This window comes from Adiantum capillus-veneris, chromosome 9, assembly GCF_014529385.1.
Source record: "Adiantum capillus-veneris isolate H3 chromosome 9, ASM1452938v2, whole genome shotgun sequence".
Classification (NCBI taxonomy): domain Eukaryota; kingdom Viridiplantae; phylum Streptophyta; class Polypodiopsida; order Polypodiales; family Pteridaceae; genus Adiantum; species Adiantum capillus-veneris.
The window spans coordinates 162,768,439-162,840,527 of record NC_140939.1 but is presented as its reverse complement, the minus strand read 5'-3'; the positions used below and the strand labels follow the sequence as shown (position 1 = coordinate 162,840,527).

General features: G+C 41.5%; 2 protein-coding genes across 3 annotated transcripts; one reads left to right on the top strand and one right to left on the bottom strand.

Annotated features, from left to right (window-relative positions):
• The first annotated feature begins 28,572 nt into the window (after positions 1 to 28,572).
• Positions 28,573 to 34,653, top strand: LOC147451503 (SMAD/FHA domain-containing protein). 2 transcript variants are annotated; one of them, XM_086520395.1, is made up of 13 exons: positions 28,573 to 28,839; positions 28,949 to 29,452; positions 29,881 to 30,086; positions 30,168 to 30,271; positions 30,420 to 30,521; positions 30,620 to 30,741; positions 30,945 to 31,031; positions 31,134 to 31,336; positions 31,413 to 31,665; positions 31,783 to 31,881; positions 31,976 to 32,035; positions 32,713 to 32,834; positions 32,907 to 34,653. In XM_086520395.1, exons 2-13 carry the CDS (start codon positions 29,174 to 29,176, stop codon positions 34,264 to 34,266), a joined length of 2,997 nt encoding a protein of 998 aa, XP_086376521.1. In that variant the 5' UTR covers positions 28,573 to 28,839; positions 28,949 to 29,173; the 3' UTR covers positions 34,267 to 34,653. The 2 variants fall into 2 exon arrangements, with proteins under 2 accessions (XP_086376521.1, XP_086376522.1); XM_086520396.1 differs by lacking the exon at positions 30,945 to 31,031.
• Positions 34,654 to 51,951: 17,298 nt separating this feature from the next.
• On the bottom strand, positions 51,952 to 54,319 carry LOC147451502 (uncharacterized). Its single transcript, XM_086520393.1, has one exon. It carries the CDS (start codon positions 54,269 to 54,271, stop codon positions 52,763 to 52,765), a length of 1,509 nt encoding a protein of 502 aa, XP_086376519.1. The 5' UTR covers positions 54,272 to 54,319; the 3' UTR covers positions 51,952 to 52,762.
• Between the last annotated feature and the right edge of the window lie 17,770 nt (positions 54,320 to 72,089).

The following is a 72,089-nucleotide window of genomic DNA, read 5'->3' as shown; positions in this document are numbered from 1 at the left end:
CAATACCTACTCCACATGTAGTCTTTGGAGCACCTCCACCCACGTTTCCTGCTCACTTAGGTGACTTGGCAACATTTGCTCAAGCTATTGATCGATCTATTGCTGAGAATATGCGTAACACGCTTGATAGAGAGCCTAGAAGTAAGGTAGTACAAATAGCCAAGCTCACACAAAAATTTAGTGGAGACGGGGATGTGAGAAAGCATATCAAAGTGTTTGAACAAATATGAGATTCTCTAGGAGAACACAATGACCTGCATAAGAGTAATGCTTTAAGCCTAACCTTAAGTGGGAAGGCAGGGGATTGGTATAGAACCCTAAGGGTGGAAGAAAAAACGATTTACCCTACTCTTAGGAGACTGTTCTTGAAAGAATACATACGAGATGGAGTGCTTTGGGGTGTAGCCTCTCAGCTCCAGAAAGCCCAACGAGATGAAGGAGAGTCGGTGAGAGACTTTATGTAACATTTAATGGCCTAATAACTTATGTGTAGCGGAAATTAGCATGAACATAGTGGGCATTTCATTAGAGTAGATTCCTAATGAGAATTACAAGAGTGCTTGGGTGGAGAGAGCAACAAAAAGCATAACACCTAGTTAGATAGCATCGACAATACTTTCAAAAGAGAGAGCAATTAAGCTATTGACAACAGTTGAGGACCAGATTTTCATGGAGCCGGTCCCCCCTCCAAAAGGCTTTGTATTATGGTTTCTCCCATCAAGAGAGACATTGTACAATACAATTCTTTGTGTTCCTTCAAGACTAGCTAGTGCAATGAAGATGGAAACTTCATGCACTAAGCAAAACACTTAACAAACACAACTTGAATTATCCCCGTTCTCAGACCCAAGACCTCACACACCTTCGAAGATGGTGAGAGCTAGCAGGGTATGAGAGTAGATTGAGAGGAAGAAGGAGTATCTTACGAGAAAGATATACATCTCCTCACATAATCACTCATATGTAGCATAGCTTAGCTTAGTAATTATCTTGGTAGAGGAGATGAGCATGCATTGAAGCTTGGCTCTTGGTTGGATTTGCATCCACATGCCAAGAGAGTGTTGATGTAGGCTTCTATCTCACAAGCTTGGAGTAGGTGATGAGTTCTCCATTGAAGCTTGGGAAGAGATAGTCTTCTCTTTCTTCACACATGAGCTTGTGTGAGTGTGTGTGTGTGTGATAATGCCTTGCAAAAATCAGCCCCCTCTCTCTCTTGGGTGAGCCCTCTTGCTAAATGCTCTTCCTGAAGCCTCATTGGCCCTCCCCAAGTCAAGCCAATTACAATTAAGCAGCATAAGTGATAGCCTTCTAACATGTGTCCCCCTTTCCCCTTTTGTGAGAGCTTTAGGTAATTAAATAATTAAGCTAAACTCTCATTGGACCCCTTTGCCTCCTGGCCAATAGGAATCAGGCAAGCCATGGGGCTCCTGAATGCTCATTTGACCCCTTGGGAGACTGCCCAATAGTCTTCTAGGAGACTTAATTCTCATTGGTTTCTTTTATTAAATGTTTTTAAATTAATTAAACTAGATTTACTCTAGCTTAATTTTCATTGGTCCAATTCAAGGGTCATCCAATAGAAATTGGGCACACCTTGTGGGCATCTGGCCTAGGGAGCTGACATGTGTCCCTCATTCCCTTTGTGTAAAGGGAGCCTGTGTGTGTGTGTGGCTTTCTCTCTCATCCCCTACCTTTAGGGCTCGCCCCCTCCCATGTAGGGATGTGCAAATACTTTTAGGGCACACACAAAGCATCCAATTTTCCCTAGGGTTGACCTTTGGACACAACCTTTGAATTTTGGAACCTTAGCATTTTGGAAGTCTTAATGGGCTGAACCTTAGGGTCTTTTTAGCCCATTGTTGCACATGGCTCTTTTGTAGATGGCCCCCCCTTTGGATCCCTATTTTCCCTCCTTTGGATCCCTACTGTGGCCGGTCTGCTAGCTTAACCAATATTCTAGCTTTTTCTCCCCTGGCCTTCCCCACATTAAATGATCAGTTTAATATGAGAAAATCATTTAGGAGAATTAGATATTGATTATTATGACATTACCTCTCTCTTGAAATCATAGTCGTCCTCGACTATGGTGTAGAGAAGATAAAGCATGTTCATGAGTCCTTTTCTTAGCGGGTAGAGGATCCCTACGTTACCCTACGACATCATTCCACAATGGATGACTAGTCCATTTGGCGCTTGAGAGCCTGAGGCTGCCGCATGTCTGCACATTAGTCCTATCAATCTTCCATAGTAGAGTGAAAAGCTCTACTTGGTGTTTGGGAGACGTCGTCTCCGCAAACTTGATCTAAGCATGCATACTACTTCATTTTTGTGCACAAATAAAGAAAAAGAGAGTCTTATAAGACAAAAATTTTGTTCATTTTTAACATTTTGTACATTTGCTTACTCTTGGGAAGCATTGTAAGCATTGACAAGGTTTAGGTTATCCTTTAATTGTATGCCTTGCATCCATCTAGCATCTTCAAAAGGATAATTTTTAAACTTAATAAGATATCGTCGGATAGTCTTACCGCCTCTTAGTACCTTGTCTTCATGTCGGAGAATAGAATCGGGCTGCAGCACCTCTTCTTGGTCCTCGATCTCCGGTGGGTCTTCAATAGTTGGTTCTTGAGGTGGCTCTCCTTTGTAAGGCTTTAATAGGCTCACATGACAAGCATTGTGTATGAGCCAATGATTGGGCAACTTGAGTTGATAGGCCATCTCATTGATTGGCCTAAGAATCTGAAAGGGATCATAGTACCTTTTTGCTAGTTTAGAATAGTACTTTTGGTGACCCGTAGGATTCTTGCCCGTTGTGTGCCTTAATCGAGCCTTGGGAAACTTTAACAAGACCCAATATTTTTCTTTAAAGGCTTGGGCTCTTCTGTGCTTCTCAGCAGCAGCCTTTTGCCTTTGCTGTGAGATAGAGATAGCATCCTTAATCTTTTGGAAAGATTCTTGTAGGTCTCGGCTATACTCATCTGCAGCGAAGATCTTCCCATGTACCTTAAGTAGCAAGGGACTTTTTTATCTTCCCTCAATTACCTCGAAAGGTGCTTTTCCTGTGGAAGTATGTACAATGTTATTGTAAGCATACTCCACTAAGGGTAAGTACGTCTCCCATTGGGATCTTTGATCTACTTCCGTTACATAGGCTTTTAGTAGATCGAGAATGGTTAGGTTAGCTATTTCACTTTGGCCATCAGTTTGTGGATGATAGGCCGAAGAGAAGTTTAGCCTTGTTCCTAAATTCTCAAAGAGACCCTTCCAGAAATTACTGGTCATTCTAGGATCTCTATCCGACACTATGGACATTGGCAAGCCAATGTACTTGAAAATTTGTGAAATAAAGAGGGTTGCCATTTGATGGGCTTTGATAGTCTTTTTGACAGGTATAAAATGAGCTTGTTTACTAAACCTGTCTACTATCGTCCATATTCCCGTATTCCCATGGATAGACTTAGGCAATCCAAAGATAAAATCCATGGATATGCTCTCCCATGGTGAATTAGGGATTGGCAAGGGTTGAAGCAATCCAAGTTGCTTCCCTCTATCAAATTTTGTCTTTTGGCATACCACACATTTGGAAACATACTCTTGTATGCTCACTTTCATGGTAGGCCAATAGAAATATGTTTCAATTCCCTTTAAGGTAGATTGAATCCCTCTATGCCCCGCATAAGGTGGAGCATGAGATTCATACATTACTTTCTCACGTAGTGAGTTAGTAACGCATAGTCTATTGCCATAGAGAAGATAGCCATCTTGTAAAGTAAATGGTTCTTCTTTCTTCCCTAATGCAAGGGCTGAAATCACATCTCTAAAATCGGGATCAATAGCATACTCATCTATCATTGAAGATAGATCATTGTGAGTTGCTATGGAAACCGCATTCACTCTCGGCCGTCTTGAGAGTGCATTAGCTACTTGATTATGCTTGCCAGCAATGTGAGCAATATGAAAATGAAATTGCGAAAGGAAATTTGCCCACCTCATTTGTTTGTCGGAGAGCTTGGTCTGTGTCATGAAGTACTTAAGACTTTGGTGATCCGTTCGCAGAATGAAAGGAGTCCCCAATAAATAGTGCTTCCATGACTCTAAGGCATGTAGAACTGCAAGGAGTTCTTTTTCGTATATGCCTAGAGCTTGCTCAACAGGGTCGAGCCTTCGACTCTCATAGCCTATGGCGTGCCCTTCTTGGAGCAAAACAGCTCCAAGGCAATCACCACAAGCATCGCATTGGACCTCAAATGGTTTTGAGAGATCCGGTAGTGTAAGCACAGGTTGAGAGATAAGATTTTCGAAAGCATTGTTCTCCTTAGCAGACCATGTATACCTAACGCTTTTCTTTGTTAGGTCATGTAATGGTCCCGCAATTTGTGAGAACTTTTCTATGAAGCGTTTTTCTATGAAGCGTCTATAGTATGCACACATACCTATGAAGCTTCTTAGTTCATGCAGATTCCTTGGTTTAGGCCATCCTTTTATTACCTCTAACTTGGATGGATCCATTTGGATGCCATCTTGAGAGATAATGTGACCTAAATACTGAATCTCTTGCAAGAAAAATTCACTTTTCTTTCGATTAACATAAAGTTTATTCTCTCTTAAAACTTGAAATATTACCTAGAGGTGTTGCTTGTGTTCCTCCAATGAATTAGAGTAGATGATAATATCATCAAAGAACACTCCAGTGAAGGTTTGATGAGGCCTGAACAGCTTCTCCATCAAGCGGTTGAATGTGGCTGGTTGATTGGTCAAGCCAAAAGGCATGACAATGTATTCGTAAAGACCAAATGTAGTACGAAATGCGGTCTTTACAATGTCTTGATCAACTATCCTTATTTGATGATAGCCACTTTTTAGGTCAACCCTACTGAAGTAGGTCGATCCTTGTAGCTTATCAAATAGGTCTTCTACCCATGGAACGGGAAACCTATTCTTGATAATGATCCTATTTAGTGCTCTATAGTCGACACACATACGATATGTGCCGTCTTTCTTTTGCACTAATAGCACATGTGAGCAAAATGGAGATGAGCTTGGCCTAACCATACCCTTCTCAACTAACTCATGCACTTGCCGCATAATCTCCTCTTGTTGAGCTTGAGAAACTCTATAAGGAGGTTTATTAGGCGGTGCACTTCTTGGAAGAAGTTCAATTGCATGGTCATCATTACCTCGTTTAGGAAGTAGCTCACAAGGGATGTCGTCAATAAAAACATCTTGAAACCCCTTGAGAAAATTGGATAACTCTAATTCCTTTTGGTTGCTTTTATTTTCTTTTGCTAAAGCATTAGGTTCATTTTGAGAGTCTTTAACAAAAATCATGTACACGGAAATAGAGCTCTTTATTGACTTGTTGAAAGCTGGTGTATGTGGGGATGGTGTTACCCATTTCCTTAGCATCTATATACATGTCTTTTTCCCTGAACTTAAAGGAGATTCTCCTTTCAAGAAATTTAACATCGGCAGCCAGGCGGTCAAACCATGGTGCCCCTAGGATGACATCCTCATGCTTGAGAGGAGAGATAAAGAAGTCCTCTTTGTCCACATAGCCTTGGACATGAAGCCTCAATTTCCCAATTAAGGGAGTGACTGAAGCTTCTTGCCCCTTGAAGGCACTGTCTACGGGTAGGACATCTCCCATCTCGTAGGATTGTATTCCTAGCTTGGTGGCCAACACTATAGATATAAAATTGTGAGTAGAACCAGGGTCAAAGAGAATAAAAGCATCATGTTCTCTTACCTTTCCCCAAGCATGGCGCACTGCAAGGCTGAAAAATCCCTATTCTACTTACTCACAGGCAATTAATAATACCAACCATTTGTAGCTAGCTTGAGGACCTCCCTTCTTGAGCAAGAAAATAGAAACCTTGAGCTCTGATACCAATGTAACATTTAATGGCCTAATAACTTATGTGTAGCGGAAATTAGCATGAACATAGTGGGCATTTCATTAGAGTAGATTCCTAATGAGAATTACAAGAGTGCTTGGGTGGAGAGAGCAACAAAAAGCATAACACCTAGTTAGATAGCATCGACAATACTTTCAAAAGAGAGAGCAATTAAGCTATTGACAACAATTGAGGACCAGATTTTCATGGAGCCGGTCCCCCCTCCAAAAGGCTTTGTATTATGGTTTCTCCCATCAAGAGAGACATTGTACAATACAATTCTTTGTGTTCCTTCAAGACTAGCTAGTGCAATGAAGATGGAAATTTCATGCACTAAGCAAAACACTTAACAAACACAACTTGAATTATCCCCGTTCTCAGATCCAAGACCTCACACACCTTCGAAGATGGTGAGAGCTAGCAGGGTATGAGAGTAGATTGAGAGGAAGAAGGAGTATCTTACGAGAAAGATATACATCACCTCACATAATCACTCATATGTAGCATAGATTAGCTTAGTAATTAGCTTGGTAGAGGAGATGAGCATGCATTGAAGCTTGGCTCTTGGTTGGATTTGCATCCACATGCCAAGAGAGTGTTGATGTAGGCTTCTATCTCACAAGCTTGGAGTAGGTGATGAGTTCTCCATTAAAGCTTGGGAAGAGATAGTCTTCTCTTTCTTCACACATGAGCTTGTGTGAGTGTGTGTGTGTGATAATGCCTTGCAAAAATCAGCCCCCTCTCTCTCTTGGGTGAGCCCTCTTGCTAAATGCTCTTCTTGAAGCCTCATTGGCCCTCCCCAAGTCAAGCCAATTACAATTAAGCAGCATAAGTGATAGCCTTCTAACATGTGTCCCCCTTTCCCCTTTTGTGAGAGCTTTAGGTAATTAAATAATTAAGCTAAACTCTTATTGGACCCCTTTGCCTCCTGGCCAATAGGAATCAGGCAAGCCATGGGGCTCCTGAATGCTCATTTGACCCCTTGGGAGACTGCCCAATAGTCTTCTAGGAGACTTAATTCTCATTGGTTTCTTTTATTAAATGTTTTTAAATTAATTAAACTAGATTTACTCTAGCTTAATTTTCATTGGTCCACTTCAAGGGTCATCCAATAGAAATTCGGCACACCTTGTGGGCATCTGGCCTAGGGAGCTGACATGTGTCCCTCGTTCCCTTTGTGTAAAGGGAGCCTGTGTGTGTGTGTGTGTGTGGCTTTCTCTCTCATCCCCTACCTTTAGGGCTCGCCCCCTCCCATGTAGGGATGTGCAAAGACTTTTAGGGCACACACAAAGCATCCAATTTTCCCTAGGGTTGACCTTTGGACACAACCTTTGAATTTTGGAACCTTAGCATTTTGGAAGTCTTAATGGGCTGAACCTTAGGGTCTTTTTAGCCCATTGTTGCACATGGCTCTTTTGCAGATGGCCCCCCCTTTGGATCCCTATTTTCCCTCCTTTGGATCCCTACTGTGGCCAGTCTGCTAGCTTAACCAATATTCTAGCTTTTTCTCCCCTGGCCTTCCCCACATTAAATGATCAGTTTAATATGAGAAAATCATTTAGGAGAATTAGATATTGATTATTATGACACTTTATTAGTCGCTTGAAGCATTTGAATTCTCGTTGTAATCCAAATGAGTGCTTCAATAATAATCAATTGCTTGATAGATTCATTAGGGGGTTACGACATGAGGATATCTACAATGGCTTAGTCATTAGAGGTATCACCACTTGGAAAGCAGTCACCACCAATGCGATCCAGCTGGAGGATAATTTAGGAGAAAGAGTGTTTGTTGAGCCTAAATCTATTAGCTCGCAAGCATCAGGGCATCAGCCAATGACCGTAAAGCCTATTGCTAAGGAGCCAAAGATATTTGAGATGACTTTAGTAGATCTCACCAAGGCTATTGAAGAGAGTCTTAGAGACAATCGTGCTCCACAAAACAATCATATGTATCCAAGAAGGGAGCAACAATGGTGCTCAGTATGCTATGGACCGCATAGTACCAGTGAATGCCCTACGTTTAGAGTAAAATTCAATGGGAATTGCAATGCATGCAGAAGGTATGGTTATCAAGCTAAGGATTGCATAGTATTTAAGCGCACGATGGCCAATAGACCAACCTTAGCATGGACAGAGACACCTCGAGTGCCTGCATTGATGCCGGACCCACCTCTTGAACAAACGTCACAACACATGGTCCTTATGGCCCAAAATGTTGTTCAAACAACACCCTTACCACGTCCAGTGATAGGACCACAACCACCACATCTGAGAATCACTCCTATGAATCAAGTGGGTTGTGAGTCATCTATTGCTTGTTTGGAAGGCTATGAGGAAGATATAGACCCTAATATTGCCTATAGGATGGATGCGCTTGAAGAAAGTCCACAATACTACATGGAGGACTATTGGGGACAAGTCAAACCTATCTATCAAGTAGCTGCTCTTGCTGCAAGAGGCCAAAATATCAATTACACTGCTAAGAGACCACCTCTTCAATGCTATGAGTGTGGAGGTCCACATCATGTGGCCGAGTGTCCTATTAGGCTAGAAAAGAATGCCACACTACTGCAAACCAATCAAGTGAGCAAGACTACAATGCCAATACTCATGTGTAATCGATGTGGCATAGATCATTTGATTGCCCAATGTCCGAATAATCCAAATGCACCAAAGATCACGCCATTAAACTTGATTGAGGTTACCAAGGAGCCATCACAAAGTACACATGTGGTACCAGTAAACGTACTCACACAATCGATGCTCCAAGAAAATATATATATTCTTGAAGAAAGAGACACGGAATCAATTTCCCAATCTCAAAAGAAGAAGAAAACATGAAGGAAGAGATCGCAAAAAGCAGCGAAGTCAGACCCCATCTAAAGACCAACATAGGGATTGGTGACGACCCCGTATATATGAATGACCCTGAAGAGGATTCTGATTCAAGTGAAACCATGGAGACAAAACGACCACTAAGATAGAAACCAACAAGGAAGATCTTTATGAGCCACAATGGCCAGGATCCAAGAAGAAGTTAGGAACTTATCCAAACCCTACAGAGGATATCGAGCGAGTCAAGCAATTAAGGAGTTTGGTAGAAAGGGATCTAGAACCAGCACCTAGGCAGATCCAGATTACAGACACCGTGTTTCCTACGCAACAACAACCTCACCAAGTCCATAGACCCTTAGCCATACCTAGTGTCATCCAAGAAGAAAGTGACTTAAAGTCATGGGAAAGTGGGCGTACTCACTTCTTAATGGAAAGAATGTTTACAGAGGGACTACTTGATCCTATCGAAGAAATGGAGATCCCATCTTCCCCACGTCAAGAGACTCAAGGCCAAAAGGTATCGTTAAACATTGGCAAATTGATGGATTTCATGTCTTCAGAAGTTAGAACCACCATCATGTCCAAACTATATAAAGACCCTGAGCTAGTCTCAACTCTTCGAGCCTTCCTCAATGGAGAACTGAAGTTTGGGCTACCACAATTTGCACAGATGGATGGAGCTGGAGAGATGCCAACAGAGGAGGAACACTTAGATCCACAACCCAACCTAGAGGAGAATCTTGTTATAGAAATACATGTTAACAAGTTGGGACAATACTTTGAGGGTGATGAATCCAATGCGACCATACCAATCACTACTAATGGATTAACTGTGAAGGGAATCCTTGATGGTGGCGCTGGGGTTAGCATTGTGACTAAAAATTGTTGGGAAACTATGGGAAGACCTCACCTTGCGACCACAACCATAGTAGTGAAGATGGCCAATGGGTCTATTGTTAAACCTATTGGGATGCCAGAAGATCTCAATATCAAGGTCTTTGGACATAAAATAAGAGTTACCTGTTGGAATTAGGGTTGCAGAGAAACACACACAGCTTGGAGAAGACGAAGGAAGCTCAAGGCACACAATAGAGAGTATATTACTTAGTGTGCAATGGAAAGATAGATAGCCCTAGAGTGATGGGCGTATATACAATGCACGGGGGAAAAAACCTCCTAAAGAGGGAAAAAATGCCCCGGCGGTCCTAGTGTGTTCACACACATCACTACCACATGTATATGGTAACAAATCCCCCCTGGAGTGATGCGGTGAACGAGAGCTGGCACATGAGTAAAGGGAAGTGCCATGCCCTGAGGACAGGATCAGTCCACAAAGGGGAGTAAGCCCAAAGCTTTGCGGAAAGCTTCAAGCTTCTCACGAGACAATGCCTTTGTGAAAAGATCTGCAAGGTTGTCCTATGTTGGCACATAAGCCAAGCTGATCTCTCCTGCTGAGAGCCTCTCCCTGACATAGTGGTAATGCACCTCAATGTGCTTTGTGCGAGCATGAAAAACTGGGTTCCTCGCAACTGCCAATGCGCTCTGACTGTCAGTGTAGATAGTGTTGGCAGTGTCCTGTCCAACACCCAAGTCAGCCATAAGGCGTCTGAGCCATACACACTCAACCGTAGCTGTGAAGACTGCCCTATACTCAGCCTCACAACTCGAAGTGGCCACAGTAGGTTGCTTCTTGCTCAACCATGATATACATGAACTGCCAAGCATGAAACAAAAACCACTTGTGGACACTCGCGTGTCAAAACAACCAGCCCAATCTGAGTCCGAAAAAGCATGTAAGTCTGGCGGCAATGATCCCCCCTTGGGATAAAACAAGCCAAGATGTAAAGTGCCACTAAGGTAGCGGAAAATCCTCTTGACAGCCTGCCAATGCTTAGACCCTGGGCTATGCATAAATCTGCTGACCTGCGAGACTGCAAACTGAATATCTGGCCTCGTGTTGCATACATAAATGAGGCAGCCAACAGCAGTTTGGTAAAGAGTGACATCAGCAGGATCGCCAGCATCATGTAGACTCAACTTCAAACCTGTTTCCATGGGAGTGGCAATAGGTTTGCAATCCTCAAGTCCAAACTTACATAGCAATGTCTCTATGTAACTTTTCTGACACAAGGCAATACCACCATCACACTGCTTAAACTGTATACCCAAGTAATGATGCAACAGCCCCAAATCTTTCATCTTGAAAGTAGCATTCAAATCAGCCTTAAATTCAGCAATATGTCTCTCATTTGGTCCAGTGATCAGCAAATCATCAACATAAAGAACCACAATGAGAAATACATCATCCTCACGCTTTACATACAATGTGCTTTCTGTTGGACTGTTACGAAAGCCTCGTTTAACCAAATGAGTGTCAGCTTTCTCATACCAAGCACGAGGAGATTGCTTCAACCCATACAAAGCCTTCTTACATTTGCACACTTTGTCCTCTTGTCCTTTTATGACAAAACTGCGAGGCTGCGTTACATAAACTTCCTCAAATATGTCACCATTCAAGAAAGCAGTAACAATGTCTGATTGATGTACATCCCAACCAAAATGAGCTGCCAATGCACATAGAAAACGCACAGTAGTCATACGACAAGTGGGAGCAAAAGTCTCTTCATAATCTATGCCTTTTTGTTGTGCATAACCCTTTGCAACAAGTCGAGCCTTATGGCGATCGATCTCACCATCCGGCTTGCGTTTCAACTTGTAAACCCACTTCGTACCAATGGCCTTTTTGCCAAGAGGCAAATCACATATAGTCCATGTGTCATTCTCTATAAGTGCATCATATTCTGATTTCATGGCAGCAATCCAATTTTCTGAATTCTGTGCTTCATCAAAGGACAGAGGCTCCTCAACATCATGTAAACTAGACACAGCCAAAGCATAACAATCTGATGCATAAGATGCATGGCGAGAGCCTGAACGAGTACGACTAGATAAAGGTGCATCCAATTTACTGTCACGCAAAGTGTGCACCAGCCATTTTGGCATACCTCTAGCCTGCTCATTTTCAGCCCTTTCCTCATCAAGTACATCATGTACATCTGCATCAGTAATAGGCTGTTCTAAAACATTTTCAGAAACCCCCATAGGCTGTATATTTGCCTCATTGGAACTTACATTCGTATTTCCACTACTGAAAAGAGGCAATAAAGTGTCATAAATGTCCTGTGAGCTTACATTACTGTCTCTAGTACATGACAGCAAGGGCTGAACAGAATCTTCCACAAACACTACATCCCGTGAAACCAGAATACGTTTTGTTTGCGGATGATACAACCTGTAACCTTTGCTTTCAGCACTATAACCAACAAAAATACATTTGACAGCCTTATCATCCAATTTTCTGCGCTGCACTTGTGGCACCAAAGCATATGCCAAACAGCCAAAAACACGCATGTGCTCAATAGAAGGTTTTCTATCATGCCATGCTTCATATGGAGTAATAGACTGCAAATCTTTCGTAGGACACCTGTTAAGTACATAAGTGGCACACATGATGGCCTCAAGCCAAAAAGAATGCGGCAAAGCTTGACTTTTGACCATACATCGTGCCATTTCCGTTAGTGACCTGTTTTTCCTCTCAGCAACACCATTTTGCTGAGGTGTATAAGGCACTGTACATTGGTGTTTTATCCCACGACTAGCCAGAAATGCATTAAATTCATGAGACATATACTCCCCCCCTCGATCGGAACGGAGGGTGCCCATTGTACATTTTGAGACATTTTCAGCCATAGCCAAAAATTGTTTGAAGCACATAAAAACTTCGGACTTTGCTTTAAGCGGAAATACCCATGCATGCCTGGAGTAATCATCAATGAAAGTCACGAAGTACAGGTAATTGCCCAAGGACGGAGTTTGCATGGGCCCACAAACGTCACTATGCACAAGCTGCAACCTGCATGTGGCCCTAACTGAACCATCCTTTGGAAACTTAGAACGCTGCATTTTACCCAGAATACAGCCTTCACAAACATGTTTGATAGGTGCTTCAAGAGGCGGCAAAGAAGCAACCATATCAGATTTCTGCAAACGCAGCAAACTGGCAAAATTCAAATGACCAAAACGTACATGCCAAAGTTTTGCATCTGAAATAGCCCTTGAATCTGCAACAGCATTTGCAAAATTTTGTCCACACTTGTCATACAAAGTGAGCTTATACAGCCCACGGCACAAAAGCCCAGATGCAACAATTTCATCACCAAAACTGAGATCATGAACTGTACATCTGTCATCCACAAATTTGACTACAAGTCCAAGTCTAGCAAGTGCGGATACAGACAATAGATTCTTCTTGATCCCAGGTACATAAAGTGCATCAACAAGTGTGAAGGAACTGCCATTAGCAGCAGTGAGCACAATCTTTCCAACTCCCTGAACTGGATAAGAGGCGTTGTTGGCACAAGTGACTGAATTCCCATGAGGGACAGACTCGAGAGAGGTAAACAATTCACGATGTGAGGTAATGTGCTTTGTAGCACCACGGTCGAAATACCACACATGTGAATCTGCAGCAACTGACAAGCATGCATCATGGACAGCAGGATTGTAAGTGCACTCTGCGCTAAAAGCCCATTCTGCATCAACATCAGCATCACAATCTCCTTTCACAGAAGACTCAACAATGGCTGCATTTGTAGTGGAACCAGCATTTGCAGTGGAACCACCCTCTTTCTTCTTAGCCTCTTTGGCCTTCAACTTAGGACACGACTTGATCAAGTGATCATTGGCTTTACAATAATGGCAACGCATCTTCTTTTTGCCCTTATCACCAGAATTGCCAGACGAAGTGCTACCAGCAGAAGCATTAGGAACAGAAATTTTGCCACTCGTAGCAGAACCATAAGAAGTGGCTGCATTACTGTTACCACCCTTTCTTTGAGAAGCAATAAAAGCCTGTTCAACTGCACGTTGCCTAGTCCTGTTTTTTCTAGAAAGTGACTCTTGCAACAGCAATGTGCATAATGCGTCAAACTTGACAACTTCAGGATTTCCTTGGGTCATCAGTCTCCAAGTACTAGCAAAAGTCTGGTAGGAATCTGGTAAGGCATCAAGAACAGTCTGCACAAGGGAACTGTCCGAAATGAATTCACCTGCAGAAATGAGTTGCTCATTGATATCCTTGACACTAGCAAGGAAAGTGTCCATATCATCTTCCTCATGCATAATCTTCCACTCTAGCTCTTTACGCAGCAAAGCAATTTTAGCCTCATTGCGGCTTGCATAAAGACCTGCTAGAATATCCCAAGCCTGTTTTGCAGATTTTGCTGAACGGATGTGAGGAATAATGGTGCGCTTCACAGACAACGCAATCAATGCATGAGCCTGCGCATCCTTAACATCCCAACGAGCTTGTTCTGCTGTAGGCAAAACAACTCTAACAGCTGCAATCCTTGCAGCAAGACCTGCAACATCCTCAATATCGCCTACATCTTCAGAACCAGGACGTACATCAATGCCCTGCACAATGTTCCAGACACCTTTTGACACAAGAACGTGTTGCATCATATAAGCCCACATAGGGTAGTTGTCCCCATCCAACCTGTCCTCAGCAGCAAACATCTTGAACACATCTGTGTTGTTGTTGTCAGCCATGGTAAATGCTGCACCTGATGTGAAAACTGCCCGAAAATAGGAGAAATGGAGCGGGAACAACTTGTGCTATATAGCACAAACCGTAGAAGACTATAAGGCACCTGTTATGCAGAAAACGGCACTGACAGAAAATCTGCACAAAATGACGAAATAGCCTGTGCAGTACTGCCCGTAGTGGAAACGGAGGCCGAAATGAGCCCAAATCAAAATTCTGAGCAGACCAAGCTCTTCGAGCTTCCCAAATTATTTTTTGACCTGCGAACGCTTGCCAAAGCTCACTGAAATCGGAGAAAGTGAGCAGGCGTGTGCTGGAGCAGCTGGCGACTAAGCCCGAGAGGACGTGACCTGCTCTGATACCAATTGTTGGAATTAGGGTTGCAGAGAAACACACACAGCTTGGAGAAGACGAAGGAAGCTCAAGGCACACAATAGAGAGTATATTACTTAGTGTGCAATGGAAAGATAGATAGCCCTAGAGTGATGGGCGTATATACAATGCACGGGGGAAAAAACCTCCTAAAGAGGGAAAAAATGCCCCGGCGGTCCTAGTGTGTTCACACACATCACTACCACATGTATATGGTAACATTACCTTCATTGTTATGGATTTCTCCAAGCACACTATGGCATCGTAGATGATCTTAGGATGTCCTTTCATGAGGGAAGCAAAAATGGTGCATGACTGGTCTAAAAACTATGTCTACTTGCAGTTCCAAGATTCTGTCATTCGAGTGGATCTTGCGACTGGTCGAGCACATCCTCTAGGAAACAGGTTTATAATTGATCATAGATCTAACACAACAGTTCACTTGGCCCCATTGCAGTATTGTTACACGTGTAAAGCGGACACTGATGTTGGGGAAGATTCTCCTTATATGGACGTACTACCTGGGATGACTGAGTCGGACAATGTGGATTGGGTCCACCTAGCAACAACCATAGACAGTTGGGGAAATAGGGGGACAACCTGGGTAACACCTGAGGAGGATGAAATGCCCGTACCCTTAAATATTCTAGAAGCAATGCATATAGCTTCTGACAAGACTCGTCCTCATATAACAAAGAAAACATACAAGTGGGTTCCTAAATCTTCTTTAGCGACCATAGCTACTGCTTGAAAATAGAAGCCTTGTAAGATTCAATCATGAGCTACAAGGGGGGGTTGATCAAAGCAAGCTAGGGGGTTTCTTGAGGGGTATACTCTCCGACACACACTCACACACACACACACACTCATTGTGTGAAGTGCAAAGTGCAAGAGCTCCATCCCCTTGTCCAAGCTAGTAGAGAAGTTGAGAGCCTACATCAACACTCTTGGCTATGGAATGCAAATCCAACCAAGAGCCATGATTAATGCTTTTAAGCTTGCCATCTTCTCCATCTTCATTACTATGCTATTATGTATGCTAGCAAGAAGAGTGATGATAAGTGAGGAACTAATTCTTTCTCCTATGAAATGTTTCTTCTTCCTCTTCCCTACCCTCATTCCTCGCTAGCTCTCTCCACGTTAAGATGTTTGAGGCCTTGGGATAGTTAATGCTTTTCACAAAGTTTATGTTATGCTCGTGATGCATGAAGCTTTCCATCTTCATTGCATCGCCTAGGTAATAAGGAACACAAAAATTGTATTGTACCAAGTCTCTCTTGATCATACAAATGCCTATTGGAGGGGAGACCGGTTCCACATAAATCCAGTCTTCAATTGTTGTCATGTTCTTTAAACTCTCTATCTTGCAAAAGTATTGTTCATGCCAAGTTAACTAAATGCTATGTTTATGTTGCTACCATAAATTATGTTCACCCTCTATGCTCACAAAGTAATTTCACAAAAGTACTTTCTCTAATTTCCGCTACTCTCAAAGTTAATAGGCCATTTCCATTACAATTGCACTTTTCACTTCACACAATGAGAGTGTGTGTGGGAGAGTATACCCCCAAGCATCCCCCCTTCTTGCTTTGGTCGACCCCCCCCCCCCCCCCCCTTGTAGCTCATGCTTGAAGCTCATTGGACCCCTCCGGCCTAGCCAATCACATGCAAGAGGCATATCAAGCAACAAGGGTAGCCTTGGGACAAGTGTCCTCCTTTCCCCTTTGAGAGAGAGGACTTGATAAATGCAAAAACAATTATTTAAATTAACTAAATTATCATTGGACCCTTGGGAGGCCAACCAATAGGATTTAGGCACACCATGAGGGCAACATATTTTAAGAAGAGGTTCTCTGTAGTAGCTGAGTTTCCAATAGCAGTTTGGGGATCAACTTGTTCTAGGTCCTTGTGTGACCATATTATGTAAGTACCTTGTTGTACCATTGACTTAGTGGACCTTCTACTTTGGTGCCATATGTGGGTATTACTATTTTAAAAGCCTTGCTTTTGTAGTAGAGGACAAGGGATCCACCTAGACATTGTGTCACCCTTGGTTGTGGTTGGCTATCTTTGGGTGAAGCCTTGTGCTACACGAATGTTCTTATTAGTGGTTCCAGGTTGAGCTACTACTTTAGATAAATATAATTAAGAGTTACCCTCACCGAATCCTTGTGCTTGAAGTAGCTTCATTGGGACCATCCGTTGTTTTTGGATAACATTATGCCGATTTGTTATACCTCGATCTGGAAGATGCATTTCCATTTTTGTTGAACCACTTGAGATTTTGGAACCCAAATCTGTCTACCCTTTTGTTGTTGGTGATGATGCATAATAGCATTTTTCTTGGACCTTACATTTACTTTTTGTTTCCTCCTTTTGGCAGTTAATTTCATGGCAAAGCCTTGCGGCGTTTGAGCAGATGATAAGTTGTATCCCTTTGTAGATTTTGAGGGAACCCATATGTTTGAATTTCCTTGGAAGTATCCCTATGTTTGCAATGACTGCCTTAACATGATCCATCTTGTTCTTCATGATGTGGTTGACTGGATCTACAACTTGAATATTAGCCAAGGGAACCATCACTTGGCTCTTCTTCCTCTTCTCTAATGCTTTGAATGATGGGTACTTTGGTTGAAAGACTAGCTTTCTGGTTGGTACCTAAGAACCTATCATAAACGGTGTAGGAGAGGATGAGCTTGTTTCCATCATGCTAGCTTTGGTTGTAGAGATGTGTATAGAATCTTTTGATAGTGTTTGTGTCTCCATTGGATAGCTGGAAACTACAAGTGAAGGTGTTGAATGAACTTCTTCCCTTGGTAAAAAGAACTTTCATAAAATATTTCCTTCTTCATGAACAATTACATCTTCTCCCATGTACTCTCGAACTTGACGTTAATGAGGAGGGATACAATGTATCTTGATATATTCGTGTCTATCCTCGTCCTTGTAGATGATTTTGTTATCCCAAGGTTTACCAACCAGAGACAAATTCAAAGTGAACCCTATCAATGGGTCTATATAGAGGGTAGATAATGATCCTACTTTAGTTGTCTCCTTCAAGCCAAATGTCATATGTGTTGCTCCTGTTTTGGAATCTCTTGAAATCGTTTCTACTCCCCTTATATTCATGTCGATGAATGGAATGAAAAGAGTGTCACAAGCTTGCTAGAAGTGTACTCCTTGTTTAGCCTAGTTCACATGGACATTATGCTTTCTCATCCAAAATCTTCTAAGAAAAACCTGATCTATAGCTTTCTAGCAAGCAACACATAAAATTTGTGCCACGCAATGTAACTATTAGCATTGACTTAGCATTAGTGATCCAAGTACACAGGTATTTTTTTTCAAAAAATGCTTAGCATTTGGTTTTCTTTGGTTTCACAGTTGGTTTTCCCAAAGTTTCCCATGTCTTGAAGTGAATGAGGTTCAAAGCATTTCCCCCATCGATATAATCATCAAAGATGAGCTTACATTGTCCAAGCCTACTTGAATGTATGGCTTAGTGTCTGGTTCACCATCCGAGTCTTGATCCTCACGATCATGTCTATTCAGCATTTGTGTCCGTGATCTTTCTTTTTCTACTTCAGTCTTAATTATTTGTACAAGTGAAATCCGCTGGTAGAAACCACTCCCCAACCATGTGATAAAGGAAAGTAAAGGTCAATTACTCTAGGGTGATCAAAGGGGAGCTTTGCACAAAGGAATAAAGTACATGGTTTTTCTCTAGTTTGAATTGCCTCACCTCACCATAGCTATGGGAACAAAGCGAAAACCACACACATAACATGTCAATCCATAGGATGTAGCTGACCCCACTAGTGCATGGAGATTACAAGAGGTTGGCAATCCCTCAAAAAACCCAGTCAGAGCTTACTACACTCAAGTGTCAATCTCTGTCATAATAATCAATATCTAATTCTCCTAAATGATTTTCTCATATTAAACTGATCATTTAATGTGGGGAAGTGCCAAGGGAGAAAAAGCTAGAATATTGGTTAAGTTAGCAGACCGGCCACAGTAGGGATCCAAAGGAGGGAAAATAGGGATCCAAAGGGGGGGCCATCTGCAAAAGAGCCATGTGAAACAACGGGCTAAAAAGACCCTAAGGTTCAGCCCATTAAGACTTCCAAAATGCTAAGGTTCCAAAATTCAAAGGTTGTGTCCAAAGGTCAACCTTAGGGAAAATTGGATGCTTAGTGTGGTGCCCAAAAAGTCTTTCTGCATCCCTACATGGGAGGGGGCGAGCCCCAAAGCTAGGGGATGAGAGAGAAAACCACACACACACACACAGGCTCCCTTTACACAAAGGGAATGAGGGACACATGTCAGCTCCCTAGGCCAGATGCCCACAAGGTGTGCCCAATTCCTATTGGAAGACCCTTGAAGTGGACCAATGAGAATTAAGCTAGAGTAAATCTAGTTTAATTAATTTAAAAACATTTAATAAAAGAAACCAATAAGAATTAAGTGTCCTAGAAGACTATTGGGCAGTCTCCCAAGGGGTCCAATGAGCATTCAGAAGCCCCATGGCTTGCCTGATTCCTATTGGCCAGGAGGCAAAGGGGTCCAATGAGAGTTTAGTTTAATTATTTAATTATCTAAAGCTCTCACAAAAGGGGAAAGGGGGACACATGTCAGAAGGCTATCACTTATGCTGCTTAATTCCTATTGGCTTGACCTGGGGAGGTCCAATGAGGAAAAAGCCAGCCTAACTTAGCAGCTAGGGCTCGCCCAAGAGAGAGGGGGGGCTGATTTTTGCTGGGCATTCACTCTCACACTCTCACACTTGACTATGTGTGAAGGGAAAAACACTCTATCTCCTCCCAAGCTTTAATGGAGAGCTCATCACCTACTCCAAGCTTGTGAGATAGAAGCCTACATCAACACTCTCTTGGCATGTGGATGCAAATCCAACCAAGAGCCAAGCTTCAATGCATGCTCATCTTCTCTACCAAGCTAATTACTAAGCTAAGCTATGCTAATATGAGTGATTATGTGAGGAGATGTACTTCTTTCTCGTAAGATACTTCTTTTTCCTCTCAATCTACTCTCATACCCTGCTAGCTCTCACCATCTTCGAAGGTGTGTGAGGTCTTGGGTCTGAGAACGGGGATAATTCAAGTTGTGTTTGATTAAGTGTTTTGCTTGGTGTATGAAGCTTCCATCTTCATTGCACTAGCTAGTCTTGAAGGAACACAAAGAATTGTATTGTACAATGTCTCTCTTGATGGGAGAAACCATAATACAAAGCCTTTTGGAGGGGGGACCGGCTCCATGCAAATCCGGTCCTCAACTGTTGTCAATAGTTTAATTGCTCTCTCTTTTGAAAGTATTGTCGATGCTATCTAACTAGGTGTTATGCTTTTTGTTGCTCTCTCCACCCAAGCACTCTTGAAATTATCATTAGGAATCTATTCTAATGAAATGCCCACTATGTTCATGCTAATTTCCGCTACAAATAAGATTCTAGGCCATTAAATGTTACATTGGTATCAGAGCTCAAGGTTTCTCTTTTCTTGCTCAAGAAGGGAGGTCCTCAAGCTAGCTACAAATGGTTGGTATTATTAATTGCCTGTGAGTAAGTAGAATAGGGATTTTTCAGCCTTGCAGTGCGCCTGCCTTTGTGCAGTTAACGGGGCATCACCGTCGAGAGCTATGGTCTTAATAGTGGAGTCCTACGGGGCTTGCCTACGGCTTAACCACTATTGAGCTATTAGAAGCTTGACAGGAGCCGGTGCTGTTTTGGTGTCGAAAGACCCTCTCTTCTATTCCTTGCAATTAATGGTATTCGAGGCGCGGGTACAGTAGCTTGAGTGCTTTTTCTAAAGGGGTAAAGAGGAGTAGCAACTAGGGCTTGAAGTGCCAAAGTACACCTAAAAAGTTTACACCTAAAAATTGTTAGAATGGCTGACAATATTAAAGAGAGTGAAATTAATGTTGATAACTTTGATTTTGCTCATGAGCAAGCTACTAATGATGCTTCAATGCTTGTTAATTATCTTGTTTCTAGGCTTCAACAAGCCATGGGCAATCCATCTCTCCAAAGTGAAGTGCAACGGCAGCTCCGTGCTCACGGGATTCTCCAAGCTCATCACCATGACGAGAGAACACCTAGGAAGCCTCCTTGTGAGACTACCAAAAGAGGTCTCTCTCCGATTCGGGAAGAAGAAGAGAATCCATATGAAGGGCTCAAGAACTTACTTCTTGATGATGCATCTCCTTCCCAAAGGAGAACTCAAGAGCCTCCACCGAAGGAACGAGAAAGAAGCGAGTCTCCCGCCACCTCGGCGGAGATGGCTCCACGAAGACGGCGGGCTAAACGCTCTCCATCACCACCAAAGCGGAGAAGACCATCACACTCTTCTCCACGCCATAATTCAAAGAGGGATGATAAAAAGCAAGAGAAGAAAAAGGCGAGAAAGAGGACACCCTCTTCTCCATCTTCTTTATCCTCCTCCTCTTATGAAAGCTATGGTGAAGACGACAAAGATCAAGACAAGAAAAAGGCGAGAAAGAGGTCACCCTCTTCTCCACCTTCTTCAAATTCTTCATCTTCTGAAGAAAGTGATGGTGCAACTTTTGAACCATCAAAAAGAAGAGGCCATAGGAAATCCTATGCCGCATGGAAGAGGTCGTCCAAGCTGAAGAAATTCAAAGAGGGAGGGAAGAGCATCTCTTTCCTTACCTATGATGGTACCTTCGGTGCTACAGACAAAGTTTTGGCCTTTATCCAGCAATTCGATGCGGCGTTTGGAGATGAGGGCTTCACGGAGTCCTCTAAGCTACGCCATGTAGCTATGCACTTTCAAAAGTCCGCCAGACAATGGTGTACGAGCCAACGGTGAAACTCCACGAACATGGAAGGCTTTAAGAGCTTCCATTATGAAGCAGTTTTTGGCCACCGATGCCAAAGACAAAGTACTCACCGAATGGCGAAGCTTAAAGCTCTCTCCCAATGAATCCATCCACAAATATGTAGACAAGTTTTGGGACTTACAACTCAAAGCCACTGTCTTCAAAAGGTTGGATTTTGGAGAGCAAAAGCAACAATTTTGTGCGGGCTTAACCGAAGAAATGGCGGAGTATGTCAACTCCCAAAGGCCACGTACCATATCGGCGGTAATACACCATACTATGGTGGCCTCGCGAATCAATTTCCAAACGGGGGGTAAAAGAAATAATAAGCCCCCGGAAAACAAGGGTTCCAATGAGCCTAAGGGGAAGGACAATGTCCAAAAGTCTCCTAAGGGCAATTCCAACAAAGCTAAAGAGAAGGGAGTTTACAAAGGAAAGAATAAACTCTCTCCTGAAGAGCTTGAGCGTTATCGTAAAGATAACCGGTGTTTCAAGTGCGGCGAACAAGGGCATGCGTACCGCGCTTGTCCCCAAAAGAACAACCGCCAAGATCCTCCTAGAGCTTCTTTGGTTGAAATCCAAGAGGAGGAGATTCACCAAACTCACCACAAAGGATCTCCTCTATGCCATGCTTGGGGAAAGGTAAGAGAACATGATGCTTTTATTCTCTTTGACCCTGGTTCTACTCACAATTTCATATCTATGGAGTTAGCCACCAAGCTAGGCATACAATCCTACGAGATGGGAGATATCCTACCCGCAGACAGTGCCTTCAAGGGGCAAGAAGCTTCAGTCACTCCCTTAATCGGGAAATTGAGGCTTCATGTCCAAGGCTATGTGGACAAAGAGGATTTCTTTATCTCTCCTCTCAAGCATGAGGATGTAATCCTAGGGGCACCATGGTTTGACCGTTTGGCTGCCCATGTTAAATTTCCTGAAAGGAGAATCTCCTTTAAGTTCAGGGAAAAGGACATGTATATAGATGCTAGGGAGATGGGTAACACCATCCCCATTGTACATACACCAGCTTTCAACAAGTCAATAAAGAGCTCTATTTCCGTGTACATGATTTTTGTTAAAGATTCTCAAAATGAACCTAATGCTTTAGCAAAAGAAAATAAAAGCAACCAAAAGGAATTAGAGTTATCCAATTTTCTCAAGGGGTTTCAAGATGTCTTTATTGACGACATCCCTTCTGAGCTACCTCCTAAACGAGGTAATGACGACCATGCAATTGAACTTCTTCCAGGAAGTTCACCGCCTAACAAACCTCCTTATAGAGTTTCTCAAGCTCAACAAGAGGAGATTATGCGGCAAGTGCATGAGTTAATTGAGAAGGGCATGGTTAGGCCTAGCTCATCTCCATTTTGCTCACCTGTGCTATTAGTGCAAAAGAAAGACGGCACATATCGTATGTGTGTCGACTATAGAGCACTAAATAGGATCACTATCAAGAATAGGTTTCCCGTTCCACGGGTAGAAGACCTATTTGATAAGCTACAAGGATCGACCTACTTCAGTAGGATTGACCTAAAAAGTGGCTATCATCAAATAAGGATAGTTGATCAAGACATTGTAAAGACCGCATTTCGTACTACATTTGGTCTTTACGAATACATTGTCATGCCTTTTGGCTTGACTAATGCACCAGCCACATTTAACCGCTTGATGGAGAAGCTGTTCAGACTTCATCGAACCTTCACTGGAGTGTTCTTTGATGATATTATCATCTACTCTAATTCATTAGAGGAACATAAGCAACACCTCCAGGTAATATTTCAAGTTTTAAGAGAGAATAAACTTTATGTTAATCGAAAGAAAAGTGAATTTTTCTTGCAAGAGATTCAATATTTAGGTCACATTATCTCTCAAGATGGAATCCAAATGGATCCATTCAAGTTAGAGGTAATAAAAGGATGGCCTAAACCAAGGAATCTTCATGAACTAAGAAGCTTTATAGGTATGTGTGCATACTATAGACGCTTCATAGAAAAGTTCTCACAAATTGCGGGACCATTACATGACCTAACAAAGAAAAATGTTAGGTATACGTGGTCTGCTAAGGAGAACAATGCTTTCGAAAAGCTTAAAGAAAAGCTTATCTCTCAACCTGTGCTTACACTACCGGATCTCTCAAAACCATTTGAGGTCCAATGTGATGCTTGTGGTGATTGCCTTGGGGCTGTTTTGCTCCAAGAAGGGCACGCCATAGGCTATGAAAGTCGAAGGCTCGACCCTGTTGAGCAAGCTCTAGGCATATACGAAAAAGAACTCCTTGCAGTTCTACATGCCTTAGACTCATGGAAGCACTATTTATTGGGGACTCCTTTCATTCTGCGAACGGATCACCAAAGTCTTAAGTACTTCATGACGCAGACCAAGCTCTCCGACAAACAAATGAGGTGGGCAAATTTCCTTTCGCAATTTCATTTTCATATTGCTCACATTGCTGGCAAGCATAATCAAGTAGCCGATGCACTCTCAAGACGACCGAGAGTGAATGCGGTTTCCATAGCAACTCACAATGATCTATCTTTAATGATAGATGAGTATGCTATTGATCCCGATTTTAGAGATGTGATTTCAGCCCTTGCCTTAGGGAAGAAAGAAGAACCATTTACTTTACAAGATGGCTATCTTCTCTATGGCAATAGACTCTGCGTTACTAACTCACTACGTGAGAAAGTAATGTATGAATCTCATGCTCCCCCATATGCGGGGCATAGAGGGATTCAGTCTACCCTAAAGGGAATTGAAACATATTTCTATTGGCCTACCATGAAAGTGAACATACATGAGTATGTTTCCAAATGTGTGGTATGTCAAAAGACAAAATTTGATAGAGGGAAGCAACTTGGATTGCTTCAACCCTTGCCAATTCCTAATTCACCGTGGGAGAGCATATCCATGGATTTTATCTTTGGATTGCCTAAGTCTATCCATAGGAATACGGGAATATGGACGATAGTAGACAGGTTCAGTAAACAAGCTCATTTTATACCTGTCAAAAAGACTATCAAAGCCCATCAAATGGCAACCCTCTTCATTTCACAAATTTTCAAGTACCATGGCTTGCCAATGTCCATAGTGTCGGATAGAGATCCTAGAATGACCAGTAATTTCTGGAAGGGTCTCTTTGAGAATTTAGGAACAAGGCTAAACTTGTCTTCGGCCTATCATCCACAAACTGATGGCCAAAGTGAAATAGCTAACCTAACTATTCTCGATCTACTAAAAGCCTATGTAACGGAAGTAGATCGAAGATCCCAATGGGAGAAGTACTTACCCTTAGTAGAGTATGCTTACAATAACACTGTACATACTTCTACAGGAAAAGCACCTTTCGAGGTAATTGAGGGAAGATCAAAAAGTCCCTTGCTACTTAAGGTACATGGGAAGATCTTCGCTGCAGATGAGTATAGCCGAGACCTACAAGAATCTTTCCAAAAAATTAAGGATGCTATCTCTATCTCACAGCAAAGGCAAAAGGCTGCTGCTGACAAGCACAGAAGAGCCCAAACCTTTAAAGAAAACGATTGGGTCTTGTTAAAGTTTCCCAAGGCTCGATTAAGGCACACGACGGGCAAGAATCCTACGGCCACCAAAAGTACTATGCTAAACTAGCAAAAAGGTACTATGGTCCCTTCCAGATTCTTAGGCCAATCAATGAGATGGCCTATCAACTTAAGTTGCCCAATCATTGGCTCATACACAATGCTTTTCATGTGAGCCTCTTAAAGCCTTACAAAGGAGAGCCACATCAAGAACCAACTATTGAAGACCCACCGGAGATCGAGGACCACGAGGAGGTGCTGCAGCCCGAGTCCATTCTCCGACATGAAGACAAGGTATTAAGAGGCGGTAAGACTATCCGACGATATCTTATTAAGTTTAAGAATTATCCTTTTGAAGATGCTAGATGGATGCAAGGCATACAATTAAAGGATAACCTAAACCTTGTCAATGCTTACAATGCTTCCCAAGAGTAAGCAAATGTACAAAATGTTTAAAAAAAATGAACAAAAATTTTTGTCTTATAAGACTCTCTTTTTCTTTATTTGTGCACAAAAATAAAGTAGTATGCATGCTTAGATCAAGTTTGTGGAGACGACGTCTCCCAAACACCAAGTAGAGCTTGTCACTCTACTATGGAAGACTGATAGGACTAATGTGCAGACATGCTTGCGGCAGCCTCAGGCTCTCAAGCGCCAAATGGACTAGTCATCCATTATGGAATGATGTCGTAGGGTAACATAGGGATCCTCTACCCGCTAAGAAAAGGACTCATGTATATGCTTTATCTTCTCTACACCATAGTCGAGGACGACTATGATTTCAAGAGAGAGGTAATGTCATAATAATCAATATCTAATTCTCCTAAATGATTTTCTCATATTAAACTGATCATTTAATGTGGGGAAGTGCCAAGGGAGAAAAAGCTAGAATATTGGTTAAGTTAGCAGACCGGCCACAGTAGGGATCCAAAGGAGGGAAAATAGGGATCCAAAGGGGGGGCCATCTGCAAAAGAGCCATGTGAAACAACGGGCTAAAAAGACCCTAAGGTTCAGCCCATTAAGACTTCCAAAATGCTAAGGTTCCAAAATTCAAAGGTTGTGTCCAAAGGTCAACCTTAGGGAAAATTGGATGCTTAGTGTGGTGCCCAAAAAGTCTTTCTGCATCCCTACATGGGAGGGGGCGAGCCCCAAAGCTAGGGGATGAGAGAGAAAACCACACACACACACACAGGCTCCCTTTACACAAAGGGAATGAGGGACACATGTCAGCTCCCTAGGCCAGATGCCCACAAGGTGTGCCCAATTCCTATTGGAAGACCCTTGAAGTGGACCAATGAGAATTAAGCTAGAGTAAATCTAGTTTAATTAATTTAAAAACATTTAATAAAAGAAACCAATAAGAATTAAGTGTCCTAGAAGACTATTGGGCAGTCTCCCAAGGGGTCCAATGAGCATTCAGAAGCCCCATGGCTTGCCTGATTCCTATTGGCCAGGAGGCAAAGGGGTCCAATGAGAGTTTAGTTTAATTATTTAATTATCTAAAGCTCTCACAAAAGGGGAAAGGGGGACACATGTCAGAAGGCTATCACTTATGCTGCTTAATTCCTATTGGCTTGACCTGGGGAGGTCCAATGAGGAAAAAGCCAGCCTAACTTAGCAGCTAGGGCTCGCCCAAGAGAGAGGGGGGGCTGATTTTTGCTGGGCATTCACTCTCACACTCTCACACTTGACTATGTGTGAAGGGAAAAACACTCTATCTCCTCCCAAGCTTTAATGGAGAGCTCATCACCTACTCCAAGCTTGTGAGATAGAAGCCTACATCAACACTCTCTTGGCATGTGGATGCAAATCCAACCAAGAGCCAAGCTTCAATGCATGCTCATCTTCTCTACCAAGCTAATTACTAAGCTAAGCTATGCTAATATGAGTGATTATGTGAGGAGATGTACTTCTTTCTCGTAAGATACTTCTTTTTCCTCTCAATCTACTCTCATACCCTGCTAGCTCTCACCATCTTCGAAGGTGTGTGAGGTCTTGGGTCTGAGAACGGGGATAATTCAAGTTGTGTTTGATTAAGTGTTTTGCTTGGTGTATGAAGCTTCCATCTTCATTGCACTAGCTAGTCTTGAAGGAACACAAAGAATTGTATTGTACAATGTCTCTCTTGATGGGAGAAACCATAATACAAAGCCTTTTGGAGGGGGGACCGGCTCCATGCAAATCCGGTCCTCAACTGTTGTCAATAGTTTAATTGCTCTCTCTTTTGAAAGTATTGTCGATGCTATCTAACTAGGTGTTATGCTTTTTGTTGCTCTCTCCACCCAAGCACTCTTGAAATTATCATTAGGAATCTATTCTAATGAAATGCCCACTATGTTCATGCTAATTTCCGCTACAAATAAGATTCTAGGCCGTTAAATGTTACAATCTCTAGCGAGTGTCAATCACCAAAAGCTAATTTTCCATCTACAAGCACACATGGGCGTTTCATTGAGCTAAAGTGCTTCAAATGGAACCAAACTTGCTAGGATGGTAGACAAGAGCAAATAGAACCTCTCTATCGTCTCAAATGTATGATCCAACACTCGAATAAAACCATGCTTGTTTTCAGGGCCCTATTTTTAACAGGTTGATTTTGATGAGCTCTATCCTCTCCTATGCTCAAAATTCCGAAGGGATGCATAAATCAAGCAAAACTAGCAAAAACAAGAAGAAGTTGTCCACACCAAAAACACTGAAACTTCACGAGAGTCTTACATTGAACCGAAGAGCTTTCACCTATGATCACAATGCCTGTCACGAATTCACAATAGCACTTCACACGAGGGAGATACATGCACGAGAAGCAAGAGGGTAGACAATACTCAAAACGATAGAGAGCTTGCTTTCATTTATCCAAAACTTAGGTTCAATTTACAAATGGTGCACTAAAAACTTTGAATGAAAGCGCTCCACGTAATATATCTTTCATCAATCAAAGGTCGAGACAATAAGTTTGCTAATCAATTTGGATAATGACTTCAAAACCCATCAAATAATGCTTCTAGATTTTGAATGCAAAGTTTTGCCTACCTATGCAATGAGATGGCCATAGTATGCAGATGCCCAAAATACACCTAAGCATGCATTGAAAGAGTGGGATCTCCTTTCCTTTCTTTTTGCTTTGCTTTTTGGGTTCATCGATCTGGAAATTCCCACTGACACCATGTCTACCTTACACATTACCCTCTTTGCAACTCATCATTTTAAGTGCATTTGTTCCATTGTCGCCTTTATGATGATTTAGATCTTCACTACGATAAATCATTTATTGTCAATGCTTTTACAACTTTCTAATGAGTGGTTCCTAATTCATTCACCAATTAAAACTTTTGGCCCAGAAAAGTTACATTTAGCCAAGCCCAAAAAGGCTATGGCTCTACCCATTAGGCAGGTTGTTTGGGAGCACTAAGGGCCTGTTCACCTGGGTTGTTTGTTCGTAATTTATTGCGAGTTGCAATCCAAACCTTCTGTAATTCACATGGCATGAAGAAAACGACAAGACAATTATAACTAAATGTATTTTGGAGAGAACAAGTGAGAAAAAGTGCAGACATTTCACCCCTGAAGAGGTGGAGGAGGAGGATTGCAACCAGTTAGCAACCCGAAACTGGCAATTGGCCCGCAAACCAACTATGTGAACCGATCTGATTCGGAATCAGTGAACAGCGTGAACCGATTCTAACTGAACCGCTACCCCAACCCACTTAAATAGACTGGGTAAGGTGATTAGTAATTACAGCAATAAGTGAACAACTTATAGTTAATGAAGATAGTTAATGAACAACTTATAGTTAATGAAGAAGCTTTGTGGTTACTGATCTTACAGCCGGAAATAGCAAGCGATGACCCCCACAAGCCTCTGGATTTTTCTACGTGATAGTGGAGATCGTCGCCGACTGTTGGTGCACAAGCGTTTTCTGCAAGTTGGTGCTTTCGCAAGCAGGAGCAGGTAATAAGCTCAGAAGGGTTCACATGGACATGAAATCATCAGAAACATAGTGGGCTGTAAAGGGAAGCACAAAAACAGTAGTGGGGTGCAACGAAAATCAAAATGGAGGAACAACAACAGGCTACCAGTGAAAACAATCAAGCTTTCAAGTCGCCCAAAAACCCTAGCAGCGGTGGGAGTCGATCTGGAGGTGTGAATTTACCTGCTGATGCCTCCCCTCCTCCCTCTTCTCCTCAGATTGTGGTGAATTCCAAGGACTCCGCCCAGCCAGCACCAGAGCAGAGCCTAGCATCTGTCCGATCTTCCCCTGCTCCCTCTGGCCGGCATGACGTTTGGGGTGTTCTCACAGCCATTTCTGATAAAGCAAAAGCACGCCCTCAGGTTGTTTTCTGCACCATCACATATAATTGTCTGTTCTATGTAGCCCATCATCAAATTCACCCTTATGAAAAGGGGTTGTAAGCACAGGTTGTATTCGACGCATTTGCTGCATATGTATTGCCATTTTTGAGCCTGGTTGTATTTGATGCACTTGTTGCCATTCTCGGGACATTCTCTGAATACAGTGTTTGTGTTTTTGCTGCTGCATACGAATTGCCATTTTTGAAGTGTTAGAATTTTGCGTTTTTGCTTTTTCACTATTCATAGATTACTAAGAAACAGTTTGGTTGTATTGGATGCACTTGTTGCCTGCATTTTTACTGCTGCTGCTGCATACATATTGCCATTTTTTAGCTGTTGGAAGTTTGCGTTCTTGCTTTTTCATGATGCTCATATTCATTGATTTCTAAGGAACAGTCTGATTGCAGGGCTCACAAATTTTACTATACAACAGCGAACATGTTTTGGGTCGCACAGTGAAAGACCCGTCCTGTCAGTTTGATTCCATCAATGTAAGCGCCAGACACTGCACGATCTTTCGCAAAAAATTTAAAGCAGATGAGAAGAATGTCCACCTTCCAGGTACTGAGCCCGTCTCTACAGACCGCTGGCTTGTTTATATCAAAGACTCAAGGTTAGTAGATGATGGGCATTGTGAATTTTAGTTTTTTTTTTCTTGTTGATGCAAAAATGACGGCTTTGACCATCGCTGCAGCTCAAATGGGACCTTCATCAACTGCCAAAGACTGAAGCGAGACAGCCCAGAAGCTAGGATCAAGGACGGGGACATTATATCCCTGGTTAACGCTCCTGAGCATGGTAAACATATCTACAGTTTTGTTATTGCTGTGTTTGTTTTTGGGATTCTGATGCATCAGCAAATCCAGGCAGACGTACTTCTAGTTCTGCTGTTTGTATGCAACAGAGTGATTTACTGCCAAAGCTTATCTCAATGTTGAATATCCAGAAAATGCTTTTGCTTTCCTATACGAGGAATTGAAGCCAAGTGGACCCGCACTTCAGTCCAATGGATCATCATTCGGTGCCTTGAAGAGGAAATCCTTACATGGTAAAAGTTGCGAACACAAACTGAGTAGTGTTGTATTCTTGTTGCCACCTCATGCGTCCAATAAGTCATGATGCATTGTTTTTTTTGCTCTTGAACAGATGGAGAGGTTCCTCTCGAGTCCAATACTGGAGATAGTAAACGTGTAAAGGGACTTGGAATAGGAGGGCCAGATGGTCCTGTCTCCTTGGATGACGTAAGGCGTTTACAACGATCAAATGAGGTGATCTTTCTGTTTTGAGTTTCTTGTATGTGAAAGTAAGTTTAAGGCCGTGCATGAAGAAGAGAGGTTGTGCTTATGTGACCTGGTGATCTTTCTGTTTTGAGTTTCTTGTATGTGAAAGTAAGTTTAAGGCCGTGCATGAAGAAGAGTTGGTTGTGCTTATGTGACCTGTTTGAATGAAACTCATATCTGAAGAAAAGCAGGACCTTCGCAATCAGTTGGAAGCACAGCTATTGACCATCGAGAAGTTGCGCGCAGAGTCTCGTGCTGCCACAGCAAGGCATGATGCTGTGGGTTTTTTTCAGCACCTTTCTCTGAACAGATTGCAAGGTTGTGTTGTGGATTAGACTCTGTGAGCTTAGGTTCATGGTCTCTTGATTAATTTCATACAGGAGATAAAAGAGTTGCGGGAAACTCTTTCGGCTGCTTTTCTGGACCAAATACAAGACCTTCGCTCTGAGCTTGGGAAAAAAGAAAAGGAGCTTGAGAGTTCTTCTGCCTTGTGTGCTCAGCAGCAAAGTCAGTTGGAGGATCGAAATAGGAGCCTAGCTGCTGCAATCCAGTCTCGAAAGGATGCTGATGAAGTGATAAAGAGGTACATGAAGGGTTCTTCACCTTTATTGGGTTGACTCATAGGCGCAAAGGTTATATTTTACCTGTGAATTTGACAGCCATAGACTAAACATAGACGAGCTGAAAGAACAGTTGGAGGATGAGCGTAGTCAGCGGAGAAGCGAAAGAGAGAGAGCAGAAGCAGATTTAAGATCTGCAGTAGAAAGAATTCGCTCTGAGGCTACTGAAGAGCTGAAAAGACAATCAGATTTGGCCGCACAGCAGCTGAAGGAGCACTTGGAAATGATTAACAAGCTCCAGGAAGCAGACAAAGAAAACCGCGTTTTCATTGAAACTCTACGCTCCAAGCTGGTAGGAATCTTCTTGCTTTCCTGTGCATTCTTCAGTTAAAACCGGAAGCTTTTCATTCGCCTATAAAATGTTCATTATTTACATATGGAGTCTTTTTTTGCATTGCTCAAAATTTAGGATGATGCAAGAGAGGCCTTGGTAAAAGCAGAAAGAACAAGCCGCAGTCTAGAGCTACGATTGCAGGATGAGGAGTCCTGTTCAACATTGGCCAAAAAGGTTGTAGCCTCACTTTCTAGCATTTTTTTTTTTTGTTGAAAAGATCAAGATTTGCGTTCTGATTTGATTCTCTTCATGTTTTGTGATTTAAAAGAAAACTGCTGAAAAGGAGCAGGAGCTGCAGAGTGCTACCAAGTTGCTGCAGGAGGAGAAGGTAAACATGTGCACACCCACTTGCGAGAAAAAAAGATAAAAACAATCGTCTTTCTCTGCTTACGAATCCCTGGAGAGTGCAAACTTCTTCAGACTCAATCTTTTGTAGAAAGAGAGGCATTTTTGCACTCAGTGGGTTCTGTTAGGACCTAGGAAATGCAAACCTTGATTCATTTTGTCCAACCTTTGCCTTTCCGTTGGGTCTGGACTTGTCTTTAGGAAGTTCCCCTATTGACATAAACTTGGGAGGGATACTAAATTGAACTGCTTGATTCAAGGGAACAAGGGAGCTGAACATGTTGAAATGTTGAACATATTGGTTAAGGTTACACAGAGTTTAGAGACATGCTGTGCTTAATTCTTCATGTCCCCTTCTACCCCGTCGTCTTAGCATTTCAGGCTTCAGTCAATAGCTAATTTGATAGACATGACCTGGCCACTATTGATAATATGGTCTTTTTTCCTACTTCTCACCTTTTTTTTCCATAGACTCTCTCTCTCTCTCTCTCTCTCTCTCTCTCTCTCTCTCTCTCTCTCTCTCTCACATGATTTCTAATCCTGTCACTTTCTCTGGATCTATAGAGATTTGATCTTAACACAGCTAATGTATCCCGCCATATGATTAACAATGGTTTGATTATCCTCGTCTAGGTTTCCTCATTTAAGTTTCTTTTCTAGGCTGCCAAGGACATGGCATTATCTCGCCTTTCTGTAATTGAAATTGAAATGGAGGCGGCAACTCGTGACTTGCAAATGGAACAACAGCGGCTCCAAGGGGCACGGGAGCGTATTGTGTTGAGGTAGGTCTTTGTATAGAAAGGTACTTATTTTCGGGTTAGACTTGCATCTGACAAAGCACATAGTTCTGACAGGGAGACGCAGCTTCGTGCATTTCATTCTACTGCTGAGGAAATTGCTATGCTACAGCAAAAGCAACAGGAGCAGCTGAAGGAGATGATACGAGTTTTGGAGGATGGGGAGGAGGAGAGTCTCGTTCCAGCCATTAACCAGTCTTCAGGACAAGGGGCAGCTGGTGAAGAACACACACAGAGAGGAGATGAAGATGATGCTATGCAGGTGACTAGGCAGAGCATGGACAATGAAACAGTAATTAATGGAGAGCAAGGTGAGGATGCAGGTGATGCTGATAGTCAGACAACACCAAGTAGTACCCCGCCAAGTAGCATGGGTATGCAAGACCATCATGCCATTCAGGACGGTGGTGACACACAAATGGATGAAGACAATGGGTTGGATAATGGTTCTAGAGAAGCCCAGCTGGTCTTACAAGCAGAAGAAGAACACAAAGGAAGTGAGCCCTCTGTACCAATGGGAATAGATGTTGCTGGCCATACACAGATGATTGATCTTGAAAATAATGGTGGTCGGTACAATGAAACACAAGAACTTGACAATGGAAGAGATGAAGGTACACAAAACAAAGCAATTGGGGTGTACACTCAATTAGTGGACACGCAAAGCAGGTGCTTTTCTGGGAGATATGAGACCCAGCTCTTAATCAGGGATGAAAATTTATTGGTGGGAGCCCAACAGGAAGCATCTGGAAACACAGATCCACAGGTTGTAGAGGAGCATAATGGTGCCCAAGGTGGGGAAACCCTCTTGCTAGAAGATGAAGAGGATGTGGCGAAGAGGGACTGGGGGAGAAAAGGCTCTCCTCAGTTTGAGAGTCAAGCAAAAGAAAGTAGTGCTGGTGCAAGTGATAGAAGTAGGCAAGTTGGCCATTCCACTCTGGCCAAAGCTGTTACTGCAAATGATGTGGCAAAGGAGAGGACAGGTCCGACAACAACAGCAGAGCTTTTAACTTCAGAGGTAGCAGGCAGTTGGGCCTACAGCACCCCTGCTTCTGTGCATTGTGAAAATGGTGCATGGTCTCCAAGTCAGGCCAGGGGGGAAGCAGCACCACTGAATGAGGGCCAACAGGAATTTGATGCTAGTCAAGTTGGGGGTCAGGGAATGAGAAGAGTGCAGAGGGGAAGGCCGTTAGCAGCCTGGCATCAAAAGGAGCGGCGAGACTTGAACGTTATGCTTGGCATCGTTGCTCCGGAGCTTAGTCGGCTTCATGGGCTGGACAGAGTTATGGAAACTGCACCCGATTCAGAAGAGCATACTGAGGAAGAGGAAGATGTAGAGGATGAGCATGACAGTGATGATTCTGGGGGCGAATCGGAGCCGGTAAGCCAGTCTGTTGCAGTTTCAGCTAGGTATTGAAGCCTGGAAAATGCAGATTAATGAGTGTTTTGCACACCATAGAGCCCAGAAAGAGTTAGATAGTAGTAGGACATAGTTGTCGCTCATTTGAAAGCCGAAGTGTACCATAGCGCTAGGATGAGTGTATACAGCAGCCTCCTCTGCACATATACAACGTAAACTACACACTCAACGTGTTGTGACATTATGGGAAAGGACTTTACTCTTTGATGTATTCTAGAATAATGGTGTGTTTCCAGAGGCTTCTTCAACATGTCATTTGCTTCAGTTTTCTCTTGGTTAAGCGTAGGTCCTTGGAGGAGGGCAACAATTGGGGCTATTACTTTAGTGAGCACTTGTATTGTATGAGCATCAGTTTGACAAGGAAAGAATAATTTCTTGCTAAAAGGTCTACTTGAGTGAGAGAGAGAGAGAGAGTGTGTAAAAGGCCTATGAGAGCAAAAATTCCATGGTCATATAATCAGTGCCAAAGGTAAGAAAATGTATAATCGGGAATTAATTGAGCCATCTGGTCCAATTTCCAAACTGAGTAGGCCGTCACTATTGGGTAATCTGCAGAAGAGGGTGTCAATACAAGAGTGCCATGTATAGGATGAAATCTGTCCTCATGTGGCATCGTGGCCTTGCACTAGGCATTCTGAAGCTTTAGGAACTTTGATTGAGCAATTGCGGTGTAGGATCCCAGAGTTGTATCCCATACAACAATGTAAATGTCACATTGTACCAAATACCATACCTGAGCGTGGGGCTCTTGTAAATGTCCTATCAGCACATCAGCATGAAGGTTGCATCTCCTTGTGTTGTCTCACAGCCACCGCCGCCCTTGTAAAGAAAAAGGGGCCTATAAAAAGGACTTGAAAATATGTGGACTCTTTATACTCCATTTCTAGACCATACATATATGTGCTACCGTCAACCACACCCTTAACTCTGCGATGTAGGATCCCAGAGTTGTATCCCATACCATACAACAATGTGGATGTCACATTGTATCAAATACCATACTTGAGCGTGGGGCTCTTGTAAATGTCCTATCAGCACATCAGCATCAAGGTTGCATCTCCTTGTGTTGTCTCACAGCCACCGCCTCCCTTGTAAAGAAAAAGGGGCATGTAAAAAGGACTTGAAAATATGTGGACTCTTTATACTCCTCCATTTTCAAACCATACATATATGTGCTACCCTCAACCACACCCTTAACTCTGCGATGTAGGATCCCAGAGTTGTATCCCATACAACAATGTGGATGTCACATTGTATCAAATACCATACCTGAGCGTGGAGCTCTTGTGAATGTCCCACAGCACATCAGCATCAAGGTTGCATCTCTTTGAGGTTGCATCTCTTTGTGTTGTCTCACAGCCACCGCTTCCCTTGTAAAGAAAAAGGGGCATGTTAAAAGGACTTTAAAATATGTGGACTTTTTATACTCCATTTCCAGACCATACATATATGTGCTACCCTCAACCACACCCTTAACTCTGCGATCTAGGATCCAAGAGTTGTATCCCATACAACAATGTGGATGTCACATTGTATCAAATACCATACCCGAGCGTGGGGCTCTTGTAAATGTCCTATCAACACATCAGCATCAAGGTTGCATCTCCTTGTGTTGTCTCACAGTCACCGCCTCCCTTGTAAAGAAAAAGGGGCCTGTAAAAAGGACTTGAAAATATGTGGACACTTTATACTCCTCCATTTCCAGACAGTACATATATGTGCTACCCTCAACCACACCCTTACCTCTGGTGCTAAATATCATGATGCTGGTCTTGCCAAGGATCATTGCAATTTCATCATGCATCCATCCGTATCTTTAGCCCTATGGCGAGTTGCCGATGAGGACAATATCATCTGCCTACGCAATAAGGAAATATAAGTGCGTGACAAATGTACACCTCTATTTCCCTCTCTATCAACCAGACAAAAACCTCCATAAAGCTCTATTAAATATGCATGCCTATAAATTTGCCAATGCATCTATTGTGAGACATACATGCTCAGTAACCAAGCCATAGAAACCTTGCCATTGACGGCCATTGACCCGTTGACATGGTCGTTCTTGCACATCATGCTTAGGCCAATGTGTATAAAGAGTCTTTGCACTTTGTGGTTTCCGTTACATCCAGATCAACAAGGAGGAGAGGTATCCAAAGCTCAAATTCTTTCGAACTACAAGCAAAGTCCAAGTAGAAAATGCAAGGTAGATGGAAAATTTCCAAGAGAAGGGGGAAACAAGGCCAAATTTAAGAGAATGCAGCAAAGTAAGAATATGACCCAAATTCAAATTTTCATGCTAGTTTTGACTCAAGGGACTAAGAAAATAGTGAAGGATCAGAATTTTGCAAAGTTTACTCCATGCTTACAGATGTATAAATTGTTGATCTATTTATAGAAATGTGAAGAAGGGTCCAAATGAGGTCCAAATTACACTTTGGAGTGCATAGGAAAGTTGTCCAAGTTCAATAAGTCCAAAATTCAAGTGAAATCCCAAATTTCAAACCATCGATCCACGGTCTAGAAGGATCCATGGCACCACCCGTAACTCATATAAGGATTTTTGAGAGGTTCTGAGCTCATTGTGTAGAGACGATCTAATTCTGCGTAAACAACACCTCCGTCTAATCTCCAAGCCTACATAGCCACACACATGAAGGAAGCCCATGGTCTAAAGTCAAAAATTCAAGCGCTGGACATAGCTCCCTATCTTTAAACAATTGTCATAGCTCAAATCCTACATTAAAAAGAGTGAACAAGAGTGGGCCGTCACTAAAATGGAAGCCAAATTGGCAGTAGCAAAGCAAGTAGTGCAAGTTACCATTTACAAAATTTCTACCAATGAAAGAGGCCAAGGGAGGCATTCAAGAATGTAATGGAACAATCTCAACTAGCCCTCAAAGAGAAAGAGTGATTGAAAGCTCATTTGGTGTCTATTAAAGCTACAACTATAGGAATGACCACAAAGATGGAGACACTCAAGGGCACACAACATGGAAGTAGTATGTTACTCAGTGCGATAAATTATAATAAAGGATAGGCTTGCCCTAAAATGATTGGGGGGGAAAACCCTCCTAGTGAGGGAAACACATGCCTCCGTGGTCCTAATAGTGTCCCCTTGGAAGTGATGCGGTGAACAGGAGCTACCACTCATGCATAGGGAAGTGCCAAGAGACCCTATGTGATATGTCCAGAAAGGAGAGTAATCCCAAAGCTTTGAGAAACACTTTGAACAACATTTGTGAGAAGATTAGTAGGGCTATCCTCTTTTGGAATGTCACAGTTGGGTCTTTTGCATCTTTATTTGGACAAATAGTTTGAGAAGGTTGATGGACTTTTGACTTCTACCCCTGTGGAAAGACCTTTTCATACTCCTCCATACTCTAGATCTGGCTCAAATTGAATGTGCACTATTGTATCAAGATTCTCTTACAAACAATCATGAACCATCTTTGATTGAGGTTGGCGTATGATTGGAATATTAAATTCATTTTGAATGTGATCCTTTGGGCTCAAAGTTTTTTGACAAGCCTTGGAAGAATCCTTCTTCATAGTGGTGAGCCCCAACATCGGAGGACTCATAGCCACTTGATGAAGGTGTTGATCATCAACCTTGACATGATTTGCTTCAACCTTGATTTTGGAAAATTCTCATAATACGCGTGACTCCGAATTGTTCACATGACTTGCCAAGCTGGCATCCCAAAAACACATCTAATATCATAGTGTGCAAGTTTGGAACATCCTGATATCTTTCTCCTCCTTGAATTGTGGGATTGGCTGCTGAGGTTGCTAAAAAGGTTGTGTTTCTAGTTTGGTGCATAATTCTCGTCTTCTTTGACACTATACTAGAGAATCTATAAGAAGTTGTGTTTGTAAACAATTTTGATATCTTTACATATCTTCAAAGTCCCTTTGTAGTTGCAATTTTTGTCTGTTTTTCTCTTGATTGCAAAAAAAAAAAAAAACTATTAATGAGTGATGGTTGTGAGTATAGTTCCCCCTTCCTAGTGGTTTCTTCATGTGATTGATGCTTGCTTCGAGTATGTAGTTGTATGAAGTAAAGAAACATTTGTGTTAGACCCAATTGCATCTTGCCCATCATTTGAAAGCACCTTGTAAATGGATCCATTCTGACCTATGCACTGCTATTCTCCGTTGCAAACTACAAGCAAACTACAAAAAATTATCTAAGTTAGGAGGGATGCCATGTGCCTTGAATAGATTTAGTCCTTACTGATTCTCATAGATGAGTTTGCCATTCCAAGTTTTTTTGTACAAATGATCATAAGAGTTGTAGCTGGCTAAGCTAGTTGCTTCACCAAAAAATCTGTCTCGAAATAATTCTACCTCAACAACCTTGATGCCATGTATTATCCACTTTGTTCTTCTTTTGGAAGCCCTTGACTCCATATTTAATCCTCTAGGAAAATTTCGAATGAATGGAATGAAACAAGTTTCATAGGCATAATGGTAGTGAACCCCTCTTTTAGTCCTCCCAATTGCTAATGCGCTCTGACTCTCAGTGTAGATGATGTTGGCAGTGTCTTGTCCAACACCCAAATAAGCCATAAGGCATCTGAGCCATACACACTCAACCGTAGTTGTGAAGACTACCCTGTACTTAGCCTCACAACTTGAAGTGGCCACAATAGGTTGCTTCTTGCTCAACCAAGATATGCATGAATTGTCAAGCATGAAACAAAAACCACTTGTGGACACTTGTGTGTCAAAACAACCAGCCCAATCTGAGTCCGAAAAATCATGTAAACTAGCGGCAATGATCTCCCCTTGGGATGAAACAACACCAAGATATAAAGTGCTACTCAAGTAGCAAAAAATCCTCTTGACAGCCTTCCAATGCTTAGACCTTGGACTATGCATAAATTTTCTGACTTGTGAGACTGCAAAATGAATATTAGGCCTTGTGTTGCATACATAAAGAAGGCATCCAACATCAGTTTGATAAAGAGTGACATCGGCAAGATCATCAACACCATGAAGAGTCATTTTTAAACCTGTTTCCATGGGCGTAGTAATACGTTTGTAGTCCTCAAGTCCAAACTTACATAGCAATAGCTCTATGTAGCGTGTTTGACACAAGGTAATACCACCATCACACTGCTTAAAATGTATGCCCAAGTAATGATGCAACAACCCCAAATCTATCTTGAAAGTAGCATTCAAATCAACCTTAAATTCAAGAATATGTGTCTCTTTCAGTCCAATGATTAGAAAATCATCAACATAAAGAACGACGCTTAAAAATACATCACCCTGGCACTTTACATACAAAGTGCTTTTTGCTGGATTGTTATGAAAGCCTCGTTTAACCAAATGAGTGTCAGCTTTCTCATACCAAGTAGGAGAAGATTGCTTCAACCCATACAAAGATTTCTTACATTTGCACACTTTATCTTCTTGTCCTTTTATGACCATTCAAGAAAGCAGTAACAATATCTGATTGATGTACATCCCATCCAGAGTGAGCTGCCAATGCACATAGAAAACACATAAAAGTCATACGACAAGTGGGAGAGAAAGTTTCTTCATAGCCTAAGCCTTTCAGATGTGCATAACCTTTTGCAACAAGTTGAGTCTTTTCGCAATCAATCCCACCATCCCGCTTATGTTTATAACTTGTAAACCCACTTTGTACTAATGGCCTTTTTGCCAGGAGGCAAATCACATAAAGTCCATGTGTCATTTTCTATAAGTGCATCATATTTTGATTGCATTGAATCGTGTACATATGCATCAGAATTAGGCTGATCCATAGCATTTTCGAAAACCTCCATAGGCTGTACACTTGCCACATTGGAATTTACATTCAAGTTCTCACCATTGAAAAGAGACAAAAAACTATCATAAATGTCCTGTGAGCTTCCATTACTGTCTCTAGTACATGCCGACAAGGGATAAACAAAATCTTCCACAAACACAACATCTTGTGAAACCAAGATACATTTTATAGTACAACCTGTAACCTTTGCTTTCAATACTGTAACCAACAAAAATACATTTAACAGCCTTATCATCCAATTTTTTGTGTTGCGTTTGTGGCACCAAATCATCAACCAAACAACCAGAAGCGTGCATGTGATCAATAAATGGCTTCTTATCATGCCATGCTTTATAAGGAGTCATAGATTCCAAAGCTTTTGTAGGACACCTACTAAGTACATAAGTAGCACACATGATAGACCCAAGCCAAAACGAATGTGACAAAGCTTGATTTTGACCATACATCATGCCATTTGCGTAAGCGACGAGTTTTTTCTTTCAGCAACACCATTTTGCTTAGGTATATATGGCACTGTACATTGGTGTTTTATCCCACTACTAGCCAAAAATGCATTAAATTCATGAGACTTATACCCCCCCCCCCCCCCCCCCCCCCCCCCCCCATCTGAATGGAGGGTGTCCATAGTGCATTTAGAGACATTTTCATCCATAGCCAAGCATTGTTTGAAGCACATAAACATTTCAGACTTAGCTTTAGGCGGATACACCCATGCATGCCTAGAGTAATCATCAATGAAAGTCACAAAGTAAAGGTAATTGACCAAGGACGGAGTTTGCATAGGCCCACAAACATCACTATGCACAAGTTTCAATCTGCATGTAGCCCTAACTGAAACATCCTTTGGAAACTTTGAACACTGCATCTTACCCAAAATACAAACTTCACAAACATGCTTCATAGGTGCTTCAAAAGGTGGCAAAGAAGCAACCATATTAGATTTTTGCAAACACATCAAACTGGCAAAATTTAGATGCCATAAACGTGCATGCCAAAATTTTGCATCTGAAACAACCTTTGAATCCACAACTACATTTGCCCACACTTGTCATAAAAAGTGATCTTACATAGCCCACAACATAAAATGCCAGATGCAACAATTTAGTCACCAAAATTGAGATCATAAATCCACAAATTTCACAACAAGACGAAGTCTAGCAAGTGCAGATATAAACAATAGGTTCTTTTTTATCTTAGATACATAAAGTGCATCAACAAGTGTAAAATAACTGCCATTCACGGCAGTCAGCACAATCTTTTCAACTCCCTTAACTGGATAAGGGGCATTGTTGACACAAGTGACTCTATTTCCATGAGAGACAGACTGAAGAGAGGTAAACAAGTCACGAGATGAAGTAATGTGCTTTGTAGCACCACGATCAAAGTATCACACATGTGATTCTGTAGACAAAGGGATCATAAGTGCATTCTATACTAAATGTCCACTCTACATCTACATCAATATCACAATCTCCTTTCAAAGAAGATTCTACAATAGTTACACTTGTAGTGGAGGCAGCCTCTTTTGCCTTGAGTTTAGGACTACTTAATCAAGTGATCATTTTCCGTCCAATAATGGCAACACATCTTCTTTTTGCCCTTTTCACCAGAATTCCCAAACGAAGTGCTACCAGTAGAAGCATTAGAAACATGTGATTTTCCACTCACGAAAGAACCATGAGAAGTGGCTACATTGTTGTTACCACTTTTTTTAAAGAAGCAACAAAAGCATGTTCAATTGCAAGTTGATTAGCCATGTTATTTCTTGAAAGTGACTCTTGCAACAGCAATGTGCATATGCATCAAATTTGACAACATCACGATTTCCTTGGGTCATAAGTCTCCAAGTACTAGCAAAATTCTGGTAAGAATCTAGCAATGCAAAAATGACTTTGCTTGCAGAAATGAGTTTCTCATTAATATCCTTGATAGCAACAAGGAAAATGTCCATGTCATCTTCCTCATGCATAATCTTTGACTCTAGCTCTATATGCAACAATGCAATTTTAGCCTCATTGAGACTTGCATAAAGACCAGCCAGAATATCCCAAGTCTGTTTAGCTAATTCAACTCAGCAAATGTGGGGAGTAATAGTGCGCTTCACATATAATGCAATTAATACATGAGCCTGCACATCTCTAACATCTCAACAAGCCTGCTCAGTGATAGGCAAAACAACTCTAGCAGTAGCAATCCTGCCACCAAATCCTGCAACAGAGCCTGTATCCACAAAATCCACACGTACATCAATGCCCTCCACAACTTTCCAAATTCCCTTTGACACAAGAACATGGTGCATCCTTAGCAACAAACATCTTGAACACATTTGTGTTGTTTTCAGCCATGGTGAGTGTCTGCATCTGATGTGAAAGCTTCTCAAAAAGAGGAGAAGAAGCGGGACTAACAAGTGCTATATAGAACAACCCAAAGAAGAATGTAAGGGACCTATTTTGCAGAAAATTGCACTAACAAAAATCGTGCACAAGAGAGGCTGAACTGAGCCCGACTAAAAATTTTGAGCATACCAAGCTCTTCAAGCCCTCTCAAAGTATTTTTTGACATGTTGACGCTCACCAAATCTCACCCAATCAGAGAAAGTGAACAGATGTGTGTTGGTGATGCTAGTGGCTCTGTCTAGGAGGACGTAACCTGCTCTGATACCAACTATTGGAAATAGGGTTGCAGAGAAACATACACATCTTGGAGAAGATGAAGAAGCTCAAGGCAAACAACATAGAGTGGTATTTCTTAGTGCTTAATGGAAGGATAAGTTAGTCCTAGAGCGATTGGCGCATATATAATGCACGGGGAAAAAACCTCCTTGTGAGAGAAAAAATACCCCGATGGTCCTAGGTGTGTTCACACACATCACTACCACATGTATATGGTAACATGTTTTAGCCCAAGTCACATGGACATTGTGCTATCGTATCCATGGTCTTCTAAGAAAAACCAATTGTACTAACTTTCTTGTAGGCAATGCATAAAACTTGTTCAAAGCAATACAATCATTAACTAATAACTTTTTTACAAACAAGCTCCAAATTTTGTGAAGGTCAAAGATTTAGATTCTACTCATCAAGAGATATATGGATCAATAGGGTTTGAAAATGGGATGTGGGCACTACATGAAAGATTCTATTTTAACCAATATTTTTACAGTCATTATCATTATAGACATTATATGTCATATCCTTCTTCAGCACAAAATTTAGTTAGTGTATACTCATTGGCACCCACATCCATTGCTACAAGCATTTGAGCCCATTTAAATGGCTCAATAGGTGTTCTAGGAAAGGAGCTGGGGTATGGTCTCATCTTTGATCTCCATAATGCAATCTTCCCTTTGCAAGATCCCTTGTCCAATGCTCCACACATTCATAGCTCTATCTTTGCACTTAGCCAAAATGGAAACTCGATCTTCTTCAATTGGGGTCTTTGCCACATTCTTATAGGCATGGTCACCAAATTAATGTGCATGATGGATCCCAATTTCTTGAGTTATATGTAAGTTATATTCAAAGTCTTTGATCAACCCATAATATGAGGAGTTCATAGTTCGACTTCATTCCAATTTCCACTATTTCAAACATGTGTTGGTAGTCAACACCATAGAGTTTGAACACTATTCCCTCTAGCAGCCCCAACGGTTGTTCTATGTGTCTATCAACAAGCTAGAGTTTCATTCATGTTTTTCTTTATCACAGGCATTTTCCACGATTCACTACTTATTTCGTTGTAATGGCTATACTAGACTCACTATTTCGATTTCCTTTATCTATTTTGTAGTAAGACCATTGATTCCATTTTCTCAAAGCTCTTCTTGAGATCTTTCATCAAATGGGGTCTTATATTCAACAAGTCACTCAATGTGAGAGTGCATCAAACTTGTGTCGCCAAGATTGAGAGCAGATTCCCAACATCCCATGTTTCTTTGTCCATGCTTAATTTTTTGGTTTGCATACTCAAAATCTCTCTTTATTTTCCCCTAAGAATGATGGTAGGGTTTTCAAGGTGTTGGATTTTGTGGCTTCGAACTTTATCGCCATATACAGATTGCATCTAAGCTAGGAATAGTTCATTCGAACAACTTAGAGTAAATCCTTATCAATGGCTCGAATGTTATTGGGTAGTCATGAGAGATGATGCAACATTGATGACTATACACATCATAACAATGTTAGTACACGAGGAGTCGGCCTGTTCTGAGCATGGAGACTATGTCAACTTGTCAAGCATGATGGAATGGCCTATCCTCAATGACTAATGAGCTAACAAACAAGACCAACAGGCATGCACTCTCCACTACACTGGCACTTTACTAGATTGGGTGTTTTGATGACCAAATGAGCTCAAAATGCAATGGAACAAAAGGGAAGTGATATAATACTCTAATCTAACATGTTGGACCTGAAAAAATATCAATCTGAGTGTGTGCAACTTATTGTTCAACAAATTTTCATTAGCTTAGGAATACCCTTCTCCTACCAAAAATTAATGAAAAATCATGATTTGAATTACTTGCACGGTTGGTTTAAGCCATAGACACGTCGTCTCTAACACCACAAATCATGTAATGAAAGCAATTAAAGTGAAGAGCGAGATTACCACTGTGTACTCAAATTTGCAAATGGATGCAATAAATTTGATTAAAATTCTGATAAAAACTAACTATACAATATGTTGCTTAGCTTAAACGACAATCTCTAAAAATGAGTTAAAATTGACTGTTTTTTACCAAAGGCTTCTAAAAACGTTACAAATTGGCAAATGGATGCAATACATCTAATTAAAATTCTCGATAGAAACTAACTATACAGTATGTTGCTTAGCTTAAATGACGACCTCTAAAAATGAGTCAAAATTGACTTTTTTTAACCTAAGGCTTCTAGAAACATTACAATTTTAAGGTCACACAGCCTTAATAATAATTTAGTTAACACTATTCTACACATATAGGCTGTGAATCCACTACAACTTGGAACTCTTATTGAGCCTAGGTAGTTTCAATATACAATCCCACCTTGTGGAAAATATAATGATGTTTTACAACTCCCTTCACTTTGTAATCCTTTCATTGGATGGTCAATTAATCACCACCTCTCTCTTTATCAATCACTCTTTGATTAATTGTCTTGGTAGCCATGAATGGTAGCTGTTCTTAAGCCTTTTCTCATATTGACTGTAATGGTTTTAAAGAATAGTATTTTTGCTCACACTTATTAGCATTGCGCAATTTCCATAAACATCAATTGAGTAAAAGCCGTCACGCAAAGCCACGCACATGACGGGCGTCCCTGGATGCCGTGGATCAAATAAATCCTCAAGGAATGGTTCTAAGATGTACTCTTTGTCATCTACCAATCTTTCTAGAATACATTCCTCTTTGGCTGAACTTTCATTTTGTGCTGCACATGCGCCTTCCCTTGTGGATACCTTCGGAGAAAAACATCTCAAGATGCTGCAAATAACGTTCCCAACATAGGCCCCAAAGGCAAAAGCACTTCAAAACGCTCATTAAAAAGGCAGCACTTTCAGACAAAATTCGCAGCACGTCTACTCAGAAGCATTTCAAAATCCTTCGCCCTCCCATCTAGAGCATTCCAAAATGTAGAGCAAATTGTGGGGCCGTCTCAGAACGCTTCGAAAAGGTCGATGGCAAGGAAGGGGTTGTCACTAAATGACACCTCCCAAGGGAGGTGGGATCAATGGCCCACAATAGGCGTCGCGAGGCGGGTGCAACCCGGGCCGTCCGATCGACATTTGAACTAGGTGTGAACTAAGAGTGAACTCGGAGATATGTGCACCACACCAAATTTGGTGTGAACTCGGTGTGAACTGGGGAGGGCCTGCACACCACACCAAATTTGGTGTGAACTCAGTGCGAACTCGGTGTGAACTAGGTGTAAACTTGTCCAAGATGCCGTGATCTATAAACTTATCCCACACACACCTTTCAACGAGCGCGCGTTAGCCTAGTGGTTAGAGTCAATCCCGTGGGGGAGAGGGTATGGGTTCAAGTCCCAAATCCGAGAATGTGGGAATCTTTTGCATTCTGTAGGCAATCCAATGGTCACGATCAACCGGTGATCGTGAGCCATTGATCCCACCTCCCAAATGGAGGTGTCAATTGGTAACGAGGCAAGGATACCCCCTTTCTCCTAAGCGTTTATTAAAATGCATGGAAAAATGGATCCTCGGCCTCGGTTTCGTTTCAAAAGCATGTGACGAGTGTTGCTGCTGGAAGTCCATCTACCGCTGTGATCATTTGCCCGCCGGAATCATCTGCCCTAGCGCAACCACTACCTAGAATTTTAAAACACTGGCATTTTGGTCTGCTTCATTGGTGGCTCCACCTGCATAGCTATGGTGCGTGCTGCCAACTTCACCAGCATTTTAGAATGCTCCAAAAACACCACCAAGATGATCCACAAAGCCACTTCTCCATCGCCATCTTCTTCAGCACATGCGGTTTCTCCCACCAATTGCTGATACCATGTCAAAGTTCATGATGTGGAAGTGTAGAACAATGGACAGAATAAGAGAGAGAGAGAGAGAGAGAGAGAGAGAGAGAGAGAGAGAGAGAGAGAGAGAGAGAGAGAGTTGCTGAACCAACTGACTAGGCAATGAATTATATAATTATATACTAACCTGGGGACCTTATCACAAGAAGTTTTGGACAAATTCTCACAATAATTCCCACATTGTGACTTACCTCAACATCATGAGCTTCTGTGAGGGAGGCACTGCATGCCTAGCTAGGTACGATTGGGGGTAGGGGACCGCCAGCCTGGGGGGGGGGGGGGGGGCGGCGGCGGTCCCCTGCCCCCAATCGTACCTAGCTAGGTATGCGGTGCCTCTCGAGCAGAAGCTCATGATGTTATTCATTGTATGAAAAACACTGGAAAAAATGCGAGAGAGAGAGAGAGAGAGAAACAACATTTATTTCAAGAATGATTCCATATGCATTTTTTAAACCTTCGCTTGATGGACCAAAATATAAAGAAGTTCAAGGGAACGTTTATTTTATCATCTTGTTGTGTATGCTTGTTAAAACATCTTAGTTTGTACATTTTTCCCAAGCAAGGACAAGCTATTGAAAATTGTCAAGTAAAACCTAAAAAACACATAGAGTAGGAACACTTTTAAAAATGAGCTGAATCCAATGGACAGAAAGGAGTAACAAAATTAATGTGAACCATCGCATCGATCAATGTCATCGTTGATGATGATGAGCTTCATTGGCCTAAGCCATTAGCATACAAACAATGTCAAATTCCCAAATAACTAAAGCATTGCCCCAAGTAGATGAATGGCAAGAGAACTTGGGTGACATTGACTCATCTTCACAAAGAACCATTTTGAGCAAGCGTAGCCGCTTGGGGATCCACTAGTAGTACTAGGAAGACGTCACCTGCGTGCACCAAAACTGCCATTTTACCCCCTATGTACGGTACCCTCCTTTGTAAAATCTACCTTTTTGGCCTCATCAACCCCCCTATTGTACACTCATGTGACACCATAGGGTAATCCTTAGTAAAGACCCCAGGGCCTAGCCTTCCATTTTTGTCAAGGTAGATGTAGAAGTTAAAGATATAGATAGGTAAAGAAAGGAAGGAAAAAGAAAAATCAAAATTGTCAAAAGTAGCAATAATAGCTGCATATCATATAACAATTAGTCGAAGAGGCCCACTAAAGGTGGAAGAAGTCAATTTCCAAGACGGGGGATCCAACAAGATTGTAGGATTATCAAAATGAAAGAGTCTCTTATGATAATAGAGGTTGCTCAAACTCTAAAGATTATGATTTTTTTGAGAGATGCAAGACGCCAAACGATTGAAAAACACAAAGAAAAAATGCAATTGGTACATCAAAAGAAGGCATATGCCACTTTCTTATTAAATGGCTAAAATATAGTGCTCTCAATCCCATTTAGATAATGTCTAATATTTTCAACAAGGTCTAACATTTAGACCTTGTTGTATATAAACATTTCCCATGTCTTCAATAATCACCGGTGTCAATCAACTTCACATAGAAACACAGCCTTAAAAAGGAAGCCCAGCAAATGAAATAACTACAGCAAGGTGTTTCTCAAATAAGCCAAACTATTTGGTGTTCTTTGCACAAGACTGTACTGTTGCTAATGTTCAAGGGGTTATGCAACTATTTGCTAATGTTCAAGGGGTTATGCAAGAAACTCTTGTTTTCCGACTTTCTAAAGCAACTTGTGAAGATTGTTTCCATCAACAAGCAAACTCGGCTTCCAAAAATTCCTTGATCTGTGATTTGTTGCTTAGTTTAATCCCAATTCTTGCGCTAATATAATTTGAGAATACAGAAGCTGGTAGGATATTTACTCTTTGCCTCAGACGAACCTTCAAATAAAGGCCTTAGAAAAGAGGCTAACTCTGATAATTAGGTTGCAATTGCTTCACTTGTGGCAAAGATTGAATAAGAGTTAAATCATGTGCTCTTGAAAGCACTGCCAAGCCCCTTATATGAGCAACAATTTTGACAAGGAAAGAATAATTTCTTGCTTAAAGGTCTACTTGAGAGAGTGAGAGAAAGAGTTTGTTCACTTCATGCAGAAGGCCTAAAAGACCTATGAGAGCAAAAAAATCCATGGTCATATGATCCAATTTTGTAGTGCCAAAAGACTAAGGTAAGAAAACCTTGATCTCCTCATGGTTGTTCCATTATGACATTAATCTCCTCTGTGAAGAACTTGGTAGGAGCTTCCCTAAGGTTCTTAACAAGGATCTACGAGAGGGGAGAGGGTGTTGAGATCTACTATTCTGTGTAGCTCTTTCTAGGAGAGCCCAATATATTGAAAAGTATGAGTCTTAAAGGGTTCTAATATGGAAGAAATGTGTCTCCTTCTCATGTGGCATTGGGGCCTTGCACTAGATCATCTTGTAGATCTTACTAATTTGCACTCTGTCACTCGCTCAAACAGATCGATTATGATGGTCTAGACTATGTCCCTTGATCTGTATCCTAAACAACAACGTTCAACATATCAAATAACCATAGCTTAGAGTGGGGCTCTTGGAATTGTACAACTAGCACATCCACATTAAGGTTGCAAGGGTTGTATTTTCTTGTGTTAGTCTCACAACCACTGCGTCTCTCATAAAGAAAGAAGGGTCTGTAAAGATTACTTCCAAATAATTGTAGGACTCTACATACTCCACGTGTTCCTAGCCGTATATACCACTTTGTGACCATATATACTGGTGCTTATACCCTCACCTGTTTCCATTGTGTTACGATGTTAAATGTCATCACATTGATCTTGCCAAGGTTTACTGCAACTTTCTCATGCATCCATCTATCTCTTTAACCCCTCTTGCAAGTCACCAATGAGGGAAATATCCTCTGCATAAGCAACAAGGGAATGCAAATGCTTGATAAATGTACAACTTTATTTCCCTCTCAATCAGCATAGTCTGATACCTCATCAATGAGGATACAACAATATTTTTCCACTTCACTCCCTTAACGACGTGAACTATCTTTGAAAGGCCATTTAGTGTACACTCGGAACCAAGCCAAACAATCCATTTTGTTGGCTCAAAAGCCTCAAACCGACAATGGATTTAACTTCCAACCTCCTCAATGCATGCCTCAATGATAGCTCAAAAGTGAAAATAAAAAACAACCAAGCTCATGCTCAAGCTTGGCCGTCGGCCTACCAAGATCATCTGGTAGTCATAGAAGTTTTAGCCTTCAATATCAACACAATAGTATTAGAGTCGGGTCTCTTATTGCGCTAGTGATTTTAGGTGAATTTAAGTTTAAATGTATTCATTTAGGTGTCCCACTAACTTTTTGAACTGGAATTATTTAGTCCATATTAAATGAGTTTCACCCATCTTTTTCAACATGATATCCTTCCTTCGAGTATTATCCAAAGAACAAACTTTGCTTGGTCAGTGTCACAAAAGCAAAGCTAATAATGGATGTATAACAAGTTCAATAAGACTTGGGATAAAAACTAAAATATGCCAAAAGTAGCTTGATCTTAAAATTATTCACAAGGAAGGGCTCATTTTGCTAGGAAGAACTTGGATTAGATTGTTTTTGAAAATAAATACATAGAATCTTAATGTGGTACTTCACTTGGTCTGCATAGGCAACGTTACCTTTGCAATCACATCTAACATTGTAAATGTTGATTTGATACTTCTGTTATCATGAATTACATTGTATAGAGGATTTTGAGAACCTAGAAAGATAGCTATTGGTGATAGAATAAGCCAAAAAAAGTTAGGCAAACATAAATTCTAGATTTTGAGGCTTACAATCATCGACGACTTCATGGTGGACAGGTTGTTTAGGACCACAAGGGAACAAAGGTAACACAACATGACATATAAGCATACAAAAAGTGGTTAGCAATGCTTGAAAGCCTCAAAGCATGTATGTGGGGGGATACAAGCTCTTTGAGAAGTTCCTAAAAGAGTGTGGTCAGATTGTATGAGAAAAAAAAAATAGAGAAGGTACAACATGAGCCAAATCCAATGGAAGTAAAGGACTAGCCAAAATTGTGTGAACCTTCGCATCGATTCGTGTCATTTGTTGATGATGATGATGAGCTTGAGTCCTTTGAGACAAGCAACTGGAAACTCTCAAATTACTCCAGCATTGTCCCAAGTAGATAAATGGCAAGAGAAATTTGGTGGCATTGACTCATCTTCACAAGTAACAATTTTAAGCAAGCCTGACACTTTCTTATCATTTGGCTAAAATATAGTGCATCCAGTCTCATTCAGGCGATGTCTAATATTATCGATGAGGAAGACCTGCAAGAATCTTTGCTATGTTGTCTAGAACACAGCCTGAAAACAGAGCCCATCAAATGCAACAACAAGAATACGGTGGTCTAGCTTACACGTGCAACTTAAAAACCTTTGATAGTTGCTGCTACAAACAAGCAAATGAATTGATTTGCAGCAATTCCCTACACTACTGCTTAGCTAAACCCAAATACTCTTGAGATATAATTTGAGAAAACACTTGTTCCATCATTTTCACCAAACAAAACAAAAAAAAGAGAGCACATTTTTTTCATCAGCCCTATTCTTTCCATTTATTTGATTTATCGTGATGAAGGATAGAACTAGAGACCACCACACCAGCCTTCATTGGTAAGCTTAGGTTTCTTGATATAGTAAATTGCATGCAATAAGCCACAGCACTCTCAACATGAAATTACAGCTCCTTATGTCTTTGCTAAGCAAGATTAACCCCTGTAACACACGGGAAGGCCTGTATTCCATGCCTCTCTTCTCATTGAGGTGGTGTGATTATCAACACAGAAACTTAAAATGCACTCTTTGTGGCATATTGTCGCATGTGGCATAAAATACTTCAGATTGGCGGCTTCACATGCCACCTGAAAGGTCCTCAAATGCTAACGAGCAGGCAGCCCCATGGTCCTCTTGCATAGAAGCACAAATGCCAAGTTGCAAGGAAAGCCATATAGATTTTGCAAAGCATGTGACTCCGACACAATATGGCAGCGGCACAGATCAGTCGCCCAGCTCAAAAGCCGTTGCTCTGTTTGATTCACTAGAATCTCAAACAGCTATAGAAGCAATGCCACATTTCAACAGCTTTTCATTGATTACTTTAAGAGTCATCGAAATATGGTATGGTAAGATTATTCCAAAGCACAAGCAAATAGATGGACAATCTCTCCAATGACTGCTTACCACATGTATCATTGCCCTGGGATGAAAACAAATAATCAATCACAATTGATGCAGTGAAGCTCCACAAGAAAGACTTTATAGGGGCCCTGAAAAACATTGTTGAATGATTGAAAGCACATTGAATGATTGAAAGCACATAGCAGGCACAAGAGCATCACCAAGTGTGAAACGTACTTTCGACTTCTTTCATCAGAGTTATGAAACAGAAGAAAAGATTTCCATGGCCATAATACAAGCTAAGAGCTTCCCTGTGTAGATTCGGGTATGCTTTGGGCCAACAGGATTGTCAAAACAAAATCTTAAGCAAGTTAGGTAGCAAAGATATCTAGCATCCTGAAAAACCAAGAAACTTGCATCACTATGCCAATGTGACACAAGCCTTTAAAAAAAGACCTCGCTCAATCTCCTGTTGCTTAGACAGTGCGGATGATAAAATTTTCACAATAGACTGATGGGCAAAACTAGCCAGCCAGAAGAAGAGGTCATCATGTCGCTGAGTGTGTTCAATTAACCCTCAACCAGCATGAAAAATGATGAGGAAGTTGACTCACCAGATTCGAATCATCACAAAAGACATAACAAGAAAGCTTTTTGAAACCATGTTTGGTTCATATGAGTAGATAATATCCCCTTCGGAATCACAAATTCTCCAGCTATGGTGCACATTTCTCATTCTTGTGCATCTTCAACATGCACACCGCTGGAAGCAGCTTGCAACCAATACTCTTTGAATTGGTGTAATGGTATCCTGGAGAAACAATTGGCACATTCTTGCAGGCGCAATAGCTCAAGCAGAGGCAAGCTTCCCTTTCCAAAACATCTCCATCATTCAATTGCTCTGATAAATGCACATACAGGCTTTAAGCTAGCTGTGGTTGATACTCCTTTCTGCATATGAAAAAATTGAGCCAAGCCAAAAAGCAATTCTTCCTTGCAACGTCCTTGCGGAAGCTGTGAAGATCCCATAGTACAACTAAAAAAATGGCACAATGTCTGCTGATTGCTCCATCAATTTTAGTGTGACATCAACCTTTTGCTTGCCATACACACGCACACACTCATCCAAAGCCAAAGGCACGAGCCTATCAATGAATGGAAACACATGCTCTTTATCTTTTTCAGCTACAGTAGCAAGAATAGTGGTGAACGACAATGTCCGTAGCATGCCAGGTACCGTGGCCTTCATGGCCTCCACTAGCTCCAAAGCATTCACATTTACAAAATCAGAAGGTGGGCTAAACCCACTAGTGTATCCACTCACAAGCCATTTTCCAAGAAAAGCAGAGGAGTAGCCTCCTATGATCCACTGCTTTTCAAGCCTTGTCAAGTTGCTCAAGGAGCTTAACTTTTCCAGTAGATTGTCGTAGACATTCGACAGTTCTATGCATGCGATAGACTTTTCAATTTGTGGCCGTAAAATGGACGTAGCCGCAGCTTGTACTGCATCTCCTGCCTTTTCATAAAGCTCTAAGTAGCGCTCACTATACTCCTTAAGCTCCAGCTGAACAGATCGCTCTGCCATGCATCTCTTGCATTGGCACCGAAAGCCATACCCCATCGCAGCTAAGTTATCCTCTCTCTTCTTGAGAGGAGACATGGAGTCAGTGTAGGATATGGTGATCTCCTCATTTTCTTGAATGTTGCATGAAGCAATGATAAACATGGCTTCGCCAACGACAAGCCTGCTAGAGTTTGGGCTACAACTATGGTTAATGAAGGAAGGCAAGAGCCATAAGCCTGTCAGTCGAATATCCGGCCGTGCATGCTCAGCAGGAAGCTCCCCTTCAAAAGAGTTCACATTCATGATGTGCACTATGCGCTTTTCATCGAAGTCAAGATTTTCTGGGGGATCACTATCTGTGTACGATGCAGCATTGGGGTCGAAAAGCTTGACATTCGGCACCTCCATATCATCATGGTAATCATATCCCGCCAGAGAATAGAACTGGCGAAGAGCCTTGGGGGATTGCTGTACCTTCTCTGCTATCTTCGTAAAGAGCTCAATGCTATGTGTGTCATTGTAGGAAGCGGCGAATGCATTGCTGATGATGAGGATGTCGCCCACCTCAACATTCCGCGATGCAAACAGGCCACGCCCTCGCCCATCTGGTGTTCGCTCAATGGAGACAGGCCCAACATAGTCTGGGCAAGAGGGGGCCTCCTGCCAATTGCAGCCATTCTTGAGATAGTCGGAGAGGTCGACAAGAGAGCCCAGCGATGGAGAAAAACTGGAGACCAGTGATGCTAACGAAGAGGAGAAAGGAGGAGGAGGGGAGCAGGATGAATAGCACCTGCACGCAAGCTTCCTGCGTGCATTTCCTCCCTCTGGGTCACGGAGAAGGCGTGAAATCGTAGGTGGACTGTTGAAGAGGAGAGTGGTGGTTACGACCGCCAGCTCCTGCTTGCAAGTGACGAAGCCCCTGCTTCCGATGCAGAGGCCAAAGCCCCTGGTCAGGACCCCTGAGCCTCGCAGGAGCAGCATAGGTTCGAACGCGACCAATTGTTGTTGACGTTACGCCCCAGCCTCGTGAGTCGGAGAAAAATGCATTTTTCCTAACCCAAGAAAATAAGCGAAAACATGAAATTCTTAGGGTAAAAAATTTGAAGCTTTTGCCGGTAATTACACTAAAACTTGTGACAATTTACCCGATTTTCTTCAAAGCAAGCTGAAAATCTATCCGGGATTTTAGGATTTCAGTCGGTTAAAATACATTGGACCCGGGATTTTCCCTAATATTGCTCGTGACACCCCCTTGTCAAGTAGGATCAATGGTCCGTGTTAATTTTGGGTAGCGGGGTTGGTTTTGCGTCGTTCGAAGGCAGAGTAATCCCTAAGTGATCACCATGTGTTCATAATTAAATTAACCCCATGCATTTTCTCGTTTTCATGGTTTCTGACTTTGTAGGAATCTTTAGGAATACGAAGTCACCTTCTGCAAAGGTAACGTTTCTTCGTCCCTTATCAGCATAAGTCTTAGCACGAGCCTCTGCACTACAAATGCTTTCCTTTGCTGCCTTCATCATATCATTTATATCTTCAAGGAAATCCTTGATAGATTGAATCTTTTCATTTTCTAAGCCTACAACCATAAGAGATCTTGGATGAAAACCATACATCAACATGAATGGTGTAAATATAGTTGCTACATGTTTGGAACTATTATAAGCAAATTTCAAAATGGGTAGGTATTCTTCCCAGTTAGATTGCTTCTTACTTACATAAGAACGCAACATGTCCTCTAGGACTTTTTTAACCCTTTCGATATGACCATCCGATTGCAGATAATTTGTTGTACTTATGCTTAGAGTAGTATCCAACATTTTGAAGACTTCCCTCCAAAAACGACTATTGAACTTTCTATCTCTATCTAACATTATATCTACGGACAGGCCATATAACTTGTAAAGATGTTCAATAAAGAGTTTTGCCAACTCTAGCGTTTTAACCGTTTCTTCGTGGCAATAAACTTTGCCATTTTGGTTAACATGTCCACTATAACCCATACCGAGTCATTTCCTCTACTAGTCTTGGGTAAATTGGTAATGAAGTCCATGGAATTGCTTTCCCATTTCCCTTGAGGAATCTCCAAAGGGTGGAGTAGCCCCAAACCTTGAGACGCTCATGTTTATTGACCTAACACTTATTGCATTTCAGCACATAACGTTGGAAGTCCTTAAACAAACTAGGCAAATAAAATTGTTTTTTAACCAAGTGCATAGGTCCTCAAAATCTTGGGAGACGTCCTTAAACAAACTAGGCCAATAATTTTTTTTAAAACCAAGTGTATAGGTCCTCTGAATGCAAGGATGACAGGCAATTGGACTATCATGACTTTCTTTAAGAATGCCACCCATAGTTGGTACACACACTCTACCCTTGTAGAGCAAGTACGCGCCGTCGTCAATGGAGTAGTTAGCATACTTTTCCCCCTGACGAAGTTTATCACCCCCCCTTTGAAGCAGAAGCTAAGGTGATGAAGTGTCTACGTCCGAGCTCTTCAGCCCCAAAATATACCCAGAAGTCTCGGTTAGTCTCTTCGTACTAACTCTCGCTTCCCTACTTATCGTACTTATAGCTTGTCTCTCTGGACTAGCACTACATGCTAACGAGGGAGGTGGTCACGTCAGTGAAGTAGTGCGATTGCGTACAGTGTGTCAAACCTCTGTAAAGGATGGATCATGCTCACATAACCCACGTAGTGACTCCAAGACTCATTTTTGAAGATGCGAAGCTTAATTCATTAATCTGCAAAATGAGACTCGGTGCATCCGTCACTATGTTATATCCATCACTATGTTAGATTTACCTCAGTGCATCCATCTTTGTTATATTTACTAGGCCTAATAAGGCCTTTGTTCAAATATTCCATTAATTGTTTTTCCATCTCCTGTGCTTCAGAGTGACTTAGTCTACAATCAAGTTTGCTTATAGGTTTTGACCCTGGCATAACATCAATGCCATGATCTACTTCCCAAGATGGAAGCAGCAAGCCATTTGACAAATCACCTATTGGAAATAGGGTTGCAATCTTGCAAAGAAACACACACATCTTGGAGAAGAAGAAGAAGCTCAAGGCACACAACAAAGAGTAGTAGTACTTAGTGTGCAATGGAAAGATAAGTTAGTCCTAGAGTGATGGGCGTATATACAATGCATGGGGAAAAAACCTCCTAGTGAGGGAAAAAATGCCCCGGCGGTCCTAATTGTGTTCACACACAACACTACCACATGTATATGGTAACAAATCCCCCTTGGAGTGATGTGGTGAACAAGAGCTGGAACATAATGTATAGGGAAGTGGCATGCCATGTGTGCATGATCAATCCACAAAGGGGAGTAAGCTCAAAGCTTTGTAGAAAGCTTCAAACTCCTCACGAGGCAATGCCTTTGTGGACAGATTTTCAAGGTTGTCCTATGTCGATACATAAGCCAAGCTAATCTCTCCGGCTGAGAGTCTCTCTCTGACATAGTGGTAATGCACCTCAATGTGCTTTGTGCGAACATCAAAAATTGGGCTCATTGCAATTGCCAATGCGCTCTGACTGTCATTGTAGATGATGTTGGCAGTGTCTTGTTCAACACCCAAATCAGCCATAAGGCGTCTGAGCCACACACACTCAATCGTAGCTGTGAAGACTACTTGTACTCAGCCTCACAACTAGAAGTGGCCACATTCCCTTACATTCTTCTATGGTTTGTGATATATAGCACATGTTGTTCCCGCTTTGTTTCTCCTCTTTTTGGGCAGTTTTCACATCAGGTGCAGGAATTCACCATGCCATGACAACAACACAGACGTGTTCGAGATGTTTATTTTTGAGGATAGATTGGATGGGGACAATTACCCTTGGTGGGCTTATATGATGAAACATAAGGGCGTTTGGAATATTGTGCAAGGCATTGATGTATGTCTTGGTTCTGAGGATGTAGTCGATGTTGAGGATGTTGCAGGTTTTGGTGGCAGGATTGTTGCTGCCATAGCTGTTTTCGCTATGAGTGACCAAGCTTCTTGGGATGTAAAAGATACGGAAGCTCACGCTTTGATTGCGTTGTCTGTGAAGCGCACTATTACTCCTTATATTTGCTCAACAAAATTTGCAAAACAGGCTTGGGATATTATGGCTTGTCTTTATGCAAGTCGCAATGAGGCTACAATTGCATTGCTACATAAAGAGATGGAGTCAAAGATTATGCATGAGGAAGATGATATGGACACTTTCCTTGTTGGTGTCAAGGATATCAATGAGCAACTTATTTTTGCAAACAGGCGGAGTCATTTTTGGCAGTTTCCTTGTGCAGACTTGTCTTGATGCTTTGCCAGATTCTTACCAAACTTTTGCTAGCACTTGGAGACTTATGACCCAAGGAAATCCAGAAGTTGTTAAGTTTGATGCATTATGCACTTTGTGTTGCAAGAGTCACTTTCTAGAAAATGTTGGAATTGGGGTTCCAGAGAAATGCACACAGCTTGCAGAAGATGAAGGAAGCTCAAGGCACACAATAGAGAGTGTGTTACTTAGCGTGCAATGGAAAGATAGATAGCCCTCAAGTGATGGGCATATATACAATGCTCGGGGGGAAAAACCTCCTAGAGAGGGAAAAATTTCCCCGGTGGTCCTAGTGTGTTCACACACATCGCCACCACATGTATATGGTAACAAATCCCCCCTAGAGGGATGCAATGAACGAGAGTTGGCACATGAGTAAAGGGAAGTGCCATGCCCTGAGGACATGATCAGTCCACAAAGGGGAGTAAGCCCAAAGCTTTGCGGAAAGCTTCAAGCTTCTCACGAGACAATGCCTTTGTGAAAAGATCTGCAAGGTTGTCCTGTGTTGGCACATAAGCCAAGCTGATCTCTCTTGCTGAGAGCCTCTCCCTGACATAGTGGTAATGCACCTCAATGTGCTTTGTGCGAGCATGAAAAAAAACTGGGTTCCTCACAACTGCTAATGCGCTCTGACTGTAAGTGTAGAGAGTGTTGGCAGTGTCCTGTCCAACACCCAAATCAGCCATAAGGCGTCTGAGTCATACACACTCAACCGTAGCTGCGAAGACTGCCCTGTACTCAGCCTCACAACTTGAAGTGGCCACAGTAGGTTGCTTCTTGATCAACCATGATATACATGAACTGCCAAGCATGAAACAAAAACCACTTGTGGACACTTGCGTATCAAAACAAGCAGTCCAATCTGAGTCCGAAAAAGCATGTAAATCTGGCGGCAATGATCCCCCCTTGGGATAAAACAAGCCAAGATGTAAAGTGCCACTAAGGTAGCGAAAAATCCTCTTGACAGCCTACCAATGCTTAGACCATGGGCTATGCATGAATCTGCTGACCTGTGAGACTGCAAACTGAATATCCAGCCTCGTGTTGCATACATAAATGAGGTAACTAACAGCAGTTTGGTAAAGAGTGACATCAGCAGGATCATCAGCATCATGTAGACTCAACTTCAAACCTGTTTCCATGGGAGTGGCAATAGGTTTGCAATCCTCAAGTCCAAATTACATAGCAATGTCTCTATGTAACTTTTCTGACACAAGGCAATACCACCATCACACTGCTTAAATTGTATGCCCAAATAATGATGCAACAACCCCAAATCTTTCATCTTGAAAGTAGCATTCAAATCAGCCTTAAATTCAGAAATATGTCTCTCATTTGGTCCAGTGATCATCAAATCATCTACATAAAGAACCACAATGAGAAGTACATCACCCTCACGCTTTACATACAATGTGCTTTCTGTTGGACTGTTACGAAATCCTTGTTTGACCAAATGAGTGTCAGCTTTCTCATACCAAGCACGAGGAGATTGCTTCAGCCCATACAAAGCCTTGTTACATTTGCACACTTTGTCCTCTTGTCCTTTCTTGACAAAACCGCGAGGCTGCGTTACATAAATTACGAAAGCCTTGTTTGACCAAGTGAGTGTCAGCTTTCTCATACCAAGCACGAGGCTTCAACCCATACAAAGCCTTGTTACATTTGCACACTTTGTCCTCTTGTCCTTTCTTGACAAAACCGTGAGGCTGCGTTACATAAACTTCCTCAAATATGTCACCATTCAAGAAAGCAGTAATAATGTCTGATTGATGTACATCCCAACCAAAATGAGCTGCCAATGCACATAGAAAACGCACAATAGTCATACGACAAGTGGGAGCAAAAGTCTCTTCATAATCTATGCCTTTTTGTTGTGCATAACCCTTTGCAACAAGTCGAGCCTTATGGCAATCGATCTCACCATCCGGCTTGCGTTTCAACTTGTAAACCCACTTCGTACCAATGGCCTTTTTGCCAGGAGGCAAATCACATAAAGTCCATGTGTCATTTTCTATAAGTGCATCATATTCTGATTGCATGGCAGCCATCCAATTTTCTGAATTCTTTGCTTCATCAAAAGACAGAGGCTCCTCAACGTCATGTAAACTAGACACAGCCAAAGCATAACAATCTGATGCATAAGATGCATGGCGAGAGCCTGAACGAGTACGACTAGACAAAGGTGCATCCAATTTACTGTCACACAAAGTGTGCACCAGCCATTTTGGCATACCTCTAGCCTGCTCATTTTCAGGCCTTTCCTCATCAAGTACATCATGTACATCTGCATCAGTAATTGGCTGATCTAAAACATTTTCAGAAACCCCCATAGGCTGTACATTTGCCTCATTGGAACTTACATTCGTATTTCCACCACTGAAAAGAGGCAACAAAGTGTCATAAATGTCCTGTGAGCTTACATTACTGTCTCTAGTACATGACAGCAAGGGCTGAACAGAATCTTCCACAAACACTACATCCCGTGAAACCAGAATACGTTTTTTTTGCGGATGATACAACCTGTAACCTTTGCTTTCAGCACTATAACCAACAAAAATACATTTGACAGCCTTATCATCCAATTTTCTGCGCTGCACTTGTGGCACCAAAGCATATGCCAAACAGCCAAAAACACACATACAAACGCTTCAGTCCATACAAAGCCTTGTTACATTTGCACACTTTGTCCTCTTGTCCTTTCTTGACAAAACCGCGAGGCTGCGTTACATAAATTACGAAAGCCTTGTTTGACCAAATGAGTGTTATCTTTCTCATACCAAGCACGAGGAGATTGTTTCATCCCATACAAAGCCTTGTTACATTTGCACACTTTGTCCTCTTATCCTTTCTTGACAAAACTGCGAGGCTGCGTTACATAAACTTCCTCAAATACGTCACCATTCAAGAAAGCAGTAATAATGTCTGATTGATGTACATCCCAACCAAAATGAGCTGCCAATGCACATAGAAAATGCACAGTAGTCTTACGACAAGTGGGAGCAAAAGTCTCTTCATAATCTATGCCTTTTTGTTGTGCATAACCCTTTGCAACAAGTCGAGCCTTATGGCAATCCATCTCACCATCCGGCTTGCGTTTCAACTTGTAAACCCACTTCGTACCAATGGCCTTTTTGCCAGGAGGCAAATCACATAAAGTTCATGTGTCATTTTCTATAAGTGCATCATATTCTGATTGCATGGCAGCCATCCAATTTTCTGAATTCTTTGCTTCATCAAAAGACAGAGGCTCCTCAACGTCATGTAAACTAGACACAGCCAAAGCATAACAATCTGATGCATAAGATGCATGGCGAGAGCCTGAACGAGTACGACTAGACAAAGGTGCATCCAATTTACTGTCACGCAAAGTGTGCACCAGCCATTTTGGCATACCTCTAGCCTCCTCATTTTCAACCCTTTCCTCATCAAGTACATCATGTACATCTGCATTAGTAATTGGCTGATCTAAAACATTTTCAGAAACCCCCATAGGCTGTACATTTGCCTCATTGGAACTTACATTCGTATTTCCACCACTAAAAAGAGGCAAAAAAGTGTCATAAATGTCCTGTGAGCTTACATTACTGTCTCTAGTACATGACAGCAAGGGCTGAACAGAATCTTCCACAAACACTACATCCCGTGAAACCAGAATACGTTTTTTTTGCGGATGATACAACCTGTAACCTTTGCTTTCAGCACTATAACCAACAAAAATACATTTGACAGCCTTATCATCCAATTTTTTGCGCTGCACTTGTGGCACCAAAGCATATGCGAAACAGCCAAAAACACACATACAAACGCTTCAGTCCATACAAAGCCTTGTTACATTTGCACACTTTGTCCTCTTGTCCTTTCTTGACAAAACCGCGAGGCTACGTTACATAAATTACGAAAGCCTTGTTTGACCAAATGAGTGTCATCTTTCTCATACCAAGCACGAGGAGATTGTTTCATCCCATACAAAGCCTTGTTACATTTGCACACTTTGTCCTCTTATCCTTTCTTAACAAAACCGTGAGGCTGCGTTACATAAACTTCCTCAAATACGTCACCATTAAAGAAAGCAGTAATAATGTCTGATTGATGTACATCCCAACCAAAATGAGCTGCCAATGCACATAGAAAATGCACAGTAGTCTTACGACAAGTGGGAGCAAAAGTCTCTTCATAATCTATGCCTTTTTGTTGTGCATAACCTTTTGCAACAAGTCGAGCCTTATGGCAATCGATCTCACCATCCGGCTTGCATTTCAACTTGTAAACCCACTTCGTACCAATGGCCTTTTTGCCAGGAGGCAAATCACATAAAGTTCATGTGTCATTTTCTATAAGTGCATCATATTCTGATTGCATGGCAGCCATCCAATTTTCTGAATTCTTTGCTTCATCAAAAGACAGAGGCTCCTCAACGTCATGTAAACTAGACACAGCCAAAGCATAACAATCTGATGCATAAGATGCATGGCGAGAGCCTGAACGAGTACGACTAGACAAAGGTGCATCCAATTTACTGTCACGCAAAGTGTGCACCAGCCATTTTGGCATACCTCTAGCCTCCTCATTTTCAACCCTTTCCTCATCAAGTACATCATGTACATCTGCATCAGTAATTGGCTGATCTAAAACATTTTCAGAAACCCCCATAGGCTGTACATTTGCCTCATTGGAACTTACATTCGTATTTCCACCACTGAAAAGAGGCAACAAAGTGTCATAAATGTCCTGTGAGCTTACATTACTGTCTCTAGTACATGACAGCAAGGGCTGAACAGAATCTTCCACAAACACTACATCCCGTGAAACCAGAATACGTTTTTTTTGCGGATGATACAACCTGTAACCTTTGCTTTCAGCACTATAACCAACAAAAATACATTTGACAGCCTTATCATCCAATTTTCTGCGCTGCACTTGTGGCACCAAAGCATATGCGAAACAGCCAAAAACACACATACAAACGCTTCAGTCCATACAAAGCCTTGTTACATTTGCACACTTTGTCCTCTTGTCCTTTCTTGACAAAACCACGAGGCTGCGTTACATAAATTACGAAAGCCTTGTTTGACCAAATGAGTGTCATCTTTCTCATACCAAGCACGAGGAGATTGTTTCATCCCATACAAAGCCTTGTTACATTTGCACACTTTGTCCTCTTATCCTTTCTTGACAAAACCGTGAGGCTGCGTTACATAAACTTCCTCAAATACGTCACCATTCAAGAAAGCAGTAATAATGTCTGATTGATGTACATCCCAACCAAAATGAGCTGCCAATGCACATAGAAAATGCACAGTAGTCTTACGACAAGTGGGAGCAAAAGTCTCTTCATAATCTATGCCTTTTTGTTGTGCATAACCCTTTGCAACAAGTCGAGCCTTATGGCAATCGATCTCACCATCCGGCTTGCGTTTCAACTTGTAAACCCACTTCGTACCAATGGCCTTTTTGCCAGGAGGCAAATCACATAAAGTTCATGTGTCATTTTCTATAAGTGCATCATATTCTGATTGCATGGCAGCCATCCAATTTTCTGAATTCTTTGCTTCATCAAAAGACAGAGGCTCCTCAACGTCATGTAAACTAGACACAGCCAAAGCATAACAATCTGATGCATAAGATGCATGGCGAGAGCCTGAACGAGTACGACTAGAGAAAGGTGCATCCAATTTACTGTCACGCAAAGTGTGCACCAGCCATTTTGGCATACCTCTAGCCTCCTCAGTTTCAACCCTTTCCTCATCAAGTACATCATGTACATCTGCATCAGTAATTGGCTGATCTAAAACATATTCAGAAACCCCCATAGGCTGTACATTTGCCTCATTGGAACTTACATTTGTATTTCCACCACTGAAAAGAGGCAACAAAGTGTCATAAATGTCCTGTGAGCTTACATTACTGTCTCTAGTACATGACAGCAAGGGCTAAACAGAATCTTCCACAAACACTACATCCCGTGAAACCAGAATACGTTTTTTTTTGCGGATGATACAACCTGTAACCTTTGCTTTCAGCACTATAACCAACAAAAATACATTTGACAGCCTTATCATCCAATTTTCTGCGCTGCACTTGTGGCACCAAAGCATATGCGAAACAGCCAAAAATATGCATGTGCTCAATAGAAGGCTTTCTATCATGCCATGCTTCATATGGAGTAATAGACTGCAAAGCTTTTGTAGGACACGTGTTTAGTACATAAGTGGCACACATGATGGCCTCAAGCCAAAAAGAATGTGGCAAAGCTTGACTTTTGACCATACATCGTGCCATTTCCATATGTGACTTGTTTTTCCTCTCAGCAACACCATTTTGTTGAGGTGTATAAGGCATTGTACATTGGTGTTTTATCCCACGACTAGCCAGAAATGCATTGAATTCATGAGACATATACTCCCCCCCTCGATCGGAACGGAGGGTGCCCATAGTACATTTCGAGACATTTTCAGCCATAGCCAGAAATTGTTTGAAGCACATAAAAACTTCGGACTTCGCTTTAAGCGGAAATACCCATGTATGCCTGGAGTAATCATCAATGGAAGTCACGAAGTAAAGGTAATTGCCCAAGGACGGAGTTAGCATGGGCCCACAAACATCACTATGCACAAGCTGCAACCTGAATGTGGCCCGAACTGAACCATCCTTTGGAAACTTAGAACGCTGCATCTTACCCAAAATACAGCCTTCACAAACATGTTTGACAGGTGCTTCAAGAGGCAGCAAAGAAGCAACCATATCAGATTTCTGCAACCACAGCAAACTGGCAAAACTCAGATGACCAAAACATGCATGCCGAAGTTTTGCATCTGAAATAGCCCTTGAATCTGCAACTGCATTTGCAAAATTTTGTCCACACTTGTCATACAAAGTGAGCTTATATAGCCTATGGCACAAAATCCCAGATGCAACAATTTTTTCACCAAAACTGAGATCATGAACTGTACATCTATCATCCACAAATTTGACTACAAGTCGAAGTCTAGCAAGTGTAGATACAGACAAAAGATTCTTCTTGATCCCAGGTAGATAAAGTGCATCAACAAGTGTGAAAGAACTACCATTTGCAGCAATAACCACAATCTTTCCAACTCCCTGAACCGGATAAGAGGCATTGTTGCCACAAGTGACTGAATTCCCATGAGGGACAGACTCAAGAGAGGTGAACAATTCACGATGTGAGGTAATGCGCTTTGTAGCACCACTATCAAAATACCACACATGTGAATCTGCAGCAACTGACAAGCATGCATCATGGACAGCAGGGTTGTAAGTGCACTCTGCGCTAAAAGCCCATTCTGCATCAACATCAGCTTTACAGTCTCCTTTTATAGAAGACTCAACAATGGCTGCATTTGTAGTGGAACCAGCATCTATAGTGGAACCACCCTCTTTCTTCTTAGCCTCTTTTGCCTTCAACTTAGGACACTGCTTGATCAAGTGATCATTAGCTTTACAATAATGGTAACACATCTTCTTTTTTCCCTTATCACCAAAATTGCCAGACGAAGTGCTGCAAGCAGAAGCATTGGGAACAAAAGTTTTGCCACTCGCAATAGACCATAAGAAGTGGTTGCATTGTTGTTACCACCCTTTCTTTGAGAAGCAATAAAATCATGTTCAACTGCACGTTGTCTAGTCCCTTTTTTTTCCGGAAAGTGACTCTTGCAACAGCAATGTGCATAATGCATCAAACTTGACAACTTTTGGATTTCCTTGGGTCATAAGTCTCAAAGTACTAGCAAAAATCTGGTAAGAATCTGGTAAGGCATCAAGAACAGTCTGCACAAGGGAACTGTCTGAAATGACTTCACCTGCAGAAATAAGTTTCTCATTGATATCCTTGACACTAGCAAGGAAAGTGTCATATCATCTTCCTTATGCATAATCTTCGACTCCAGCTCTTTATGCAACAAAGCAATTTTAGCCTCATTGCAGCTTGCATAAAGACTTGCTAGAACATCCCAAGCCTGTTTTGCAGATTTTGCTGAATGGATGTGAGGAACAATAGTGCGCTTCACAGACAACACAATCAATGCATGAGCCTGCGCATCCTTTACATCCCAACGATCTTGTTCTATCGTAGGCAAAACAGCTCTAATAGCAGCAATCCTTGCAGCAAGACCTGCAACATCCTCAACACCGCCTGGATCCTCAGAACCACGACGTACATCAATGCCCTACACAATATTCCAGACGCCCTTTGACACAAGAACATGTTGCATCATGTAAGCCCACATAGGATAATTGTCCCCATCCAACCTGTCTTGAGCAGTAAACATCTTGAACACATCTGTGTTGTTGTCAGCCATAGTAAATGCTGCACCTGATGTGAAAATTACCCAAAAATAGGACAAACGAAGCAGGAACAACACATGCTATATAGTACAAGCCATAGAAGATTGTAAGGCACCTTTTATGCAAAAACGACACTAACAAAATTTTGCACAAAATGACGAAATAGCATGTGCAGTACTGCCTGTAGTGGAAACAGAGGCCGAAATGAGCCCAAAACAAAAATCTGAGTAGACTACGCTCTACGAGCATATCCAAAATATTTGTCGACCTGCGAACGCTTGCCAAACCTCACTGTAATCAGAGAAAGTGAGCAGGCGTGTGCTGGAGCAGCTGGCGACTAAGCCTGGGAGGACGTAATCTGCTCTGATACTAATTGTTGGAATTATGGTTGCAGAGGAATGTACATAGCTTGCAGAAGATGAAGGAAGCTCAAGGCACACAATAGAGAGTGTGTTACTTAGTGTGCAATGGAAAGATAGATAGCCCTAGAGTGATGGGCGTATATACAATGATCTGGGGGAAAAACCTCCTAAAGAGGGAAAAAATGCCCCGTCGGTCCTAGTGTGTTCACACACATCACTACCACATGTATATGATAACAGAAAAAATAGGGCTAAACAGCGTGCAATTGAACATGCCTTTATTGTTGCTCAAAGAAAAGGTGGTAATTGTAATGTATCCACTTCTCATGGTTCTTGTGGGAGTGGTAAAACACTTGTTCCTAATGCTTTTGATGGCAGCAATTTGTATGGGAATTACGGTGAAATTGGCAAAAAGAAGATGTGCTTCCATTATTGTAAAGCTAATGATCACTTGATCAAGCAATGTCCAAAATTGAAGGCAAAAGAGGCTAAGAAGAAAGAAGCTGGATCAACTTTAGGGTCCAATACAAATGCAGCTATTGTAGAGTCTTCCGTGAAAGGAGATTGTGATGCTGATGTAGATGCAAAGTGGGCTTTTAGTGTAGAGTGTACTTATGATCCTGTTGTCCATGATGCATGCATGTTAGTTGTTGCAGACTCACATGTGTGGTATTTTGGTAGTGGTGTTATAAAGCACATTACCTCACATCATGATTTGTTTACCTCTCTTGAGTCTGTCCCTCATGAGAATTCAGTTACTTATGCCAACAATGCCTCTTATTTGATTCAAGGAGTTGGAAAGATTGTGCTTACTGCTACAAATGGCAGTTCTTTCATACTTTTTGATGCATTGTATGTACCTAAGATCAAGAATAAATCTTTTGTCTGTATCTGCACTTGATAGACTTGGACTTGTAGTCAAATTTGTGGATGATAGATGTACAATACATGATCTCAATTTTGGTGATGAAATTGTTGTATCTGTCATTTTATGTGATGGGCTGTATAAGCTCATGTTGTATCTTGGTTTCATGGGATGTTGTGTTTGTGGAAGATTCTGTTTAGCCCTTCTTGTCATGTACTAGAGACAACAACATAAGTTCACAGGACATTTATGACACTTTGTTGCCTCTTTTTAGTGATGGAAGTTCAAATGTAAATTCCCATAAGGCAAATGTACAGCCTATGGGGGGTTTATGAAAAAGTTACCGATCAGCCTATGGGGGGTTTCTGAAAAAGTTACCGATCAGCCTATTACTGATGTAGATGTACATGATATACTTGATGATGAAAGGGTTGAGAATGAGCAGGCTAGAGGTATGCCTAAATGGCTATGCATACTTTGCATGATAGTAAATTGGATGCACCTTTGTCTAGTTGTACTCGTTCACGTTCTCATCATGCATCTTATGCATCAGATTGTTATGCTTTGGCTGCCTCTAGTTTATGTGATGTTGAGGAACCTTTGTCTTTTGATGAAGCACATAATTCAAAAAATTGGATGACTGGCATGTAATATGAATATGATGTACTTATAGAAAATGACACATGGACTTTATGGGATTTGCCTCCTGGCGAAAAAGCCATTAGTAGAAAGTGGGTTTACAAGTTGAAAACGCAAGCTGGATAGTGAGATTGATCGATATAAGGCTCAACTTGTTGCAAAGGGTTATGCTCAACAAAAAGGCATAGATAATGAAAAGACTTTTGCTCCCACTTGTCATATGACTACTGTGCATTTTCTATGTGCATTAGTAGCTCATTTTGGTTGGGATGTACATCATTCAAACACTGTTACTGCTTTCTTGAATAATGACATATTTGAGGAAGTTTATGTAACGCAGCCTCGCGGTTTTGTCAAGAAAGGACAAGAGGATAAAGTGTGCAGATGTAAGAAAGCTTTTGTATGGGTTGAATCAATCTCCTTGTGCTTGATATGAGAAAGTTGATACTCAGTTGGTCAAATAAGGCTGTCGTAACAATCTACAGAAAGCACATTGTATGTAAAGTGTGAGGGTGATGCACTTCTCATTGTCGTTCTCTATGTGGATGATCTATTGATTATTGGACCAAATGAGAGACATCTTGCTGAATTTTAAGGCCGATTTGAATGCTACTTTCAAGATGAAAGACTTGGGACTGTTGCATCATTACTTGGGTATACAATTTAAGCCGTGTGATGGTGGTATTGCCTTGTGTCAGACAAGTTACATAGAGACATTGCTATGTAAGTCTGAACTTGAGGATTGCAAACCTATTGCCACACCCATGGAAACAGATTTGAAATAAATTCTTCATGATGCTGGTGATCCTGTCGATGTCACTCTTTATGAAACTGTTGTTGGCTGTCTAAGCATTGGCAGGATATCAAGAGGGTTTTTTGCTACTTGAGTGGAACTTTACATCTTGGCTTGTTTTATCCCAAGGGGGGATCCTTGCCGCCACTTCTAGTTGTGAGGCTGAGTACAGGGCAGTCTTCACAGCAACTACGGTTGAGTGTGTATGGCTGAGACGCCTTATGGCTAATTTGGGTGTTTGACATGACACTGCCAACACTATCTACACTGACAGTTAGAGCACATTGGCAGTTGCAAGGAACCTAATTTTTCATGCTCACACAAAGCACATCGAGATGCACATCATATCAGCTTGGCTTATGTGGCAACACAGGAAAACCTTGCAGATCTTCTCACAAAGCCATTGTCTTGTGAGAAGTTCAAAGCTTTTGGCTTCCTCCCCTTTGTGAATTGATCATGTTCTCACGGGGCATGACACTTCCCTATACTCTATGTGCCAGCTCTCGTTCATCGCAACACTCCTAGGGGGATTTGTTACCATATGCATGCGGTAGTGATGTTTGTGACCACACTTAGGACTATCGGGGCATTTTTTCCCTCACTAGGAGGTTTTCCCCCCGTACATTGTATATACGCCCATCACTTTAGGGCTATCTTACTATTTTCATTGCGCACTAAGTAATACACTCTCTGTTGTGTGCCTTGGACTTCCTTTGTCTTCTCCAGAGTGTGTGTATTTTCCTACAATCCTAATTCCAACAATGGCAGCCATCCTATTTTCAAAATTTTGTGTTTCATCAAAAGATAGGGGTTCTTGAACATCACATAAGCTAGAAACAGCCAAAGCATAATTGTTAGCAGCAAGCTAACTCGGATACCATTTTTTGGAGCTTTCATTGTAAAAACATTTATTATTTTGATGAATCGAGAATATTGTAACTCCTACTTTCCGAATAAAGATTGTGATTGATGAGCCGGGGCTACAAGCTTCCAGATTGTATCAACTTGTCTTTAGTTACACCTCCCAGATTATTAGTTTTCACCACCAAAAACCTTGGCTAAGGTATAAAAGCCAATTTTTGTAAGTTTTTCATAAGTTTTTGGATAATGAAATACAGCGTGAGCAAATGCCGCTCACTTCTCTCCTTCTCGCGCTTCCTACTCCATCCTCGATTGTCACATTGCAGTCGCGTTTGTTGCAACCGCAAGTATGAGCTCTACGCATTGACGTAAGCATTTCACGATATTTTGTAGCTTTTGGCATCGCCGATCCGTGGCCTAATCTCATCATAAGTAGGAATTTAAGCTTCAAAATCAAAACTAAGTATAGGCGGGGTATTGGGGCATCATTGCTAAGCATTTAGATGCATTCTGGGTCGAAATCGACTAGGTAAAAAATCCACCGTTGATAATAATCGCGATATTTGCACTTGACCTAAAGTGAGATTTGAGACCATAAGTATGTTTACTTAGGTCTTATAAACATGTCCTAGAAGTTTCGTTACATTTGGATGTCGTTTGATGCTATAAAGGATGTGATTTTTTTGCCGATGAGCGATTGTCTTTTGGCAGTCATTTGAGTGTAGCTTGAGTAAGATGCGAGTTGTTTGTTGTTTCCCAAGATATTGACAAAACACCATATTAGAGAGTTTGAAACTTTAGAGAGAATTTGGGAATCACCAATGTCTTGAAGATTTGGCCATATGGAAAAATCTCAAACTATTTTTTAAGCCCAAAGATTCTACATGGTAGTACTTGAAAGTCTCTTTCTAGCCATGCTCTCAAAACTTTGTCTAAGATTTGGCAATGTGGTCAAATCTTAAGCTTGTTTTGAAAGTGTGAATTGGAAAATTCTCAAATTCACTAATATGGTGTTACAACCTCTTGTAGCCTCTATGCACTAGTCAAGTGAGCTTTGTCCCATGGATTGACAATTATATTTGTGGTTCTCGCTATGTCTGCAATAAGATAGGAGTGAGGTTAGACACCCGTCCCACATTTGGCGCCGCTGTCGGGGAACAAAGAGACCTAAACTAGGAAAAAACACGAGTGTCTTTTGAATTTATCCTTTAACTTTCTCTAGGATCTCTTGAGTCAAAACCTTCTTTTTAAAACCACATAGCTCAAGATTGTCGTCTTTTGCTATGTAGAGGTAGCTTGGAAGTAGGTTGTACTTGCTAAGTACCTTTTAGGATTGTAGGATTGTAGAATTAGATTAGGATTTGAGAATGATCGATGGACAAGACAAGTCTTAAGATCAAGGCTTAGAAAACCATAAAAAAACAAGAAAACGAGTGTTTGTGGACACTACAGTAGAATCTAGGAGTAGGGTTAGTAGAATCCGAGGTGGATTTCAGAACATTGCTCCCTCTAAAAGAATCAATTGTGAGTTGTTATGTGAAGTTGCAGAATTTCAAGTCTACGGCTAGAAATAGCACCAAAAGTCTATCAACCACTGAATCCGACTGGAGAGTATGCTTTAAAAGTTGTATGAACTAGTGGTAAGCTCAAGGACGCATTGAGGAAAAAATTTTAAGAGTTTGCAAAGACCCAGATTATTTACTTTTTCTTGAGATTTTAGGCCAAATTAAGTTTTGACTTGATTCAGAGGCTTAAAATAGCTCTTGAAAAGACTGTACTCCAGAGAAAAAGTTCAAAAAAGTGTCCATTTTGGGCCTAAAGTAAATAATCACGATTATTTACTTTTAGCTCAAAACTAACCAAGGTTGATACCAGAGACTCTATGCATGTGTACAAACAATTTTTGTAAAGGCACATAGAATTTAGATCACCAAACTGACCAAAATAGAGGTAAAATCTGAACTCTGTACTGACTTTCAAGAAGTTGAGTGTAAATCGAGACACTTTTGTTCAAACCAAGTGAAACTTGACTTATAGGCTAATATTGAGGTGATAAACAAGTGTACATGCTCAGTTGACCAAAAAGATGCAAAAATTTGTCAGAAGTAAATAATCGCGATTATTTACTTTTGTCCCATTTTTCAACTTTTTTGACCAAGTCAGCATACCATTAGTTTTAGCATGTTATATGGAGCCCACAAATCAAATTCGGTAAGATTTGGATCATTGGATTGAAAATTGTGGCCAAATTTGCAAAGTCAATATGCAGACACAAAACTGTTGACCATTTGTACAAATTTTGTCCAAACTTGATGAAACTTGGCTAGAGAGCTTAAGTTGAGATGCTTAACAGATTTGTGTCAAGATAATGTCAAAAACTTGCAAAAAAATAGCTGAAGTAAATAATTACGATTATTTACATCTACTATAAAATTGGATATTTTTGCACATTTGAGTATACCATAAGGTCAAGCATATCAAGTAGACCACAAAAATCAATTTTGGTGAAATTTGGATCACAAAAGTTAGACTTAAGCCAGATTCTTGAAAAATGAGTCTACGGACACGAAATAGTTGATAACTTGAACAAATTTTGTTCAAACATAATGAAACTTGTCCAGAGACTTCAACAAGTTGCATACTTGGCAAA

What these genes read in the sequence shown, in the direction of transcription:
- LOC147451503 (XM_086520395.1), top strand. Translation starts at nt 29,174, where the DNA reads ATGGAGGAACAACAACAGGCTACCAGTGAAAACAATCAAGCTTTCAAG. An exon ending in CCACAGCAAGGCATGATGCT is followed by an intron (nt 31,032 to 31,133) that starts GTGGGTTTTTTT and finishes AATTTCATACAG; the next exon opens with GAGATAAAAGAGTTGCGGGA. An exon ending in AAACTCTACGCTCCAAGCTG is followed by an intron (nt 31,666 to 31,782) that starts GTAGGAATCTTC and finishes CTCAAAATTTAG; the next exon opens with GATGATGCAAGAGAGGCCTT.
- LOC147451502 (XM_086520393.1), bottom strand. Translation starts at nt 54,271, where the DNA reads ATGCTGCTCCTGCGAGGCTCAGGGGTCCTGACCAGGGGCTTTGGCCTC.